Raw genomic sequence first — 72,089 nt, 5'->3', positions numbered from 1 at the left:
TTCTGAAGGTATTCTGTAGTAACAGTATTTAATGATGAGAGATATGATATATTAGGTGAGGACTATGTATGATCACTCACTGTCCTCAACCAAATGTTTTAACTCTGAGTGAGATTAAGAATAAAACAGAAAATGGCATTGTATTACAACCGAAGCATTTGTGAGTGAGAACTATTTTGTATAGACTAAGAAAAGATGCACATAGGTCAGATATTGCTCCCCTAGAAAGTAAGTTAGCTGAAGACTACAAACTTGATGCAATCATAAACTTCCCTAAAGACTCTATCTACAATATGGGCTAACACAGGCAAGTACATGGTGTAAAGACTATGGCTATAAACTAAATGCAAAAAGTGTAACAATGTTGCCACTAGAAAATATGAGCACCCATGTTACTACCACATCTACAGTATCCCTGCAAGAGTGACCCTTTTATCAGAATCCTGGGCACATTTGTTACAATGAGCTCTTCTTTGACTACCATGTATCTACAGTCATTAGAAAACCCTTCTATCGTACCCAGCTGATTTTCATGGGCATATATTCTAAGTCAGAGCCAACCAACTGATACACTGAGAACTGGAGAAAAGAAGTACTATAAAAGACACAAATCCACCGTCAGAAAACAGACTTTAATACAGCAAGCTTTTGGTTAAACAACCTTTCTCAGTGGTAAAACAGTACATATCATATTACAATACATTTAAATAAGAACCAAAAGGTAACGTGACCACAGCCAACAAATTACACTATACCATCAATTAAAACTTTGGTACTTACGTATTTTCGCAACCAGATAACATGCTCACTACCTCAGATTGTAATTCCCACTTTTACCATACAATATCAGTCTATCTATGTGTCTTAAGTATAATCCATTTTCATTTGACTATGTGCTCTGTAAATTTTTTTACGTAAATTGATTTTATTTCTGGATGATCAGACCATCATATACCTTGGCTGCTGTGTAATATTGTTAGGACCAATCTGTCACCTGCTTTCTTCACGAATTCCCCAGAAAGTCGTAAACAGAATGAAAAAAATACGTTAAAGCGAAGATAGATTTTAAAAGACTGCTGTTATAAAGTTAGCTCATTTAAAAAAAATGTTTGCAGTGACATAAATGTTAGGAAGGCTACGGCATTTGAATGCGAAACATTCCTCACTGATATGATGAGTGCTGTACTCAATTTTCTGTGCACGGTTGAGAGGTATGCTTATGATGACAAATTTCACCACCAATTTTATTAAAAGACTATCCACTTCTCTGTGCTGAAATGTTAAAGTGTGCATAACTGATGTCATGCACTTAAAAAAGTTTTTGGTTTAAACAGCTACCATGGGTGAACGGGGAAAAGTCATTAGTGTGTTACAATACTCACAGCTCCTTGTCTGTCCACCCGACTACCATCCCAAAAAAAGCAACACTATTTCTATATTTCGGCAAGACATGTACAAAGAAGTAGTAAGGAATGTTATTTTCTCCTCTTAACAAACTTTCAGTACATATTTTGCATGGAAAATGGCTTGAAGAAGAGCTTCTTCTCCTGGTCACAATCTGGTTGCGATAATACGTAAGTACCAAAACTTTTTCTAAAGCATCCTTAAAGGTGTATGTTACAGATTTTGCTGTTGTATTTTAACAAGCACAGACTTGATGCTAACCACATTATCTATACCAGGTTCTGAATCTCCATGAAACCTAATAATCCACTCATATTCTTTATTTTTGATATAGTTATTCAAATCAGCTCCTCTAGGCCTCTTCTGTACATTATCTATAACTCTAAATTTAAAGCTATGATCCACACCATTATGCATGATGTGCTTAACCAGTGCATTATTCTCATCATTTCTTTTTATCTCTGACTTATGCTCTGTAATACGCTCTTTCAGTTTCCTTGTAGTCTTCCCTATGTAAAATGAATCACATTTTACACAGGTAGCAAGATAAATCATGTTGACACTATTACAAGTGGCAACACAGTTAAAATTAAACTGCTTACTGGACACTGGATGGATAAATTTGTCACTATTATGCTTAACAATATTTTCACAACAACTACAATACATACCTCCATACGTACCAGGCTTACTGACCAACTTAACTTTTGTTGCATCTTTGAAGTCTTTATAACATAACCTTCTCTTAAAACTCTTTAAATTTCTAAATGAGAAAAAGGCCTATTTTCTATTAAGGTATGCAGTTCAGGTGCAGCCATAAGTATAGGCCATTTCTTCTGAATGATTTTCCTTATTTGATCTATTCTCAAACCATAAGTAGGTATGTATCTAATTTTATCACTGTTATTATTTTCTCTAGCTATAGCTACTTCCCGCTCTTTAAAAATTGGTTTCATAACATTACCTCTACATAGTTTCACATCTTCTGCTATTTTCAAGACCTCCATGTGGCTGTAGCCACTATTCACAAATTCTCCTACCATTTCATTCAGTTTTTCAATAAACCATACATCATCTGTATTCAGCCTACTTACCATACACATCTGTGCTTTAACTATTTCTGGAAAAATATGGGGAGCATGTAAACTTTGCCTATGCACATGTCTATTCACATGCACATTTTTCTTATGTATACTTGTCTCCACTTTATCCAATTTCTTTTCCAACTGTACATCAAGAAAAACTATCTCACTAGAGAAATGATTCATTTTAAACTCAAGAAATTCAGTGGTATTGTTTAAATAAGTAACATAGTTCAATAATTCATCAGCTGTACCGTTCCATATTCCATTATTTTCTAAGCACTTTACAAAACCAAAAGCTCAAACAATTGTTACAAAATAATTAAATCCAAACTAAAATACACTAAAGACATTGTGTAATACATTTGCCCCAGATAAATTTCCTTAAGCAGAAATGAGAATGCAACAATAATAATGAAACTTATGCATTAAGAACAGTTCCTAATAAAGTACTGTTGGAAATGAGTAATACTAAATACTGACATTCTTTCTGGATATTGATTTTACAAAGATAACAAAAATTCCAAAAAATAGCAAAAATACCCAGCACAAAAAGTCAAATGAACTAAACCAACTCAATGACCACATTCTCCTCCAACAGATTTTAAAAAACTTTCCAAAAAAGTTATAAAACGTTACAGTCTACAACTTCTATAGCATCTTCCAAACTCAGAAACAAAAATAAATAGACTACCAATGGAACTAAAGACCTCCCACTGGAAGAACTAGACATTCCAGTATCCATAATTAAAATCCCAGGATGGTGCAGCAGGGCAACACCCTCCTTTCTGGCAAGCTAAAACCGCCATAATGCTCCGGTCATCCCAAATTAAACGCAAAGTAACTAACTCAGGAACACAAGAAACACTTTTGCTCCTAATCTCCTAAAAGCAAAGATTTGTCCAATAATAGACTGTTCACCTTGCTGGTCATAACCAACATCCAGACGACCATCCTGATACCATGAGTGATCATTGCCGACAACTGGCAGTAGAAGGAGACAGCAAATCATCTAAGTACACAGCTCACTAGCCAATAGACACTACCATCTGACAGCTAAAAGTAAACTGAGGAGAACATTTTTTGCAAGTGTCAAATCATTAAAAAAAATGCAGCTTACTCTACAGTCGGGCAGCCATCTGCTGCCTTTGTTAGGAGTAGAACTCTATCTAAATCACTCCTCATAGAATAGAATTCATAAGAGTCTGAAGGCTATTTTATTCAAATGAACATGTATGGCTTGCTAATACCCAACCCAAGGAGTTACCTCATTGCTAAAGGAGAAACAGGTTGGTTAGTCCTTAGGTAAATCTAAAAGTACCCATCCAGTCATCCATGGTCTAGTTTGAAGGAAGATACTGAATTACATTGCTTAACCTGTAGAAGTCCATTCACTTACCCAAATAAACTACCTCAACATTTCCTTGCTAAGAACATCAAGGGTTTGAGCTTGATTTTTAATACTAACCACCTCAAAATCCAGTCCTCTTTTTCTCTACCCTATAGGTATCTCAGGGGTGACCTTGTTTTAACACAAAATCCTTCTAAAGACCCTCAACTGAGCAACCTCCTTCATATTCACAAAACTGGAAACATCAAGGACATCTTTACTAAACACCTCAACTCTCACTGTAGCATAAACACAGCCTTCTTGTAAGATAGATACTTGACCCAAAGAATTTTATTTTATGGAATAGACTCCCCTTGCTCATTAAACAAAGCATCTCCCTTACTCTCTTCAAGTGCAAGCAGGATGAACCCCAGTCTCTCTCCATAGTCCCTTGTGGACAGAGGCAGCATGCAGTAAGATTTGTTGTGACCAGGGTGCATATATGGTCTACCAGATAATTTTTAATAGTATGAGCCTATAAGTCTATAAGAGTAACATCTGAAATAAATGGTAAGGAGTAATGCAGGTGACTAAAATGTGTAGAGGAGTACTTGAAGCAATTTGGGAGGTCTGAGCAATTCTTTGGGGAATGTGGGTCAAACTAAAAATATGTAAATCAATCTAGTACAGTCCAGATCTGCAAATGTAACTCTTCCAGTTTAGGATAACTCATTTTGTTTGTAAATGATAACTTCTACCCTAAAGTCTTTTGGTGACCCTTCATTCAACAGAATTAATTTCAGAATGTTTTGTGGAAGTCTTGAAACCCCTACAAAAAGATCTCATCCTTGGGCCTCAGACAAATATAATGGTTCAAAGATTCATTGTCAGAACTAGGAAAGCCACAATAATAGAAAATATAAGAAAAATCTTAAAGAGGAAGCAGATGTATGTAGTGCCGAGAGAAATTATTTCTATCCATCCTTTTTCAAATGTGATTTCATCCAATATGTTTTTCAGCCACTTATAATATATTTCCTAATACAATACAACCTATAATGTCAACAGTGATAAGCCGTGTGCATGCATGCATGTCTGTGTGTGTTTGTGTGCGTGTGTGTGTGTGTGTGCGTGTGTGCGTGTGTGTGTGTGTGTGTGTGTGTGTGTGTGTGTGTGTGTGTGTGTGTGTGTCTGTGTGTGTCTGTGTGTGTGCGTGTGCATGCGTGTGTGTGTGTGTGTGTGTGTGTGTGTGTGTGTGTGTGTGTGTGTGTGTGTGTGTGTGTCTGTGTGTGTGTGTGTGTGTGTGTGTGTGTGTGTGTGTGTGTGTGTGTGTGTGTGTGTGTGTGTGTGTGTGTGTGTGTGTGTGTGTGTGTGTGTGTGTGTGTGTGTGTGTGTGTGTGTGTCTGTGTGAGGCAGTGACAGAAAGAGAGAGATAATGGGAGGAGTGATTACCCAGATGATCAATATCAAATGTCACACAAACCAAAAGTGACATTTTAAGAATACAAGTAAAGCAGAATACAAATGCATCAATGGACTGTTCAGACCTTTTTGGGTGAAATATCCAAACAGCCCAATGACTATCTAATGAGAGACATACCCTGACAATTATATTGCTTATTTATGAAACTGTATGAAACAAATATACAAACTGGACTTGAACTGACAAAAGTACCAGAAGGGGATATGTAACCTGAACATTACAATGTAAGAGTAACACCAAAATTGAGTAATATAACATAATTATTAAAAGATTTGCATATCTAAATGACTATGTATGTTATAAAGAATGCTTAAAAATGGTAAACTAATTTGAATACACGTTAATGTGATAGGGCAGAAAATAAAAATTATAATAGACATATGTAAATATTTACATAAGTACAAATTATGCCTGCATTAATGGATGTTATCTAATATTTGAGAAAAATATGTTTAATTGTTGAAAAACAAAGTACAAATGTAATAGTGCAATTAAAAGATCATGGCAAAAATAAAAAATGTATTTTTTCAAACAGGAGTGATGGATTTTTCTGAAAGCAAACAAACTTTTATTCCTTTAAGTTGCATTCATTTTAAAGTACTTTGGAAATTTGTAGATATTTATTTATTTGACATTTCTTTACTGGGAATGTCTGACTGGGTCCAGAGTATCCATTTTCAGTGGAGACCCAGGAGAAAGGCTTCAAGAACATACACAAAAGTATTCAATGAAATAAAATTATTCATAAATCATCACACATAGAATACAATGCATAAATAAAATAAAAAGTGTACTAAAGTCTTAAAAATATAAAATGTGGAGGTAAACTAAAGCATTGTTACCAATACAAGAAATATGTACAAAAGGAAAAATGAGCAATAGAAAATGTGGACATATGAATCCAGATAGAAATCTAGTGCAGAATAGTTAGCAAATAAGAGTAATTGGAGAAAGGGGATGATGTTTTAATAGGGGATAGTTGGTAGAAGTTCAGAATGATTTTAGTGATATAGGATAGCACAGGAAGTTAATTACAAAGAAGGGAAGAAATAATCTTAATAGAAAGTAGAGATGAGTGGGAAAGAGACGATGCTGTGAGTTGAGAGAGGTGAAAGAGAAGTAACCGAGGAAATTAGAGAAGGAAAGTTCTAGACAGATAAGACAGGTCAGATGTGCGAAGGAAGGCATCAGAGCAGTGAGGTGCTGCAATGATGCCTTAACCACAAAGGCATCATAGTTGAGGTGAGAAGAAATGATATGGGGTATGAACACGAGCAGTTCCATGATTTAGTTAGAAAATGCTTTAACATGTGTTTGAATGCAAGGAGGTTAGGAGCTGCACTGATATTTGTGGAAATTTTATTCCAGGTCTTAGCCATAGAGTAGGAGTAGAGGTTTTGCACAGCAGATTGTTTTGATTTATGCAAAGAGAAAATTTGTTTCTCTTCTGATCTTAAGCATCAGTCTGCCTGATATTTGACTTCAAACTGAGACAACAGTAAAGCTCCAAACAAAGATGCTTTGTGAAAGATAGCTTGATATAGCATTTCCTTCTAAATTTATCAGAGGCAGTCATTAGAGAAATATGACTGCCTGCTAGGATGGTGCAAGTATATTATTTGTGTGCTGGCAAGGAAGTGCCTTGCATAATAAATTAAATTATTATTGTTAAATGCCCTCAATTGGATATGTGATTCGTTTTACCTTTTTTATTAAAAAATCCTCAGCATACATTTATATATATTTCTATCACTTTATCAACTTCTTATTTAAGATCTAAGAAGAAACTGTTACAGTAAAAAAAGCAGATAGCTTTCAGTGACACCTTAATAAAAAAATATCGAAAACATTCTAATATTCATCAAGAGAGAATGAAGAAAATGAAGATACCTTTCAGTTGGTTAATATACGTTTCTTAGTAGCCATAACTACTAATGCCGTTTTATTCTAAGAGGTTCTTTACCTAAGTCAAGTATATCAAATAACAAAGGTTGGAGAGATAGAAGCAGTTTGTTGAATCTATTAACAAGATGTCCAAACATTTTCTAATATGGGAGTTAATACATTAGCCACTGAAGTATGACACTAAGGGTATCCATTTTTAACTGAAATTTGTTTAGAAAGAATATTAGGGTGGAAGCTTGAGAAGTATGTTTCAAATCTATTTGCTTTGTTAGGAAGCCCTTACATACTCAGGAGAGATATAACTTAAGACTAGATTATAAGCTGATAAACTATCAGCCCAAGACACTATGAAACACACACACACACACACACACACATATATATACATATATATATATATATATATATATATATATATATATATATATATATATATATATATATATATATATATGGGATCTGGACACATGCTTGACTAGCATATGTCTGAATCACAAAACATCAAACACATATACACGAAAGCACTTAACATCGACAAGATCTTCCATGTACGTGTGCCTGTTTCATAGATCGGACTACAGTGCGGGTAAGGGAAAATTCCCTTTTCCCCACTGTAGTGTGATCTCGGAGTGAGAATAATAATAAAGTAGGGGGCGTGTGGGGGGCATAGCCCCCCCCATTGGGGGTGCAGGGGATGCAAAGCCCCCCTGCAGAAACGTAGATTTCTTTTTGAACTATACATACACGGAAGCACTTTTCGATGTTAAGCACTTTCATGTATGTGTATTCAATGTTTTGTGATTCGGACATATGCTAGTCAAGCATGTGTCCTAGACCCATATATATATATATATATATATATATATATATATACACATACAAATATATCTATATCTATATTTATATCAATATCTATCTATCTATCTATATATATATCTATATATATATATACATAGATATATATATATATGTATATATATATATATATATATATATATATATATATATATATATATATATATATATATATATATATATGGTTCCCCTTCAGAAGGTCGAACGGCTGAAATCTCGAAATGCATATGGTCGAGACCATATGCTCGAAATTTCAGAAGCTCGACCTTCTGAATGGGGATCAGCATACAGCACAGAATGGGAGATTTCCCTTTCTGCACTGTAGTGGAATCTCAGAGTTAGAATAAATAAGTAGCGGGGTTTGGGGTGCAGGCGGGCTTGCCCCCCCTGCAGAAACACTGTATTGTGCTTTCTTGCTTTTTTATTCTTTCCCTTTTAGAAAGTCGAGCTTCTGAAATTTGAGCACATGGCTTCGACCATATGCATTTTGAGATTTCAGCTGTTCGACCTTCTGAAGGGGAACTATATATATATATATATATATATATATATATATATATATATATATAATATTGATATAAATATAGATATAGATATGTTTGTATGTGTGTATATATATATATATATATATATGTATATAAAACTCAAAAGGTACACTAGTCGACAATAATAGAGAACACTGGACCATGTGTAAGTGCAAATCCAGAATACCAAGTGATGCAGTTATACAAAGTCCAGTGTTCTCCGTTATCACCTGAAACTGTTACTGTCACTAAATATGATAAAAGTAAAAAGCTTTTCATTATCGCTGAGCAGATCTCTTAGTTTTCCATGACAGTAATTAGAAAAATTCTCAATACTGAATGAATAACATGCCCCTCAAATGTGGAAGAGTGATGAACATGGACTTTTTAATGCCCAAAATGAGGAACATTCCTCCTAATGAGGTCACTTGAGAAATATGAGTAAAATTAATGGGTTTTCTACCCATTATGTTTAGCTTTGCCACTGTTTATTGAGCAGAAAAGCTTAGTGCTGTGGTGGCTGCGATGATATGTAGCAGCTCCTAGATGTTACGCAACTAATGTTCTGAGAGCTACGCTAAAACACCAGTGCAGTCCAGTTCTCTCCATTATCGCTGAATACTCACTTGGTCGAAAAAATTGTATTTGTGTATAAAAGAGAGAAATAGAATGCACAAATGAGTGAATGTTCATTTGTGTGAATCATATGTTTGAATTAATGTTCTATGTAGTGTAGGTAAGTAGGAGTGTGCAGGAAAATGAATGTTTGAAACGATGAATGTTGTGAACATGTACAAGATCATGTAATAGCAGTTAGCATGTATGTGTTAGTGTTCATGGGTTAAAGGAAATGTTAGGTTACACATACCTCTCAACTTCTTACAGCAAGAAATATGGATAAAGCCATAAATAAAAGTGAGACAAGGGCCCAAAAATAGGGATCATTTTTAAATATTGCTCTTACAAACTTAGAAAGTTGATAGAATAACAGGTTTTGTATTAACATGAATTTTCTGAAGGGTATGAAGTCTGAAACTCAAATGTCTGTCATTGTTTTCTAACTTTAATCTTTAATGATGTGCCAGAAAACCACATTTTTATGAAAAATGGACCAAAAATTTGAGACAAAAATCTGTACAGTTGAGAGGTATAGTTAAGGGATAAATTTAGTGTTGTGCATGTTTCTTGTGTGTTCTGTATCCCTTTGTCTTGTGTAGTGCTACTGTTAATGAAAGGGTTTTTTGTAATGTAATGTGTAAAGCTGGGGTTAGGGGCAGGGGCAGGATTAGGGTTAACATACTTGAGCCTACCCTGACTTTGTTATTGACATTTCAGCTCCTGCTAAAAAGCTGAGACATAGATTAAAATAAATGTCACATCTTTTTTTCTTTTTTTGCTGTCACCTGCATTAATAGTCTCAGATGTAGCAGTATGTATATGTGGCACAATTTGCACTCTATCTTTGTGGTTTCTATGCCTGCATACACCAGAAGTTACTATATCTTCATTCAGCCATGTAACCTCTCATTCTTTGTAGATTGGTCTCACTTCCAGAAGCAGAGTCTTTAAATTATTGACCCTTAGACTGCCCATCTGTTGCCTTCAGGTGCTAGTTTCTGTGCTCATGTCTGTCAAACCATCACTTTATGAATAGAGTTGCAGCATCAAATGATTTGTTTCCCACATCTGGGTACCAGTTTAATGGACTTAAGTCCAGCCTGCACCATTTAATTCTAGTACTATAAATCAGGGCAGACATTTTTATCTTATACTCATCTTCAGGAATGGAGATCATATTTTCCATTGTCATCATTTCACACATTTCAACAGTGACCATGGCTCAGATTTAAAAAAAATATATCAACAGTTAAATTTCACAAATGAAAAAAATGTCTTTCTCATTGTATGTACAGTTTACTCTCTGCTCCAAGCTAAAATTGTAAATGGAATAAATTGTTATTCAAACTTTTTCTGGAATAACTGCTTGCTTATATTCTTCCAGGGTCTGAGAAAATCCAATTCTCAGATTACTGCTTAAATGCAATCATCAGGTTCAGTTACTACTTAATATGGCTGACCAATGTGGTGACCAGTATCATTTCTCTTCAAGCTCTTAAAGCATTTTGCATTGGTTGATTGATTTAAAAACAATACTGTCAATAGGTTGCATTATGTCTGCAGAAATCACAAAACATAATTCAACAGTACTCTGTAAAACAGGACCTTCTTTCACAATTTGCATGATTATACTCAGAGCACCACTGAGATATGTTCCATTTTCTAATCAATTTAATATATCTCTTATCAAGCAATATTTAATGAACAGATGTATTCCAAGCACTGGTGATTCTTGCAAAACTAGCACAATTCATATATTGTGACCATGCATCTGTTTCCCTTCACCTAAAGTGACATATTATCTAGAGTCACTGTATCAATGCACTTCCTAAGCATTAGATACTGCAGCGAGGTAGTTAGCATGTTGCCTTGGTAGTAAGATCACCGTCTCACAGCTCTAGGATCCGGTCTTCACTTCTGACTGCCAGTTGCTGCTTGCACAGTTTTGTATGTTTTTGTGGTATCATTGAGGGTTTTCTCTGTGTATGCTGGTTTTCATCCAGCGCTCAAAAATACAATGACTGCCTACTGCTACATTTGCCATTGTACTTGCGGTCCAATTCATGGCTGAGAAAGATCCAAGAAAGACTGGGTTACTTACTAAATTAACAAATAAATGAACATGTGAACCACCTCATTCTGTATTTATCCATGCATTTAACAAAGTGAAGGGCGCTTTCTGCACTTGATTATTTACATTTTGTGCCCCACTCCTTCTCAATCTAGTTATTATGAAACTTCAATCTTAGGAGTTAGTTATTCATATTGTTACAACATTACAACCTGTGTTGTAGTGCAGTCAGTGATGTTTTTATCATAGAAACCATGCAAATCCTCCTGATGCCTTGGCAGAAACTACAAGCCCAAAAGGTATTCTTAATGATTTTGTAAGACTGGACAAATTCTTCTTCTTTCGGCTTTTTCCCGGTTAGGGGTCGCCACAGCGGATCACCTTGTCCGCACATTGAATGGCAGTGGAGCAATCCACCTGCAGCATGTCTTTGGGATGAGACTGGACAAATTAATTAACAAAATAATCAACATCACTGTCTTCCATGTGTAAAGAAAATATTACATCCCCATTTTCAATCTTAGGCTTCAAATACATACCTTACTACTTATATGGTATGATGCTTGCTTCAGAAGGAGAGCTGCTTTCTGTAATTTGTGCCTACTTATATTGAGTTAAGGGCTGTGCCTCCGCCATTCCAGTGTCCCATTACTTGGCTATTTTTCCCCATTTGTCATAGACACTGTTCAAATCTTTCAGTGTGCATACTGTTTTATGCTTTACTTGTACAATGATTACAGATATTTGGATTTCATTTACAACTTTTATTTAAAATTATATAGCACAAACACTGATAGACATTTACTAAACCTAAACAAAGCAATAGTCTTACAATGAAAAGAGGCTTAGCATTAAAACTTCTCTACCTTTGAAACCCACATTCACCAAAACAACATTGAAACCTGCATTCAAAGAAAATGCATCTGGCCAGTGGCTGGGTAAGTTTACCTTTGGGCTGTTTTCAAATCATAGGCTCCTTGCACACATTTTTAGAACCATGCAAAAGTTATTTGATTCACCTTCCTGACTGTATTAATTATGCTATATAATAATTGAATTATATCCCTTGTATAATACAGCACCACTTGTTAGAGTGTGTTTTAAATTTATAGTTCTGAACATTTTCCTTTAAGCAATGAAGCAAATCATATGAACCAATAATGACAACCTGCCCAATTCAGAACATTTCAACCATAAAGGGCCACTCTACTCAAACTTCTGTCATACAATCCACCAATATCAATTAATATGCAGAATCTTTGCAGAAGTAAAACTCATCTGAATAATTCCACATTGAGATCTGAAACCAGTGAAGAAGTTGTTGCTAGAAAACAACTTTATATTTCAGTGTTTCATCTACAAATTCAATGCCTGCCGCCCTTGAAGAATAAATTGCTTATGTTATATTAAAAAAAATGGTAAGCTAGTATATTGCAATAGGGAATGGGTGGCAAGCTGAAAAACAAGTTCATAGTTATTAGGCATCTCATCCAAAGGAGGACATACACCCCCTTAAAATACAAATCTACATGTTGCGGGAGTAGAACCTATAGCTCTCTGTATCAAGATGCAAGTATGTTACCTGCTGTGCTGCTTTAAAAATTTCTATACCACAATAGTGATACTATTTACTAAACAAAACAGTTGCACATTTTAAGCAGGCTTAGCATGAGCAGCAGTAAAACTCTTTTCCCTTGAAGCTCACAATTCCTTGAAAATGCACTTGAAAATAAATTCCACCTGCTAACTCTAGGACATTTCACTCTCTCTAACACACACCTCAACCTCTAAGTGCAAGAAATCTGGACAAAGCCTAAAATAAATAGGAGCAGATTATAAATATTGCTCTCATGAGCTTAGAACATTGCTAGAATAACAGGATTTATGTTAGTATGCATTTTCATAAAGGATATGACATCTAAAACTCAAATGGCTGTCATTATTTAGCAACTTCAATGCTTTTTAGGAGGAATATGGGGCAAAAATCTGGACATTCTCCAAAAACCTGGACAGCTGAGGGGTATGCTTCCCCCTTCTTATACATACATACAGACACACACACACCATACCTCTCAATCTGTTAACACAAGAAATCTGGACAAAGCCTGTTATAATGTTAGGGATAAAGGCCCACAACTAGGGACACATTTGAAAGTTGCTAGAATAAAAGGATTTGTGTTAGAATGAATTTTCTGAATGATATGAAGTCTGAAACTGAAATGCATATCATTATTTATTAACCAACTATATTCAGAAATATACATATACATCCAAATGTAGATATCAGGCTAACTTGATTGTATTTTCAGTTGACCTTTTAATCTCATTTTCTTGAAGTAGAATCATTCCTTCCTCTAACCTGGGAAAAGAACCACCTTATTTTGTCTAACCAAGACTTGTGCAAGATGCTTGAAGTCATTTTACCAGCTCCTCTTATTTTTTGTTACAGCGATTAGCTGAAACCTTTATGACCCTCACAGAGTTATCTAACTTAATTTCAAAAGGGCTTTTTGTATCCATCTATGCAGGGAAATGTTTGGATCAGCTATACAACCTGAATCATTCCAGCTGTATCATATGGGTCTTTACCCATCACCATCTTTCATGAAAAATAACCAGATGCACCCACTCTATATAATTCTTTTCTTGTTTCCCTGTTTGCAGTTTATCTTCCCTTTAATAATCCCCCAGCATCCCTCCCATGTTTTACATACCATTAACACTATAACTATAAAATGTTTTAATCTTCTCCCTAACAACATTTTGTACTTTTGCAGATTCAGTCTTTAATGTCCTAGCAATTGCTACCTCTGAATGCTTAATCACACAGACATGGGTGTCGTGTTTTTTTTTTCATTTCCTTATATTTATTTCCTGAAAGCTCTTCTCAGCTTCCTCCACAGAGAAAATGGTATTTCATTTCATTTTTGTTTTGTTGATTAGTTTTATGTACTAATCTGTCATCAGTATAATAGCTGACTTGATCTTCCCCTAATACTCTCTTACCCTGTCTTTTAGATTATGCGATGGTTCTTCATTTAGGCACTGTATCAGTCTGATTAATTGGGATTACTTGAAGGTAATCCAAGTTTTGGGATAGCTAGACACTAAAGTAACCCAGCACAAATGATGTCACAAAGTTGTGCCATCCAAGGGTGTAGCCTTGTACTCTACTGAGTACATTTTTTTCTGAGCATCACATCATGTTTTTTTTACATGTCATATGTCTACAGCTATCTAAATGAATGCCTTTAACAGTAGGTACAATATTGCTAATTTAAACACAATATTTTAATAGTTTTGGAGGGACAGCTGAAAATATCACATACATTTATTAAGTGATTGGGGGAGGCAGCATTTTGAGTGACATGTCCATTTTTAAGTGATAGGTGTCCAAGGGGGTAGCAATAACAGCTTCTGAGCACAAAATGGAATTTGCTTGCTATACCCCTGGTGACTTCATTACATTTTTCAGAAATGGTTGTCACTATCTTGGTAGAAATGCTATTAACAGTGGTTTGTTGGAGGGCTATGTTCCTGACCAGGAACTCCCCATACTCTGAAATAGACTGCCCATACATGTCAAGCAGAGTGCCTCCTTGGCCCTCTTCAAAAGGAACCTTGAGGACTGGATGGGAGATAGGAAATTTACCCCTGGGATCACATCAGTTGCCCTACTAGACAGGGGTCCAGGGAAGTAAATATTGCGGGAAGAAATAGCCAGGGAATTATTATGGCTAGTCCTAGGGCCAATAGCCTAGTACCAACCTTTGAATCTATGACTGATAATCTTGTCTGCTGACATTTCAGCAAATGTAGTATTTGAGCACAAAGCTGCTTTTCTTTACTGAAATGTAACAGATAACTTGTGGGGTATGTTGTATAGTGTTGTGTGTGGTTTGTGGTATCCCTGTGTGGGAGTTTTTCCTTCATTACTAACTGCTCCATTACTCTCAGGTCTCTGTTTTGGCCATATTTCCCTCTGTCACTAGATATGACAATCTCAGGGGTAATTATGGTAAACAGTGACATGCAGGAAGATGCACTTTGTTGCATGGGGGAAGCTGAAGCTTAAGATCCCCATAAAAATGACTTTTGGCAAATGTAGTCATTTTCTACAAGACTGATTTAATTTCTGTTGCATTTTGCAGTGTTTCTTTTCATGTGGTTGGTTATGGTAATTTGGCATTTCAGCAGTGTTTATTTTCCTTTTTAGAAATACATTTTTACAAAGGAAAGTATAAGCATTGATGCCAAAATATGTAGACATCCTCAGGCTCATTTGGATCCTACTCTCTCTTGCTGCTTTGACACACTGTGCTAAGGTCTCCACAAAGCTGAATAACCAAATACATTTTGGCTTTCTATACCTCATTGAGTCAACTGAATGAGGTTCCTTCTGCTCATGTTTAAGTCTCTGGCATTGAACTCCATGATTACTAAATCAATAGTAGTGATTCCCTTGCTCTACAAACATTCCTTCCTTTATGCTTGTGTGACCATGGAGTTGAGAAAGAGATAAAGCTGAAGGAGTGTGACAACCCTCAACTGGACCAATAATCAAGGAACCTCAATCCTCACCACTGGCAACAGTGGGGGATGTTCAATGACAGGTACACACACAGTATTTCCAGATGCAGCTCTCTGCATAAAGTGCAATTTCCCTTATGAGCACACAGCGACCACAGGCAGTCCAGGGCTGGTTTCTCTCTCTCTCTTTCTCCAGTTCTCCAATAAGACTGCCCACTGGCACAGCTATAGAGTTGAGTTCTCAGCTAAGTGACCAAGCCTCCAGCACCCTGTCTGTCCAACCAGTGTTTGTGTCCCTGCCCAAGTAGCTGACACACACACACACACACACACACACACACACACACACACACCTGGGAAAGCCTGGCACAGGTTTATTAGCTATGCCTCCTGCCCAGACTATAAGGTAGTTATCACTGCCACCAGTTACTCCTCAACAGCTACTTTAAGGCCCTTAAAGGGTGTCCAATCTAGAGCTAATATTTATAATTTATACATTCATTATGTAACCATTTCAAACTATTAATTATTACAGATATTTATTGGACATGAATCAGAAAAAGCATATAAAAACAAGCAAGTAAATATATGATATAGAATGAAACATAACCAAAGTGCTAAATTAAAATATTCTTAAATAAAGAAGGAGAAGTGTGTGTGAGAGGCTACTGCATTTGAAGACAATTAATTCAGAGAAGATGGAATGCTGTCATATGGAGAATGCATCTGATTCAGCTGGGATTCCTCAGTGTTATGAAGGGATATTTGCACTGACAGGGCAACAGAAGTCAGCACTTCTATCCAGGTGAACTGCGCTGGAAAATACTTCTGCTCTAAGCTTTATAAAGATCAAATCCAAGGTTGCTAAAGTGGTGGGCATTCTATGATTTGAACTGGGGAGTCTGTCCTGCATGTAACATTTTTGCTTCTAAAATAATTTTTCTATACCCCACCCAAGAGCATGACTTTATAGAGAGGATTGAATGCACCTCATGGGAACATAACCTTAGAGTGTTAGATGGGGATTGAATGCCCCTTCTGGGAGCATTAACATATAGTGATAAGAGGGGATTGTGTGCCTTTCTTGTGAAAATTACCTTATAGTAATAGGTGGAGATTGAGAGCCCTCCTGGGAACATGACTTCATGGTGATACTTGGGGATAAATCCACCCTTGGCAAACTGTTCTGAGAAGAGGACAGACACAGTGGCTTATTATATTTATTAAGCATTTTTTTTATAATAAGAAGGGCTTGAGGTTAGCAGGAGTAAATGTAAACTGTTTGTGACTATTCTTACATATATAGGCCATGTTTTTGCTATATACAGTTAATCAGTAACAATGAAATTCGATCAGAAGCCATTCCAAAACTTTAAATCTCTCTGAAAGGCACCCGTAATACTGAAGAAACAGTTACGTTTGTAGACATATGACTCAAAAGCTCAATATAAACCTTGCAAATTATTGTAGGCATATATTTTTTCCAAATTAGCTTCAATACTGCAATAAGGATTTGATCAAGAATGATCTGGATGTCTTAGCTAACAGAGAAGTTAGTGTAAAGAAATGCATCTGTGAAGAAATACTAGGAATGTCTAGCTGGATCATATTAAGTTGGAACATCCGGATATCAAGTATATTTTTCTTACTAAGATGGGCTTTCATGTATACAAGGTTTTTTGACAATCACGGGAGATGAAAATCATAACTTATCAGCTATAAAACAGTGCATCATTTTTGCCATGGATAAATGACCCTCGGTATATAAACACATAACACTCAACACACCTACCTCTCACTTCTTCCCAGCATTCCGAACATCCTCTGGAATTCAAATTCCCAGCAGGCGCGAAAGACAAAGACGCAAACCATCAGTCGCACAGATAAAACAGGTGTTTGCGACCTGTTTTCGTCTTCTGTGTCTGTGTCGACTGGACAGGATGCAAAGGGCGTTCTTAAAGAGGAACACCCTTTAAAAAAAAACTTTTTTTAAAATTAAAATACCTTTAAAATACTTTTATTTTTTTAATTAAAATATAATGAATTTCTCGGTCAGCCAGTTCCAGGGGGGTGCAAGTGCATGTGTGCCTCCTATCTTTTCATGTGCTGCCATTCTGTTCTTTTTCATTTATAATTCAGATTGACTTGACATGGCTTCCTTTTCTCTCATTTGCTGCATATTGCTTTCTGTCTTACCACCTTGCTGGAGGGCCACTTTTTATCAATGTCAGTGGTGCAACAGGTAGCCCACTCACTTTTGTTGCTGGAAGACCAGGAGGTTGTGGATTCCCACTCCAAGTGACTGGGTTGCTGACACTGTAATGTATCTTTATGGGGTGCTGTACTCCTCAGTGTATCATCCTTTGGCTATATTAAACTGCAGTCCCATTTGCTTGGGTTGGTAGAAGCTCAGATGGAGGCAAAAGATCTCAAGGCACCCATCCAAATGAGTAGGGAAACTTATTGTATACAAATCAGTACTATATACACTTTTATAATATGATTAGTTCCAAAAAGCATTATGCAAATAGAAAAATGACAACAGACACAATACATCCTTTATCACTGTCCTATCCATTTTGCTTCAACCAATGTTTTAATTTATTCATTTTAAACCTTTTTCCAGTAGTAATTTTTTTTTGCATCATTTCCATCATCAACACAGGCATCCAAGCTATCCCTAATAAATAAATGGTGTTCACTATCAATATCATCACATTCTACATTATTTTGTAGAAATTATTTATTAAACAGCAGTGGTTTTATTACATTTATTTAGTTCTACTTTCAATTTTAATGGTGATTCTTTTGCAATATATTATAATACAGGTCTATCTAACAGAATTCAAGAATTTGAGGACAAAAAAACAGAAAAGCACAGTTGTATAAGTAAACTTACCATAACAGTGGATATCTGAATGATCACTGCTGCTGTAGCCTAAGCTATATTGGGTTATATCCTGCCAAGAATATAACAGCTGGCAAGCTTCAAAGTTTCAGGGCACCTTCCACATGCCCATACTGTCTGGGAGCTCGAGCTAAGCTGACTAAAAGACAAGTTTGTGAGCCAAGCCCTTCAGAGCTTTCCTTCCATCAAGAGTGGGGGGCTGAACTCTGAAACAATGTTTGAAGCACAAAAAAAGAAATAACTACACCCAGGCATAAACAGCCCACTATGAAACAAGGAGGATGGAGGCAGGGAGCACTTACTGCAGCAGTGATCATTCAAACATCTAATGTTATGGTAAGTTTATTTAAACAACTGCACTCAATTCTTCATATTGATCACTGCTGCAGTAGCTTAAGCTATATGGGTAGATTACCATAGCTTACAACAACTTGGAGGTGGAAGGAAAAATGTCCAGGAGTCCCTGGAAAATGGTCCTAGCAAATCCTTATCTAGACCTAAAGAAGGAATCAAGCTTATAGTGCTTTGTAACAGTATATACAGATGGCCAAGTCTCTGCTTCTAGAATATTTCTAGAATCCAACCCGTCCCAAAAAAGCAATAGATTAAGCCAAAGCCCTGGTAGGGTGTGCCTTGACCCTGCCTAGAATAGATTTGTTGAGGTGACTATATAAAAGATAATAGCCTTTGACAACCATTTGGATATAGACTGCTTTGACACAGGTTTTCCCTTCTTCTTACTTTCACTAGAAATGAAGAATTGATCTGAAGATCTGAAAGATTTAGTCCTGTCACCTTTGGTACTTGAGTTTTCTTTAGACATCTAAGGTATGGAATATCCTTTCTCCCTCCTTTTTAGGTTCAAGAAATAAAAAACAAGTAGATGGATAATTTGGTTTAAAGTAAACTTAGATACCACTTTAGGCATAAAAGGATTAGTTCTCAAAGTAACCCTGTCCCTGTGGAAAATGAGGTAGGGTTGACTCAGCATAAGAGCTTGCAACTCGGATACCCTTCTTGCAGAGGTCAGAGCAATCAGTAAAACTGTTTTCCATGTTAAGAACCTCAAGTCAGGAAGGTTAGTTGGTCCAAATGGAGCAAATGTTAGCTTCTCTAACAAAGAATTAAGATCACAAGGGGAGGCCACCAGTTTTCTTGGAGACCTCTTATGCAATACCCCCATTTAAAAACATTTTGACATGAGAATGCATTGAAATTGGAGGATCCATGAGCAGACATGCTGAAAATGGCCGATAAATGAACCTTGATAGAGGAGCAAGAAAGGCCATAAGACACAGTATTGTAAAACCAGAGAACAACCAGCCCTGAATGGGTGCTGTTTCTGTTGTTGGTATTAACTACAACAAGTCTTCCATTTGCTAATTTATGATTTTCTACTAGCATAGTAGGCTTTCTTGCCTCCACTAGTACGTGCTACACATTCTCATAATTATGTGCCTAATGGAATTAAGACTCTATCATCCAAGGTATCAAATGAAGTTTATTGATGTTTGGGGTGTATCAAACATGTTCCTGGCCTGTTTGCTGCCTTTTCGTGGATTTTTTGTTACTTCAGCTCTTTTTTGGTTTGGTGTATCAAACATGCCTGTTCTTGTGTGAGTAGATCCAGTTAATAAGAAAGCTTCTAGTAACTGACCCTGATCATTTCCAAATGAAGGGAGAACATGGTTGCCTCAATCAGAAGGCTAGTAATCATGGGGAATTCCTTCTCAAACTTCAGAAGTAACCTGAATATTAGTGGAAATGGTAGAAAAGCATACAGGAAGATTCCTGTTCAAGAAAAAGAAAAGACATCTGTCTTCCAGGCCTTCTTGCATGAAGCCCTGGAGCAGATTCTTGCCAGCCAGCTGATTTTTCAGAGAGGAGGCAAATAGGTCTAACTGAGGAAATCCCCACAGAGGAATCAAATTCTTCAAGATCCCCTGAACTAGTTTCCATTTGTGAGGGTTTGTCTTTGTCCTGCTCAGCTTGTCTGCCATACAGGTTTGCTCTGGCAGAATGTAGGATACCTCTAAAGTGAGAGTCTGCTGTGAAGCTATATCCCAAACTGACATGACTAGTCTGCAAAGATGGTATGACCTGGTTCCCTTTGCTTGTTGATGTACCACACAACCGTGGTATTGTCTGGAACAATTTGAAGAGGTCCCTTGGACCAAAGAGAGTTAAGTGCCTTGATCAGGGCTAGCATCTCTTTTATATTTATGCACCTGTGTCTGTCATTGGTGTCCCACACACCTTGCACTTTTATCCCTCTTGAAACTCCTCCCCTAGCAAAGTCTAAGGCATGTCTGGTGACTGACTTGGAAAAGAGAGGGATGAGAGGAAACCGGGATTTAGGGATATTTGTTGTCTGCACCAAGAGATTTCCCATCTGACAAACTTCAGCATAAGGATGTAAAGAGACAAGGGGTGCTATTGCTGGGACCAAAGAGAGCTCACATGCCACTGTCTTGTTTTCATGTAGAGTATTGCCAGGGGTATTTTGAGAATTATAGAAGCCTTGAGACCTAAAATTCTGAGATATTCCCTCTCAGTGAAAAAAGTCTGATTGGAAAACCCTAAAAATAGATCTAGATATAGATCTATTTTTCCTGTGGAAGAAAAACTTTTTTAACAGTGGTGTCCAGTTGACATCCGAGAAACACAATCCTGTGAGAAGGAGTCATGAAAAACTTTTGAATGTTCTCTTGGAATCCCAGCTTGGGTAAGAGATCTCTCACCTGAGATAGAGAATGAGATTCCTGGCACTTTGAAAAAGATTCTGGAAAGATAAGCAAGTCATCTGATGCAATGAGCTATAACTGGAGCCAGACACTTTGTGAACACTTGGTGCTGTGGATAGTCCAATGGGTAAGGCAGAGAACTGAATTCGATCCAGACACACAGAACCTTAAGAAATGCCTGAAGTCTGTATGAATAGGAACAAGATGATAAACATCTCTTAAATCTAATATTACAAGTAAAGTTGAATAAGGAAGACGAGGTAACAGGTTGTCAAGTGACATCATTTCAGATTGGGCACTATGACAAACAGGTTTAAGAAAGAAAGATCCAGAACTTGTCTCCAAGCATTTTATTTCTTTGTCACTAAAAATATCCTTTAATAAAATCCTTTTCCTAAGTGGAAACAAAAGTCTGGTCTGGAAGATGAGAAATTACCACCACCTTCCACCTAGAAAGGAGGGATTTCCTCCCACTGTCATCTGTTACCTTGATGAATGATCTTCATAAACCATTTGTCTAAAACTATATGCTGCTAAAGAGAAAAATGGAGATTCAGACTTTCTTGAAGAAAAAAGAGGATGTCAGGGTCGTGGGAGGGGGGCAGAATCTTAAACAGTCATTCTGAGTTATTAGACTGTTCTTGGTTTTGGGATATTCCAGAATTCTTCTTGGAATCCCCCTGCTATGTCTTCTTAAACATGTTTACCTGTATTTTATTGGGAGTGTTTATTTTGTTTCTTACCAAAATGGGATGAATAATTAGAAAGTCCCTCCGAACATTTTGATAAGGAGGGCTAAAAAATCTGTATCAGCTTACCCCTTTCATCACACTTTTTGATCACCTCTGCAGAAGAGGGGCCAGGAGCTAAATCTCTATCCAAAGGAGAATTTAACATCTCATATTTAACATAAACTGGGAGGTTCTGATTATGCAGCCAAGCAAACCTCAAAACAGTATCAGTGGCCATAGCCCTGGAAGAAGTATCAATCGAGTCATGCATACACTGTATGCAATGAGTAGTGACTTGAACAATACAATAAATTAAATTATTTAAAGCAGAGTTTTCCTCACAAGAAGAAATGGCAGATAAAACATTCCTGATACTTACACAATTAGTCAGAACAAACCTTAATATATGAGCCTGACAATTCAAAATTCTGAAAACCAATGTTGTAGAAGCATACACTTTTCCCCACACTGATCAACAATGTTCCCATCCTTATCAAAGAGAGTAGGATTGGAATAAACTAAGTATTTAGCAACTGAAGTATTAACTAAAGCTATTGCTCCTGGATCAAGTTTGGGATAACTGTATAAATCTTAAAAGACTGAGGAAAGTTAACTGCCTTGTTTGGGGCATCTGGCATACTGTCAGAAAAATTTCAGGTAGTAACACATATATACTCCAGTCCTGAGAAAATTGGAGGAATATGTGCAGGTTCTGAAAATTCTTTCTGTAATAGTTCATAGTATTTTCTGTGGGACTGAGAAATCTCAGTGTTCTCCCACTGAAAACACTGGCACATTCTAGAAATAGTTTGAGGGAAAGAGAAACCCCCACAGGGAGATTCAAAAGCTGAGCTCTGCTCTGAGTCAGGATCAGAAATCTGAGGAGGAAATCTTGTATCTGCCTTTATATCCTCCTGTCCAAATTCAGAATCTTGAATCTGTTCATGAAAGGAGATATCCCCTCTTTCTTTTACCAGAAGCTAATTTACAAGAAAGCTCAATAGCATGAATTAAACCCTGAGCCAGAACCAGTAAACTATTCCTATGTAAAGAAATGTGAGGGGGAGTAGACACATGCTATGTTTTCTCTTTCTTTTTGAATTGAAAACTGGGGCCAAGAGTGTTATTAATGGCAGCAACAGCTTTCCCAGGTATAGGCACAACATTCTGGCAACTGTTCCCTCTCCCAGGACAAACAAGAGTGGCTCTCCCTTGCCTACTGAGGGGACCCTCAGCCATTGTACAGGATGTAATTAAGCCTCAGTTTATAGTGGCTGTAGGTGCTATACCAGAGGGATCCATGGTAAAAGATGAGTGGTCTGAGGTACAACAAATGGCCACAAGCAGAATCACCCACCTGCTGCGGAGGCAAATTGTTAACCTGCTGTGATGGTAAAGGTTGTTTATTTTCATAGGTTCATAGGTGTGTACTAGGCTAATGGCCCTTGAGCCTTTACAAGCTTACCCCATAGAATCCTGGCATCATGCCACCTGACGTTAGTTCCCAGTGTCTCTATCAAGTATAGCCACTGTAGTGATCCCCGTGGTGAACTTTCTATTCCCCATCTACTCATCAAGATTTCTCTTGAAGAGGGCTAGTGAGGTGCTCTGTGTGACATGTATGGAAAGTCTATTCCAGGGCATGGACAGTCTCTGGGTTATAGACCTGTCTCTCCAGCATGTTCTGTTGATTGTGGTAATGAGGTTGAGACCTCTGGAGCATGTGGTGTGCAGGGATTTGGATTTCTTTAGATGTAGCATTTCAAACAGAGCTGGGTCAGATGTGGCTTTGTAAGTCAAGCAGAGATCCTCTCTTAGTAGACGATATGAGACAGAGACTAGCTGGAGTTTTTTTAATCTGACCATATAGGACATGTCTTTAAGGCCTAAGGTTTCATTCATTTTTTTCTTTTTGTGGCTGGAAGAAGGACTTACCCTGGGACCGACAAATTGTTCTATGTTCAAGCCAAAAATGGTACCTCTTTCTCATGGAAGACAAGCAGCAAATGCCAGTAAAAACCAACAGTCTTTAAAATTCACTTTTATCAAAAGCAAACACAGTAAAAAGCACTTGAAAACACTTTTCCAACTCCACAAAGCAACATAAACACAATTTCTCCACAGAAAAAAAATGGTTTATAATTATTATAAACAACTTTTAAACTGACAGGAAAAAAACACTCCCAAATGAAAGCACAGTATATTCTCATGACAGTCAATTATAACGCAAACTCGTAGTTTAAAATAACTTTCCAGAAGAGGAAAGTATTAATAACAAACAAAAAATAAATAATTAACATTGTTTTTACCAAAGGGAACTTTTCCCCAGTAAAGGAGCAGCACAAGTCGACTGTTCAAGCCTCAGAGGAGTGTAACCTTTGGTAGTAGCAAAGCTCTAAAGGGCTTGTTACCCAAACTTGTCCTTTACTCAGTTTAGCTTGTTCTACTAGACAGTTTGGGCATGTGCAGCTTTGGAAGTTGGCGGCTGTTACATCCTGAGTAGGATATAACCCATATAGCTGAGGCAGCTGCAGCAGGGATCCAGATGAAGAACAGTGACAGCTGCCTTATATTTCCTACATCTCATACCACAATTGTTATAGTATGCCCAAATTCTCCACATTGAGAATGCCCTATTTTTCCACAATCACTAATAAGATGATTACATGACCCACAAAAAAAAAAAAAAAGAAAAAGTTTTAGGTTGCCTGCTATATTGTACATAAACCTTTACTACCATTTATATTTATAACTCTGGGAATGTGATGCTTCAGACCTCCTACAGCATTTAAAGTTTCTAAAAGTTCCTAACTTCCAGTCCAAATGTTTCTGTTGTAAAATATTGTGTTAATATCTTTAAAGATAGTACACAATTTGCAAAACATGTTTTATATAAAATGCAGTAATATCACTAATTATAAACTGCAAAGATTATGTCTTTTATATCAGATTTTAAGGCCAGAACATTTGTGGTCAACCTATGGAGAACATATTTTTAAATCATAGCAATGTAAAAAATGTTTCAGCAAGAAGAAAGTTCTCAAATGTTAAGTTGTGTAAAGTGCCTTTCCCATATGTATAAGGGCTGAAATGTCTTTCACACTTAGTCTGAATGGACGAATCAAAGTATCCAACATCTAGTATCAATCAATGATGCTGATCTTTTTAGATTTAATACATACCTCAGGTAGTTTAGAAATTTCTGTAAGTCAGTTAAACTGCTTTCCCTTCCTCACTTTATCAACTGTACCATACATAAGGGTTGATGCTGCAGAATCATGATGACGTGCAGTTGTGTGCTGCCACACACTTGACTGCCAAATAAACATTTAACAGTAGGAGCAGTTATATGGTCACGTGATATTATCTCCTGCAAAATTCCTTCCCGTTGCTCAAGTTTCTCCATAATATGACTCTAAGGATGCTACATCGTTCTTAGTCCAACATAAAACTATAATGCTTATCTTCTTTTTGTTTCAGTCTACAGCCAGCCTTCATCCTGGTGCAGACCCACAGGAAATTAAGAGAGTAGGGAAAGTTTCCCAATGTTCCCTGATGCCCTGGCCAAAATTTTCCTTAATAGTAGAAATACCACCTAAGGTTTTGCTTGAACTAACCTAGTGTGACTAACCCAGTCAACAAAGGATAAATAAAATATAGTTTGCCTTTAGTAGCTCATATTATAGTTCCCAACTGTCCAGAATTTTGCCTGATATTTTTGGTATTTTCCTCCTAAAAATTTGTGGTTTTCTGGCAACCCACTGAGAACTGAAGTCATGAAATAAAGACTGACATTTAATTTTTGGACTTCATTTCCTACAGAAACTATGTGCTAAAATAAATCTTGTTATTCTATTTCTACGTTTATAACAGCAATATTTAAAATCTGTCCCCATTTTTGGGCCTTTGTCCCCCATTATTTTGGCTTTATCTAGATTTCATGAGCTAAGAGGTGGAGGGGTATTGATCAAATGTGTTCCATATGTTGCTTCATAATGTCGAGTTGCAGTGAGGTGTCAGTACTGTCCATAAAAGGATGTCATTTAAAAGCCTGGAACTCATTTAAAGCTAATGCATATTTCTTGATTTACCTTTGCCATTTTCAGTGCTCTTTCTGTGATATTATTCTGGCAAAACACAACTTAATCTCTAATTGATGTGCTGTGCCATCCTCATTTAGGTTTTCATATCAGTCTATAAATATATATGGTTTACCTTCAAAATGTTGAATGCCATAATGTCTAATGTTCATTTGGTTGAAAAATAACATCTAAACCCAAAATGTTGAATGATCAAAATCTCCAAGATCATTTAATTGAAAAAGCAATGAGATCACATCTACTATATTGCAGGGGGACTACACCCCCCTGCACCCCCCATGTGGGGGGCTGTGCCCCCCACGCACACCCTACTTAAATATACCAACTCCAATATCACACTACAGTGCAGAAATGGGCAAATTCGATAATTTCGACATTGTGAGTTTATACTAATTTTATTTCAACATTTTGATCATTGAATATAGTGCATTCAACCAATTCATTTTCAGCCATTTAGCATTCAATATTTTGAAGTTAATATATATATATATATATATATATGATGCAAAGTGGTATCTCTATTTCCTGTATAACAGTGACTTCCTGTATTATTTAATTGTATACATTACCCATATGACAGGCTCACGTGCAACCAGAAAGAACATATTTAATTGTAGGAAGACCATGCTTATCGTATTAATACGCAGCATTTGCTAAGCCTATTTCATTTTTGTAATGCAAAGGAAATGTTTCAAATTATCTTTGAGGAGGGTAGGGTATAGCAAATAAAAAAGGAACCACAAAAGCTAGTCTGAAAGTAACAATTTGACTTGAGACAATCATAGCAAGTTCAATCAGTGACATAAACAAAACATTCCCACAGATATGAGGTAGGGAAAGAAAGACAAAAGGAGGGATACCTAAATCAAGTCGCTAGGACAGGCAGAAAATACAACTAAAAATGGGGACTGAAAATAAATATTTGTACTGGTATGCCAATGGGAACAGATTTACCAAATCCAAACTGTAAAGAAAAAAACTTATGTAAGAGTGTTGACATTAGTCTTTTAAGACAGGAAAGGGTTGTAAGCATCTACCAAAAGCTAAATGCACAGAGTATATGGGGCTAAAGGGATTAATCCTAGAATTCTTAGTAAACTGAGGCAAGAAAGTGTAAAAATTGTTTGCCTTTTGTACAATTTGAGGGGGGGAGTGGGGACTTGACTCAAAGATGTCAGACTTGATTTATGATCCCAAGAATGGAAGCAAATCATCTGAAGAAAACTAATGACTTGCCAGCTTGGTCTCAGTGATAAGACAAATCATGAAATTGCTGGTAAAGAAAATAATTTTGATCACCTAAAGATGCTGGGATTCAAAATGGAGCACATGAGACAAGAAAGGTTGATAATAGGCAGGCCATCCCATCCCAGTATAGTGCATTTGTCCTTTGGATAAACATTTTACACTAGAAGAAAACTGTGGATGAGGTTACCTAAAGCTTCAGTACAGTTTACAAGCCGGTATCACAACAGGTTAGTGAACAAATTACAGAAACTTGGAATTGTTCTATAGTGTTAGTATATGTAAAAAAATAACAAACCGGTAGGACAAAATAAGTTAAAAATGTACAGCTTTTCCAGCTAGTTACACCACCTAGTAACTGGAGTGATTTCATTATGTCAATTATACAGTGATACACTGGAAATAAACTCCTGGAAAGAATGATGTATATTCATCTATTGTGAACAACTATATGATTGTTGTCATAGCTGATATAGTACCATTAGTATGTTACCAGATCTTTTTTTAATTATACACAATTTGCAAAACAGATACATTCTGATAACTATAGGTATTCACAAATGTGTAGCACTTATGCAAAGTGATAACACATGCTGGTGTTTTTTTTTTTTTATTTCTACTTAATTTCAAACATTGTGGATCAATAAGCATTTGAAACATTTTTGCAGTTAATTACAAACATGTCATTGTGTTTGATAATCAAATACCAGACTAGCCACTTTTGTAGGCCATTTTAAACGTAGCCAGTTTCCCCTTTGTGAGATTCAAACCATGTACTTTTTGTTTGTAAGGTAAATACCTTCAGCCATTATGCGAGACCCCAACTAGGAGAGTAGCCACTGCATAACTAAATAAATTACTCAGAAAACTATTAGCTATTTAATCCGAGTTCTAAACTGCAAGATTTCTAGTTAATAATTTATTTGCTGTTGTTAAACTATCCATTTGAAGGGAAATCATTTTACAGGAAGTAACCACTTGTGACATTGTAATTTAAATTGAGTTGTTTCATTTAAATAGCCTTAAATCAAGTACATCATAGCATGAGTGCATTAAATGTAGCTCAAATAGTATTTCATTTAACATTGCTATATACTAAAAGTTAACCAGTTTAAACACTGGTCAGACTTGATCACTCACTGAAATGTTCTTTTTTTTCTGTTTAAACTTAAAACTCAGCTACTTATTGTTGCTAATAAATTAATTCCTGTTTAAATTGTATTTCGGTTAAATTGTCTTAAATTAAAAATATACATGTTTCTTGTGTGAATTAAAAAGTAATTAGATAGGCAATTAATGTATTGTTAAATATTTAATTGCTCAGTCTGATTTGACAATTTTCCACTTTTTCATTTACAGCTAAGTTTCTGCCAATAAGTATTCATCTAAGAGTTGGCTAAATTATTTCTCAAGTATACAGCTAGGTTTCTGCCAGTAAGCATTCACACCAGAACTGGCAAAATTATATGTTGAGCATTTTTGTCATAAATCTGGCAGATAATTAATATGTCCTAAGCCAGGCACTGCAAATAATAAACAATAAGACAACTTCAGTGTTCCTCAACTGTACCATGTTATTTATTTAGTTAATTAGTTACTTAGTTATCTATCTCTCTACATATTTATTTTACATTGTTACCTTAGATTCTTTCCTGTAACAATGTTATGAAAATGCTGCAGCTTCTAACAATATTCACACATAGTAGGCAGCCAATTGAATGGTCTTCTGCCAGTCGAAGGGTTTAAATCAGGCAAATATTTGTCTTATGCTTATCAAATAGAATTGAGATAGTATTTTATTGTTATTTCATAAAGCTCAACAAAGAAAAATGAAATAAAAATAAGCAGTGCACATAACTCAGTCTTTAAAAAGACCCAGATCAGCATGTTTTCCTATAAACTTTTAAAGATGAAAGAGTCTTTGACATCTCATGCTAGTGGTTGTGATATGAGCAAATTTAAGAAAAGAATCACTTATCTTTCTGTCTGTCAAAAGCTAAAATTTGTAAGCATGTAAACTGCTATTGCAAACCTTTTTTTCTCAAACAATTGCTCACTTATGCTCCGAAAAGAAATCCTCCTCCATTTCACAGTTTAGAAGCAAACTGCAAATTCAGTTACCAGTTAAAACAACTAACCAATGAAGTGATGACAATCATTTTTCATCATGATCTAGAAGCATTATGTATTTGTTCATTTATAAAAGATGCAGTCAGTGAGTTACACTGTATTTGCCCAAACTATGACTGCATGAATGTGTCACCCTAGAGTTACCTTTGTATTTAACAAACTCAACAGCTAGTTGTGCTGTTAATCAGTTATGTTTTGTTCATAGCTGCTTCTAAGGCAATTCAGCATGAGTTTCTAGCCTTTGGAATTAGGTATTTCATAATGTTACAAAACTGCAGCCTGTATTTCAATACAGCCAATGCTGTTATCAGCAAAGAGGGCATACAAATGCTTCTCATGCCTTGGCAGAAAGTGCATAAACCCAACATATAAGTATTCATGTACTGATTGATGTTTGTTTCATGCAGTTTTACAAATTAATTAAGGCAATCATCAGCATCCATGCTGTCTGTGTTTGAAGAAAATAATTAAGACCTATTTCCAAGCTCTGACTTTGAACATGCATGTTATTACTCACCTGGTCTGCTGCCTGCTTGTGAAGGAGGGATGCTGACTGTAATTAATGTCTGCTTATCTTGAGCACAGGATTATACTCATCCTTTTCATATGCCTTCACTCTCATCTTCTACCTGAGTTCTGTTTGGCTTGGCATCATTTGTTTTCTTTTATTTGCTGACAATGCTTTTCTGTTTGTTTTCTTCTGTGTAGTTCTTTTATATTACAGATTGCCTCCAAAAGCATCCCACAATACCATATGCTACAATTTGGTATCAGCACTGTCATTAAAGGAATGCTACTTAAATACTTGGGATTCATTGAAACAAATGTATTGTCTTATGTTGCTTTTGCTACAGCATGGTATCATTTTAAAAGCTTTTTGTTGTTGTATTCTGACAAATCAAGACTGAATCACTAATCACTGTGCCATTTTCAGGCAGGTTTTCAGAACAAGCCATGCATATGTCTGGGTTGTGATGTGCTATTTTCTTTTCCTGTATAACGCTGATCACTCTCCTCATTTATTTAATGTATTATTGACTGCAGCAGGCTCACTGGTGGTCATGAAGACATTAATTCATTGGGAGAAGGCTCACACCTCTTGTTAATTCATGCAAAGCATTTAGTCAGCAAAATTCCTTTTTGTTACATGAAAAGATGGTATAGATTATCTCAGAGGAAGGTGTGGTATATCAAATAAAGACGAAAACATGAAAGAAAAAGCAAAGGTCTGATGTTAATAATTAAAGATAGCCTTTTCTGACAGTAAGGAAGATGGACAATTTTTGCTCATAAAGAGCTTAGAAAAAAAGATGAAACAAGGGATAGTCACATGAAATAATTGGGACAACTAGAAAATATCTGCAAACTATGCCTGAAGCTATGGCTTAAATAAAACCACACAGTAGAAAAATAACTGACATAAAAGGGCTTATTCTTGTTATTTAATAGAACAATCAGTTTTAACTGAAATCCAAAAGCCAAAAATACAAATGATGCAAAGGAGGCTAGTGAGAGTTATCTGACAAATTTTAGTGAACCGAGGGAAGGTATAATAATACTTAATTACCTTTTTTGACAATTTGTAGGATGAAAGTGAGATCTTGGCATACTTACTCCTGGTCATAAAGCTTATCATACATTCAGTGCTACACACAACTGTGGGTAAGTATCTGTATTGATCCACAACCCCATTGTTTCTCAACAGATTCTACATTATATAAATCTCTATCTAGCTGAGGTCCTTGTAACACTCAATAAAATTATTTATCACATCATAATCAATTAGAGAACCCCATGTGAGCATGCCTAATACTTTAGCCAAATTGAAATGTTAACCACTGAACATTTCTTATGAGTGACCAACTCTCCATACATAAACTGTCAAATGCATACTACCAACAATAAATATGCTAAGAGATTTTCAAACTTTGCAAATATCAATACATTTGATGAAATTATTCCCATGTTCCACCAGAGATAGGTTCATAGGTTCATAGATAGGTACTAGGCTATCAGTCCAAGGGCCTACGTAAGCTTAGCCAACAAGGTTCCCTGGCTTACGCCACCCAAGAAAGTTATTTTCCTCTGGCACTGTCGAGCAGAGACACAGAAGTGATCCCCAGGGTGTATTTCCTATTTCCCATCCACTCATCAAGAATTTGCTTGAAGAGTGCTAATGAAGAACTTTGCTTGACATAGATGGGTAGCCTGTTCCAGAGTATGGGAAGTCTCTGGGACAGGAATCTATCCCTACAGCATGTCCTGTTTATTGTGGTGACAAGGTTTAGGTCTCTAGATGGTGTAGCTTGGAGGAATTGGGATTTCTTTAGGTGTAGCATGTCCAACAGCTCTGGGTTTGACATAGCTTTATATGTTAGGCAGAGATCACCTCGCAGTAGGCGATATGCTATGGAGTAAAGCTGGAGTTTTTTGAGGCGGTCAGTGTAGGGCATTTGTTTGAGGCCAGTAATCCCCTTTGTGAGGTACTTCTGTGGCCTTTCCAGCTGCTGCAGATGTCTTGTGAGGTACATTCCAAAAGGGCCATTGTACTCTATAATGGGTCTAAGGAGTGTCGAGTAGAGGGGAACAATGACCTCTTTTTTCCTGGATGAGAACCCTTTTATGATGAGGTGTGCCATGTAGAAGGACTTCCTGACTACTGTGGCACTGTGACTATCAAAGGAGAGATGACTGTCCACCTGGGTCCCAAGGTCTCTTATCACACATTTGGTGTTAAGTAGATTGCTGCCTATGTGGTAGTTCATGGGTACAGAGTTTTTACCAAAGGGAATGACACTGCACTTTTTGGCATTGAGCTTGAGGCCATGGCTCTGACACCAGGCATCTGTCTCAGCGAGGCCCTTCTGTAGGATGTCCACATCATTTGGGGACTTGACTATGGCTCCTAGTTTGCAATCATCTGCAAACTTCATTAGACAGAGGCCTTCTGTGTTAGCCTGTACTTTAGAGAAGTAGATACCAAACAGGAGAGGTCCCAGGATGGAACCCTGTGGTACTCCACTTGTCACTGCTTTGAGGTCAGATTTGGTGTCTGCAACTTTTACAGTATGGGTTCTGTCAGTGAGCCATTTGGCAACCCATCTTGTGACATAGGGATTTATACCTAGTTTAGTGAGTTTAGCTATAATTCCAGAATGGGGTATGGTGTTGAAAGCCTTGGCGAGGTCAAGATAGGCTGTGTGAACCACCTTACCCTCATCTATGGCTTTGGTGACTGCCTCAAAGAAGTCAATCAGGTTCAGGAGGCATGATCTGCCTTTCACAAACCCAAACTGGGTAGAATCCAGTGTTTAGAGGTTACTAATGTCTTTGTTTATGAGTTCCATGATGATACATTCCATGGCCTTGCAGACCAGACTCATCAGGCTAATAGGTCGATAGTTCCCGGGATCGGTGGTGGCTCCTCCTTTGTGGAGTGGGATAACTGTTGCTGTGCGCCATTCAGTGGGCACAAAGCCTGATGCGAGGCTATTATTAAACATGGTGCTTAAGTGGGGAGCCAATTCATTCTGAAGTCCATGTAAAACGCAGCCTGGGATGTTGTCCAGTCCCATGGATGCTGTGTTTTTGGCTTTAGAGAGTGCAGCTTTTACCTGCATAGTTGTGATTACAGGGACTCTGCATTCTTCCTGTATAGATATGGGCCCTTTAGGGGGTGAAGAGAGGTAAAGTTAGCAATAAACCTATCTGCCAGGATGTTGAAAATATCAGTTGGTTCTGTAATTTTCGTGCCGTTGTGCTGTAACTCAGAGCAGATCTGGGTGTTGCCATCAAGATTCTTGACATAGCTATAGAATGCTTTGTGGTTGTCCTTAGCATTTGTTTTCACAGCTAGCTTTGGAGGATCTTATAAGGGATATTAGCTTCTTACTGAGGCTGACCAGGGAGCTCCTCCACTCATGGGAATTTACTCTCTTTTGCAACAGTTTCTTCCTTCTGTTGTACAGTTTGTTTATGGCAGGGGACCACCAAATCGGCTTCCTTTTTATGGAGGATAGCATCTTGGTTCTGTTTGGGATAGCACGATCCATGCACTCGTGTAAGTGCTTATAGAGTGCATTTGTGTAGTGTAAGATTCAGCAGTTGTAACTGTATTGTCCATCTGCATGGGTGTCATGAAGTTCACCAGTTCTGTCTTAAGAAGCATGAAGTTGGCTTTGGAGAAATTTTTTACCATGGTTTCCTTAATGGGGGGTGGGGCGGGATGTGGATATCAAGGGTGATTAGCTTATGGTCGGATCGGACCAACGAGGAGTTGGCTTCAGGTGTGGAACACCGGTCACTCATGTTGGTAATGACTAGGTCTAGGATATTGTTGCCCTGGTGGGGGTGTGGATAAGTTGATCAAGGGCATTGGAGTTTATGAATTCCAGAAAGCATTGAGCTAAGGAGTTGGTACACGAGTAGTTTTCCCAGTTAATGGTGGGGAAGTTGAAGTCGCCCATTATTAGGGTGTTTGGTTGAACCCTAATATTTTCCAGTACATCAAGAAAAGAGGAGTGGGAATCCTGGAGCATGGTGGGGGATCTGTAGCAAGCTACAATCTGGATTGCAGTTTTGCCCAGAGTTAGTTGCACTTGGATAACCTCGGATGCATTATGCTGAGCAACTAGGCTGGAGGTGTGGATATCCTTGAATATGGACACACCTCTGCCTTTGGTGTTTCGGTCCAGGATACATGGCCAAAAAGTGTGGTATGAGGTATAGCCTGGTAGTGCAGGGGTGCTCTCTGGAGCCTTGAACCAGGTCTCAGTCACTGCACAGATATCAATGTTCTCCATTTTAAGGAGTGCCTCGAGTGAGTGCATTTTGAGATTTAGACTTTTAGCATTGAGTAGCATTACCCTCAGTGTTTGCTTGCCTGTACCTGTTATGGTAGTGAATTTGTTATCTGAACCTTGCCTAAGAAAGGCACTATAGGGGCAGCAAGAGCCTTAGCCAGTATGCGGAATCCCAGGGGCGACAGGTGCAGGCCATCTGTGGCAAAGCATTGTGGTCTGTCAACCATGTCATCCCAAGCAGACAGATACTGGATCCCCTTAGAATAGTTAGTCATTTAAATCTTGCCTTCACTAAAATATCCTAATAATATTCCCTCTCTAGTCATTTGTGATCATTCTGCTGTGACCACCTCCCTGAAAGTATTGAAAGTCTACTTCACAGCTACTAATAATTACTTATACTTAAAAGGATTCCTCTAAAGCCAGTTACTTACCATTTACCTGTTTCTGACTTATCTTACTGATAATCTCTAATCGTATAGCTGCCCTGCAAATGCTGAAACCTAGGTGTCTGCCTACTCCACTGAATTTTGTTTCAGTTTAGTACATGTACTTTCCATCCATATCCATCTTATACAAGCGTAATGGCAAATTTAAAATTAAATCCATGTGATGGCAGTACTCCCATTGCAGCATACTCTACAAAAAAAAAAACTCTTGGCTTTCTGTAAAAGCTCTCACTCATAATTATAAAACAGGCCCTCAAGCTTACCATTACAAATGCAATGCTGACTATAAATTTAAAGTTACAACCAATTCAGAAGGAAACTATAAATCCTTCTTCGGCTGTGTTAGGAATCTTAGGAGTAATCAACAGTTCTGTACTGAACTTATCTGCAGTAGTATTTCCATCTCTGACCACAAGGATTTTGTTAATTTTCTTTTACAAAAATCCCTTCCAACTTCACCCCACTCCCCTATGCTGCCTCATTCCCCTTCACACGTACCCATCTGAAATCATGTCAATTTGGCACTTTCCAAAATTAACAATACTAGTTCCATGGGTTCTCTTCCTCACCTCTCCAAGCTAGCACCACTGTTAAACATAAATTCTGTAAAGTCTGAGCTTCCCTAACAAGCTAACACTTTCTTCAAGTGTGCACGAAAACTAAGTAAATTGTGAGATTGCGTATAAATGAAGCACTATAAACTAAATATCCATGCTAGCAAGAATATCGCTTGATACATCTGACTAGATGGAAGGTAACAACTGCATAGACAGAGGCTGAGTTTATCTTCTCTTTTTTTGTAAACTGTAGCTGCTGACCTGGAATATGTACCTACTGTTAGAGCAATGAAAGTTTGAGGGTAAATTGGTAAGACATTTCCAGATGGGAGATCCAACAGGCACATGTGGGATTGTTAAATGATTTTGCCCTCTATAGGAGATTAAATGAAGAACTGGTGATGTCTGCAGTGCTGAAAAACAAGCACTTCCACATGCAGTGCTATACATTTCTAAATGCTGTGTATGCAATGTATGAGGGGCTTTGCATTAAATGTAAATTAGTTCCAGTTATTTGAAATATTAGCCTCCACTATCAATATTGTGATAGATAAATACTGCTCTAGTGATGAATGTTCTTGGTGAAACAAAGTATGGACTGGGGGCAATCTTGGAAATGAAAAGAAAAATGTGCTTTTTTGGTATATTTTTAAATTATAGGCTGAGCAAACATGTTATAAAAGCTTAAAGAGAAATACTAATACCTTAATCAGTATTCCAATATCAAGCCCATCCTTTACAGTATATGGTTAATACAACTACACACAGTCTATTCCAGTCAGACTTCTTTATATCATACTTGTAACTTTGCACCTTATGAAAGATATTCCTTGTAATTTTGCTTTTTCTGCACGGGGAATAAATTATTAAACTAATAGGTAGTGGGGGTACTCATAGCATACAGGATGTCATATAGGTGGGCCAAACATGGAGATGGTTATTTCAAAGTCAGTTTTATACAAAAGATATAAAAGAAGTTATGTATTTAAGTGTGAATAGACCATTGTAGGTAAAAGAAAAATCTGTGTTGGTTACATTTCTAGTAATCATTTTAAATCGAGTTGCTGGCTACTGAGACTTGTCTGCATATATCAACTGGACACAAGCTGATTTAAGTATATTTTCTCTGCACTTATTTAAGATTTGAGTCAGTAAATATTGTGTGTCTTTGATTCACTAAATATTGTGTCTCTGTCTCTCTGCAGTTAGTTCCCCACCCCCCTTCCCTGTTCTAGTTGTGGTGTTAATCTTGGTGGCTTTGGAATTGCCCACCCCTGATGTAAATCTCTTTTTGCACACTCCTCCTGGACCCATCTCATTTGCTCACTCAACTGAGTACAGTGAGATCATATTTTGATTTTGGATACTCCTACCAGTCCCATCTCCTCTGCGGTGTACAGAGAGAGCACTTTGGAAGGGCATTCCCCTATAGTATCTTAATCTGCTCTGTTTCCTCCGTCTCAAAAAAAAAAAAATTGCACTTCATCTGCCTTACTGTATTTGTGTTTCTTCCTACTTTATTACCTTATTTTGCTTTTGCCTCTTCTTAAAAGTACTCAGTTGAATTTATTCTGCTGCCTTTATTACTGCTTGTTAGCAGCCTGATTAAATTGTAACTGTTATTCTAAGGCCCTTGGTTTAAGCACTTGGGCTTCAAACCAGTTGTTTTACATTAAGAAGGTTTGTGGTCTGCACTGTTGTGGCAGGACAGGTAGCTTACATCCTTCTAAATTGGGAACTGCTGATTGAAGGCTCAGTGTCTGTTATTCTAAAAGTGTATTAGTTCTGGATTAAGAACTTGGGCTTCAGGCCAGTTATTTTACATTAAGAAGGTTTGTGGTCTGCACTCTTGTGGGAGGAGAGGCTAGATTCTGCCCTTCTGAGCTGGGAATTTCTGGTTAAAGGCTTATTGCACATGTTTACTTGAACTATTTCTTTCTGAAATCGGTATGCCTTGTTTGCTGTAGCGTAGACTAGATCCAAGCCGGCTGGATCTAGCTTTGTTTGTATAACTTGTGCCCTTATACAGGCCGTCTTTTTTGGAGAAGGTTTCTCTGTACCCTAGTGGCAGGACTATGCAGTTAGAACTTGTCTGATTGAAGACTGCTGGAACAGGGCTCAGTTTTAAGCTTTTTAACTGGTTAATTGGGTAAAGTGTTGTTTTGATTGTATCTGCTCTATTTTCTGGAAAATATATATATATATACTTGTTTCTCGCCTTTCTGAACTAGTATAGTCCAGTTTTCATGTTATTACTGGATCCAGGGCTGTGTTACAAGTTTCTGTGTTGCCATACCTTACTTGGATAGAAGGAAGTTTCTCTGTTCACCTGTGAGAGAGGAGAGCTTTGAGCAGGCTATCTGTTCCTGGAGGAGTGGTTTCAGCCCAGAAGTTAGAAGTTTATTAGCCTTTTTGGGCTAATTTTGATTGTATTTGCTCTATTTCCTGAAAAAAAAAATTATATACTTGTTTCCCGCCTTTCTGAACTAGTATAGTCCAGTTTTCAGGTTATTGCTGAATCCAGGGCTGTGTTACAAGTTACTGTGTTGCCATTACCTTACTTGGGTAGAAGGAAGTTTCTCTGTTCACCTGTGAGAGAGGGGAGCTTTGAGCAGCCTATCTGTCCCTGGAGGAGTGGTTTCAGCCCAGAAGTTAGTAGTTTATTGGCCATTTTGGGCTAATTTCTATCTCTTTCACTTCCCTGCTATAAAAACCTCATTTGCACAGTTTTTACAATTGTATTCCGCTCAGCAAGTGCCTTCCAGGTGTTCTGCAGAGTCTACAGCAGCAGAGAGACAAAAGAGTGACTTTGGAGTGATTAAGTATCACTTTTCTGCTTTTCTTGCTGTCTTAACTAATTCCACCTAAAACGCCAGTATTTTTTAGCGAATCTGTGATTTAAAATGTTTGTTATTGTATACAACTCCGCACAGCTCCTCGTGGTGTCCTGCAGAGTGATACAGGCAACAGAGAGACCCAAGTGAGACTTTTCCAGATTTAAGTATTTTTTTCTCTTTTTTTTTGCTCTGACTGCCTTTTCCCACCTAAAAAGTGGATTTCTAACTGATCTGTGCTTTTAAAAGTTTAAATTGCATTTGCCTTTTGCTTTTTACAGTTTTTGCACTTGTTTTATATCAATTTAAGTTGTTTTTGTATTGTATAACTGTTGTAGACTACACACTAAAATGTGTTAGCCTGTTTATAGCATTTACAGTGTTTTCTGTGTGTCTTTCTGCTGTTTCCTGAAAAAAACAAAACAAAAAAAAAATTCTCTTTTCCCACCTTTGCTAAACTAGATTAGTCCAGATTTCAGGTTTTGCTGAATTCCGGACTGTGGTATAGTTTCCTGTGTTGCCCATATCCTTACTTGGATAGGGAGAAGCTTCTCTGTTCACCAGTGAGAGTGGGGAGCTTTGAGCAGCCTATGTGTCCCTGGAGGAGTGGTCTCAGCCCTGAAACTAGTAGCTTATTGGCCGTTTTGGGTCAATTCCTATCTCTTTCAGTTTCCCTGCTTTAAAACCCGCATTTGCATGGTTTTGCTCCAGTATACAACTCTGCACAGCTCCTCGTGGTGTCCTGCAGAGTGATACAGGCAACAGAGCGATCCAAGAGAGACTTTTCCAGATTTAAGTATTTTTTTTCTCTGTTTTTTTATTCCGACTGCCTTTTCCCACCTAAAAAATGAATTTCTAACTGATCTGTGCTTTAAAAAGTTTAAATAGCAATTGCCTTCTGCTTTTTACAGTTTTTGCACTTGTTTTATATCAATTTAAGTCATTTTTGCATTGTATAACTGTTGTAGGCTACACACTAAAGTGTGCTAGCCTGTTTATAGCATTTACATTGTTTTCTGTGTGTTTTCCTGCTGTTTCCTGAACAAAAAAAAAAAAAAAAACAAACAAAAAAAAAAATATTCTTTTTTCCCGCCTTTGCTGAACTAGATTAGTCCAGATTTCAGGTTTAGCTGAATTCCGGACTGTGGTATAGTTTCCTGTGTTGCCCATATCCTTACTTGGATAGGAGAAAGCTTCTCTGTTCACCAGTGAGAGTGGGGAGCTTTGAGCAGCCTATCTGTCCCTGGAGGAGTGGTCTCAGCCCTGAAACTAGTAGCTTATTGGCCGTTTTGGGTCAATTCCTATCTCTCTCAGTTTCCCTGCTTTAAAACCCACATTTACGTGGTTTTGCACGATTTTGCGCATAGAGCAGCATCGGGCAGCGCCACTTAAATGGGTTTAAACTATTCCCAGCTCCACAAAGTCTGCTCTTCACTTTTTCCATTAGAACTGTTCTAAATCTCAAAGTAAGCATTCTATTTTCATTCTAAAGCCCTGCAGTTGCTCGTATAAGTAATCTCATAAGTAAGCACTAATAAACTAAAGCACTACACCCTCTTATACTCCCTTTAAGTACTTGGCTCCTTATTGGTCCTTTTTGATCAGTCAAAAAGTAGTTCCTTATACTATTCTGGCATGTCCAAAAGTCAGTTTCGGGTTTACTCTCCAGTCCAGCTGGTGAATCTGGGAATCTTGAGGCAATGTTACAACTGCCTTATGTACACAGACCACCATCTCCTCCTCCCAACAAGCTCAAATATATCTGAGAGATGCAACTATATAGCCAAACTGGAGGCTGAGCTGTCTCAACCCAGTATTGGCGCAGTCAGTCAGGAGGAGAAGGTAGCCACACACACCACAAATCCAGTCTCACATAGACCTATCTCAACAGCAAACCAAACACATAAACACACAAAAACATACTCGGAGGCTCTAAATAAAAATCTGCCCAAGCAGCAGAGACCTCCAAAGCAGACATCCAAGCAACCGCTACCCCACAACAATACCCACATATCACTTAGTTCACAAAATCAGTGTGCCACACAGTCACAGCCCTTAAGGCTAAACAATACACCTAATACACTTGTAATAGGTGACTCTATTGTCAGACACACTGACGTCCCACTCACCAGGCTGAACAAGGAGAAGGTCACTGTAAGCTGCTTGTCGGTTGCCAGGATCCGCCACATAACACAAGCATTCGAGTCACTCCAAAGCAAGTACAAATATGACTCCGTCATTGTCCATGCTGGTGTGAATGACCTGAGACGTACCTCCCTGGACTACATGAAAAGAGACATAGAGGAGCTCTCTGATCATGTAGCCCAGGCCTGTATGACCCTGACCTTGAGTAGCTTCTTACCCTCACCAAGAATGATGCCACAGTATAAAGACAAAATGATCAATTTTAACAATTGGCTAAAGTATTGGTGTCATTCAAAGGGGATCCAGTGTCTGTCAGCCTGGGATGACATGCTCGACAAGCCACATTGCTTCGCTAGGGACGGCTTGCACCTGTCACCCCTGGGCTTTTGAATATTGGCTAAGGCTCTTGCCACCCCTATAGTGCCTTTTTAGGCAAGGCTCAAAAGACAAACCCACCTCCATAGACAACACAAGGAGAAAGAAACTAAGGGTAATGCTGCTCAACGCCAGAAGTCTAAACCTCAAGATGCACACACTCAAGGCTCTCCTCAGTATGGAGAATATCGATATCTGTGCAGTAACAGAAACCTGGTTCAAGGCCCCGAGAGCACCCCAGCACTACCAGGTTATACCTCATACCATGCTTTTCAGCCCCAAAACTCAGACCGAACCACAAAAGGAGGGGGAGTATCCATATTCATCAAAGATACCCACACCTCCAAGTTAGTGGTACTGCACGAAGCATTGGAGACCATCCATGTGCAACTAACAGTGGGCAAAACTGCCTTTCAGTTTGTAGCCTGCTACAGACCACCCTCCCAAACTCAGGAACCCCACTCAGCTTTCCTGAGAACACTGGAGAATATGAAGGTCTCTCCAAACACCATCATATTGGGTGACTTCAACTACCCAAACATAAACTGGGAGCACTACTCAAGCCCCAACACCCTTGCCTAACGCTTCCTAGAATTTATAAACTCAAATGCTATGGAACAACTGGTCACCACTCCCACAGGAGGGGAAAACATATTGGACCTGATCATCACCAACATGGGGACTCTATGTTCCATACCAGAGGTATACCCCTCATTGGTAAGATCTGACCATAAATTAATCTCACTGGACATCCATATCCCGTCCCCACCCCCAGCCAAGGAAACCACGGTGAAGAACTTCTCAAAAGCAAACTTCACACTTCTTAAAACTGAGGTGGAATCCTTCAAAGCCCCCAGGCCAGTGGAAAATATGGCCCAAACCGCAGAATCCTTTACAAACGCATTCTACGGACACCTACAGGAATGCATGGATCGTGCTATCCCAAATAAAACCAAGACTCACTCCTCCAAAGGCAGGAGACCTGTCTGGTGGACCCCAGCCATAAATAAGCTATACATCAGAAGGAGGAATCTACTACATGATAGAGCAAAATCCCAAAAAGGGAAGGCATCTCTGATGAGTACTAGCAAGACACTACGATCCCTCATAAAATTATCTAAGGCCAGCTTCGAAAGAAAAATTGCATAAGATGCTAAAGATAATCACAAGGACTTCTTTAGTTATGTCAGGAACCTGGGTGGCAACTCCCAGATATGCTCTGAGTTAGTGCAAAATGACAAAAAATCCACTGAACCCACAGACATTGCCAACATCCTGGCAGACAGGTTCAGTGCAAACTGCTCCCCCCCTTCCCCGCCAAAAGAGCAAATGTCTATCCCAACAGAGTGTAGCCTCCCTGACATCACAGATGCACAGGTGAGAGCTGCCCCCTCCAAAGCAAAAAACACAGCATCAATGGGACCAGACGGTGCCCTGAGCTGCGTCTTACATGAGCTCAAAGAAGAACTGAACCCTCACATAAAGTCACTGTTCATTCTCAGCCTTACTACAGGATATGTACCCAAGGAATGGTGTACAGCAACAGTGGTCCTACTCCACAAAGGTGGTGCCACAATGGACCCCGGAAACTATCGCCCTATAAGCCTGACTAGCCTGGTCTGCAAAGCTATGGAGCTTATCATCATGGAACTCATAAACAAAGACATTGGGAACCTCCAAACACTGGATCCTACCCAATTTGGCTTTGTTAAGGGCAGAACTTGCCTCTTGAACCTGGTCAACTTCTTTGAAACAGTCACCAAGGCCATAGATGAAGGGAAGGTAGTCCACACAGCCTACCTGGACCTCGCAAAAGCCTTTGACACAATACCCCACTCGGGCATCATAAATAAGCTCACCAGCTTAAATGTCAACCCCTATGTCACAAGATGGGTTGCAAACTGGCTCAGGGATAGAACCCACATGGTCAGAATTGCAGGTGCCATGTCAGACTCTAAACCAGTTACAAGTGGCGTCCCACAAGGCTCAGTCCTGGGACCTCTCTTGTTCGCTATATATTTCTCTGAGGTACAGGCTAACACGGAAGGATTATGGCTGACCAAGTTCGCAGATGACTGCAAATTGGGTGCCATAATCGACTCGCTGACTGACACAAGCATCCTCCAAAAGGGTCTCACAGAGATGGATAACTGGTGCCAGAGCCATGGCCTAAAGCTAAATGCCAAAAAGTACATAGTCATCCCCTTTGGGAAAAACAAAGTGCCCACAAATTACCACATAGGTGGTAATCCATTAAGTACGGAAGAAGTAATTAGGGATTTGAGGACCCAAGTAGATAGCAATCTCTCCTTTGACAATCACGTTGCCAAAGTGGTTAGAAAGACCTTCTATATAGCCCACCTTATCACAAAAGGGTTCACATCTAGATCAAGAGAGGTCATTGTGCCCCTCTACTCATCACTCATCAGGCCCATAATTGAATACAATGCCCCATTTGGGATGTACCTTACCCGCCAACTGCAGCAACTGGAAAGACCACAAAAGTACCTCACCAAAAGGATCAAGGGACTCAAACAGATGCCCTATGCAGTTAGGCTAAAGAAACTCCAGCTCTACTCAGTTGCTTACCACCTACTCAGAGGCGATTTGTGCCTGACGTATAAAGCCATGTCTAAACCAGAATTAATGGACATGCTCCACCTCAGGAAATCCAAATCCCTTAGAGCTACACGCTCCAGGGACTTAAACCTCAGCACAGAAATAAATAGGACATGCTGGAGGGACAGATTCATATCCCAGAGGCTCCCCTCACTCTGGAACAAAATCCCAATCCATGTTTGGCAGAGCCCCTCAATGACCCTCTTCAAGAGAAATCTTGATGAGTGGATGGGAGATCATAGGTTTACCCCTGGGATCTCTTCTGTGACCTACTATACAGAGGCACAGTCAACTAATCTAAAAGGGTGGCGAAAGCCAAACACACTCTGGCTAGGCTTATAAATGCCCTAGGGCAGATAGCCTAATATCAACCTATGAACCTATGAACCTATGAACTTATGAAACATTTCATATGGAATGATAATATCATGCAATGGGACTCAAAACAGATTCACATAATTAGATCAAATAGTAGGCTGTCTTGTTATATTTATCTGTCTGCTTTCTGCATTGAGGCGAGTAATGAGTTGGTCAGGATACTCATAAGATGGTGTTTTTATTGATCAGTTGCACAATGTGGAAGGAAAATCCATTGACGGAAAACTGGATTTGTTAATATATGCATCCTGTAAGAGTCGATTGTAGAAGGATGCCAGAAGCTACAGATGCTACCTTATTGAGAGGTGAGATAAGCTTTAATAGGGGTGATTTAATAGCTGCATGAATTGCTGAGTGGCATGACAGCTGCTATAGGAATATTATTGATGAATATCAGTCTATAGAGAAAGAAGTGAAGATTAACAAATAGTTTACTTTAAGTGCATGTTTTTCCAAGTTTTAACACATTATATGAGCAGTGTTCATCTGCCTGAAAAGTACAGTTTATGAATAAAGAGACGTCTTCAGACAAGAAGCAGTTTTGAGAGTCCTAATTTCATATTTAACCACATTTCTGTTATTTGATCCTGCAAAAGATCTTTCCACAACTAAATATATGTATTTTTTGAGTTGGTAGCCTCTTACTACCCCTTATTCATCCTACATTCACTGCTCATACAAAAAATGACCATCACTAATGGACATCCCCTCTAGAAAAAGTGATTCCCCAGGGTGATCCATGGTACACCAGGCTGCCACATGTGGACATTAGACAAAATATTTAACAGTTACATTTTATGGTTAGATACTTGAGACACAGAAAAATAAAAGGTGAAGATGATTCAATAACTCCAACCAGGGCATACATATATTTCACATATGATCAATCTCAGTGATTTAATATTAAAAAAAGGTCCAGAAAGAATTCCTTAATTAAAGTTAGATATGACAGTGACCTCCTGATTATACACAGTAGAGAATCTGATAGAAAAAAATGAACACAGATCTAGCATCATAGCTGACTCCATACATCTAACAGTTCATAAGAAGAAAGCACAGCAACTGACATCTAGAAATAAGCAGATTTCGTTCTCCTTCACAATAAAAGTAGCAAGAATGAAGCTTTAAAAGGGCTGATCTATAGGTCTCATGTCCGCAGAACATAAACACTGACAATCATTGTTGAAGTAAAAAATTGCATATTTTCTGGAGTCCGTGGAACAAGTGACTCAGTGCAGAAGTGAAGGACGATCCTTGACAGATGATTCTAATGAAGTTCTTTCTCTGGGTAATCAGATGAGTGGACAAGAGATAGATTGTGTTGAACATTTGGCCAGCTTAATATTTAGCAAGTCATATGTTGAGGTATCATAGAAAATGTTAATGAATAACTCATATTTAGAGAAATAACAGAATGTCAAGACTTGCAAAACACTAACTCTGTAAGACCCAAAGTGCAGCACATGATAAAGCCTAGTCCTAACAATGGGCGATTACCTGAAGTAGTAGCTGCAGCATGCATTCAAGTTCAGCATTATGCATTTTACTTGTCTTCTTTTAAGGCTAGTGGCTTGAGTTGTGCAGTGCAGAAGCAGGAAGTGACATAAAATGCATGTAGTACAGTAAATCAATTCTTTTTATAGAGTATTACAGAGTTTCACAACATCCTCTTACTCACTAGTAATAATAGAATTATATTTTTTATGCAAAACGTTTTTGAGCAGTCAGGTTTTACGAGCATCATAAACTCAACCATACTACACTTTTTTTATTTATTGAATCTCAAGTACTTAATAAGAGTGATTCACAATTATGGTCCTTTCAATAAAATCAACTAGACTCATACATAATTTTTGTAAATATCTTCTCCAAAATTATAGTTAGAACAGCACTAGTAATAATTCCCAAATCAAAAATCTTAGTAATGTCCGAATGTAATCTAACATTAGGGTTGCAGAACAAACACCATCTATGATAGAGCAGTTGTTTATACTCTGCTTATATTTGCTGTTTTAACCTCTGTCTTTGAGAGTTTCTGCTAAAACAAAACTGATTCTGGTTCCTACTAGTTTATAACTCCACTTATTAGTCTGTCCACTCCCCCTTCTACCCTCCCTCCCTCCTTTAAGTGCCCTCTTTTGTTCCTAATGTGTTTATGTGCTTGTGTAATTGAACCAAGGTGTCCACTTTTACTGTATTTTTTGCATCCACTTTCCATGTAACCCATATTTGTCTGCCTCTGTAGACATCCTTCACCAGCTGAATAAGTTTCAGAACATTAGGTTTTTTCCCTCCTCTTCCAGTTCCTAGTTAATATTTTTTACACTGCTGTCAATATTAGGAATAACAACTGTTGAGTGTGCAAAGGCAGCTCTTCCTATTAAGCTGGTCATAGAAAAATAAAGCACTGAAGTTAAGCACACATCTTCTTCAAACACCAGTTTTTAGTGACCATTCTATCTCTGTTTTTTGCCCTCTTATCTTATGACAGCCCCAGTATGCATGAAGCAATGTACCGCTGTCCCTTGTTTCACACCTCTAGCATTCAGGGTTTAGCAGTGGGAACATCGTTACTGGTCTGTCTGGTGTTTAAAAATATTTGTGAAGGCAATAACTTTCAAATATCCTAACATGCATGGCTTCTGTTGACAAGCCTTCTTCCACATTTCCTCAGTACATGTAAACCCTTACTTTCCACTCCATTTACTCATTCAGTTCTCAGCCTCCTTCTGTCTTGTCTCATGCAGCATTCTGTAGACTGCACCTATTAACCTTGTAGCATTTACTCGCCCTTTTCTTATTTGCAATATTCACTCTACTGGAACAAACCTGTTCACAAACTCATAGTTCTCAGACCATTGTCATTTTTGCTTATCATCTTTACACCAGGTAATCCCACTCTATCCTTCTGATATAAACAAAACTGCTGACTATCTACTTCATATTCCTTCAGTTCCTTTCTTAACTAAATGATATTAGAATTTTAAATTTGTAGCTCTCCTATTCTATCTGCATAAACTGTTCTGATTGATGATATCAGTATTATTACGGCTTAATTGCGGTTAAGATCTGCATCAACCTCTTAACCTCTTCCCTGAAAAAAACAGATCCAAAGTTGACTCTTAAAATGCATCACTACAAATCTGCTTGATTCCTTTATCTATACCCAACTGCTCCTGCAGAATATGTTTCCATATTGTTTTATAGTCACGATATATACATCCTATTAACAACTTTCATTTGAACTGATTGCATATATCTACTTAACTCACTGCCACTTTCAGCAACATTAAAACTGACTGTGCTACCTTTGCATATTTCCCTTCCCCTAGAAGGTTACTCATCCGTTGTTTTAATTTAGTCCCAAAGGGATGACTGGCTATAAAATGCATACAGAAAATGTAAGAACTTGGGCAAGATAAACCTCTGCAGGGCTGCTACCTTATTATCTAACTCCAAGAGTATTGTCTTCTAGTTACAAACAAAATCCTACTTTCTCTAATACCTGCTACAAACTCATGGAGCGGGACTAGTTAAACAAGCCCTTTAAATTAAATCTCCAAATACTTCACTCTGTCATGTCCACAAAGATCTAGGTGATTTTCTCCTTGGCTGTTTGTAGCTACATAGCTGAATTCCAATGCCTTGGCCTTCATATCATTCACCCTATACTCAACACCTGACCATATTTTCTCTATGAAGCATGTCCTGCTTCTCCTTGAAGAAGATTTTAGTTGTCACTCCATGCATTTATCAGTCTTTAATTACAACCTCAGTCCTGCTCCTATGCTTTTCTTAATCAATGCCACCATGTTTTCCTGGGTTAGGATCTCAGGTAAGGGTATTTATCACAACCATCTTGGTTCCTGTGCAATAAACTACTCTTTAGTCATACCCGTATGCTTTGACAGGCTTCACTAAACAGTGTCACTTGTTGCAGGCAGTAGTTTAATGCAAATGGTAACCAATAGTTTGAGATTTGTTACAGCAAAGAATGATTTACCATAAAGGTTATAGTCCATAAAACGTTGCAAGCCTGTGACATTCAGTATTACCAAACTGAGAATAATAGTCAGTGTATTAAAGCTAAAAGCGAACAGCCTGTTATGATGAACTAAGGTTACAATTAAACCTTTTAGTGATGCATTTGCATTCAAAATCAAAGTCTGGTTTGGGCCATTATACTGTAATTAGGCACAGGACGAACATAATAATGACATGGTAGTTGTGCATGTGGGGTGAATGACCTGGAGAGAAAAACCTTGAGGGAGATGCAGAGACACATGTCTGATCTCTCTATGCATGTCACAAAAGCATGCAAGGCCCTGACACTGATCAGAATCCTACTTTTTCCATGAATTAGGTACAAAAGATGATTAACTTCAACAATTGGCTAAATGACTGTTGTCATTCTTGGGGGGTTCCAGTATGCATAACCATGGAACAACATGCTTGACAGTCTTACTTGCTTTGTGATGGATGGTCTGCACATTTCATTCAATGGCTTCTGCAAACTGGCTAAAGCTGATGCTGTCCCCATAATGTCTTTTTTAGATAAAGTTCAGTCAATGAACATTCCAACATAGGAAACCTATCAATATCAAAACACGATCAAATTAACTTGGATCTGCTCTGTGCCAGATATTTAAACAGCAGGCTGCTCAATCATTAGGCACTCCTGCATTTAGAAGACATCCATAGTTTTGTAATCATTGAAGCAAAGCTTAGATGCCCAAAAGCATCCCTTCCATACTTACGTTTAGTACCTACCCTGTCTTGAGACCCAATGCCAACAGTGTTGGCATGTCCATATTTTGTCAGTAGTCATTCACCTCTAGACTTCCCAGAGACCTACAAATGGAATTTATCAAACTCCAAATTCCACTAAATAAAATAAATGATCTGTTTATCACCTGATACAGGACATCTTCCATGACTTGAGCATTTATTCAAGGTTCCTAACCATCATGGATGAACTCCCCATAACTGTCTCATTATGGGAGACTTTAACTATCCATCAGTTTGACTGGAATGCTTACAGCCCCAATGCTGAATATACACATAAATGTTAAGAGTTATATGGTCACATTAATAACTTTATGGAATTGGCAGTCCCACTCAGATCAAAATACAATGAGACATTGTAAAGAAAACCACCCTGGTGGTCCACCAACATAAATACAATCTTCACTAAAAGGAAAAAAATATTGTATTTTATTTATGGTATTTTGTTTATCTTTTGTTGACTGAGTTAGTCCCACTAGGCTACTAGCTTCTTTTTGGAGAGACCCAAGGTGATGTTTATACTACTTAAGGAAATTGGCCAAGGCATTGAGGAACTTTCTCTACACTTTGGAGCTGCTAATTGGTGCATGCCATAGGGTTCCTACAGCACCAAGGAATGGGTCTAAAGGGAGCAGCAGCATGGAGGAGGAGAGAAAAGTTATAGAGAGTTTGGAGGTGGAAAATGAGAATTTGGAGAAAAAGTTGTTCAATATGGAGTTTCGGAATGTAAACAAAGATTCCCATGTGGTGGATGTTACTAATGAGCAGTGTTTAGCTATCTCAATGGAGAATGAAGAAAGCAAATATGTTGCAGCGGTGCAGATAACAGAAATGGCTTAAGGAGGGCTTGCAGATGATGTTCTGTTGAAAATAACCAAGGAGGGTGATCCAGGAAATAGTCCTGCTGTTTTATAGGTTCATAGGAGATTAATAGGCTAATGGCTCAAGAGCCCTTCCAAGCCTAGCCATATTTAATCTGAGTTTCCCAATTTTAAATAGGTGAAATGAATTTCAAAGAGGTATGTGCCTGTGCTATGGCATCTAATACTGACTGTCTCTGTCTATAAGGAACATGGGCACCACCCCAAGAGTAAATTTACGATTACCCATACATTGGTCTAGGTTGCACTTGAAAACAGTCAGGGAATGGTTTTGCTTCAAATGATTGGGGAGGTCATTCCAGAGAAGGGGTAGACTCTGAAAAACATATATATCTCTCTCCAACATGATTTGTTTATGTCAGAGGCTAGGTTAATATCCCTAAAATTAGTAACTCTCATGCAGCTTGATTTATGAATGTTTAACATTCCAACAGGGCCAGATTGGAGACTGCCTTGTAGGCCAGACACAGATTGCAAGTTAGTCTGTAGTAGACTGAATACAATGACATGGCTTTCAGTCTTTCGGTATGGGACTTATTTTTCATACCCTGTATCTTCCTGGTGAGAATCTTCTGGGGTCACTCAAGCTTTTGCAGATGTCAGTGGTGAGATACTTGCAAAAGGGCATTGTGTTCAGTTATTGATCTGATGATGGCTGAGTACAATGGATTTATAATGTCCTTTGACCTGGATTCCATGTCCTTACTTATGAGTTGTGCCATATAGAAGGACTTTCTCACCACTGTGGACACATGGAAGTCGAAGTTCAGTTTACTATCAACCTGACTACCCAGATCACATACTGATGAGTCAGCACTTCGTGGGGTGCTGTCTATATTGTAATTAGCTGGGGTATTTGCTTTCCAAAGGGAATAATTATGCATTTTTTGCATTTAGTTTCAATCCATGGCTCTGGCACCAATCATTTTTCTGTGTAAATCATTTCTGCAGTATATCAGTATTGTTCAGTCATTTAATGATTTCCCTCAATTTGCAGTCTTCCATGAACTTGGTCAGCCACAGGGCATCTACATTTGCCTTGATGTCTGAGAAATAAATACCAAACAGAAGATGGGCTAGTGGTATGCTGCTGGTGACTGGCCTCTTGCTAAAGGTGAATTCACGCACTTTGACAGTATGTGTCCTGTCGGTGAGCCATTTGGCTACCTACATGGTGCTGTAGGGGTTTATGCCCAACTGAGGGAGTTTCTATAAAATACCTGACTGGGAAATCATGTCAAATGCCTTTATCAAGTAGGTGGTATACACAGTCTTTCCCTCATCCATGTTCTTGGTGACCTTCTCAAAAAAGTCAACAAGATTTAACAGACATGATCTACCCTTAACTAATCTGAACTTGGTAGGTTCCAGAGTCTGGAGATTACCTATGATTTTGTTGATAACATCCATGATGATTCTTTGCATGGCCTTGCAGATGATGCTAGACAGGCTTATGGGTCTATAATTCCCTGGGTTGGTTGATGATCCCTCCTTTTGCACTGGGATGACTGTTGCTGTCCTCCATTCTGATGGAACATAACGTGGTGGGAGGCTGTGGTTAAATATGATCCAAATGGGTCAGCTTGGTTATGTTTTAGGTTATTTAAAAGGCAACACAACACAAGAGGCCAGCATAAGCAGTCAAAGTCCTGTTTATTGTAAATAAGGTATCACTTGCAGAAATAGCAGGACCAAAATGTCCTGCATTAAAAATACAACAAACCAGTTTTGGCAAACTGCCTTCTTCAGTGTAACAAATTTGAATTACCAGTATCCAATGTCATGAGTATTTATATGTTACCTCCACCAATAGCAGCATTGGTATAATCCAACACTGCAAAGAGAAAATATATCCCAAAGGCACAGTATTTTAAACACAATTGACATATTATAAACCCCAGGGATTACCTCAGTGTCACTGCTCGACAGAGGCACAGCAAAATAATGGGTATAGTTCCCCATACTAAAGGGGTGGCGTAAGCCACAAAACTATGGGCTAGGCTTGTAAATTCCCTCGGGCAGATAGCCTAGTATGAACCTATGAACCTATGGAACCTAAGTGTTGGTAGGCATACATATAGTTAGGCTTATACAATAAAATTTATGTATGTATATATAAAGCAATATATATATATATATATATATATATATATATATATATATATCTGTATATAGATATATAATTATATATATATATATATATATATATATATATATATATATATATATCTGTATATAGATATATAATTATATATATATATTTACATAGCAAAATTTCAATGTCTAAATTTGTTGAGAGAAACATATATTATATATATATATATATATATATATATATATATATATATATATATATATAGATATATATATATAGATAGATAGATATAAAATGGGCCAAAAAGAATAAGTATATAAATGCTGAAAATCTGTCTATGTTATTGCTACAAATATCAAATGTACTAAATTAAAAAAATTGAAATTTAATTTAGGGAAAGGTAATATTCAATATAGTTGAGCAATCCATCAAAACTATTCATAATAAATATTGAGCATACCTGGAGGTAATAATACAAACAAAATACTATATACTGGTAACCTCAGTCATACCAATACATTTTCACTAAACAGCAATTGTCAGCAGTATATCTAATAAGGGTATGTATTTCACAACCAGTAAATTATATTGTACCATTATTTAAATCAAAGTTCTTACGCTCACTATATTTAAAACCTGTTTAAAGATGGTCATTCAATCCAGGGGGAAAAAGAGCCCCTAAATGAGTGATCCAATATTTCTCTTTATGATTTAGGATACTGTGCCAACCTTGTATATTGCTCCAGTCACCAGTAATTTTGTCAATGACCGAAAACATAAACTTGGCATTTAGGTGTTTGATAGTATGCCGGTACAACGCACTAGTATCCTTCTTGTTCCTGATATCACTCCTGTGTTCCCCAGTCCTGATTCTTAGTGAATGTGATGTTTGTCCAACATAAAATGTAGAGCATTGACATGTGGCCAGATATATTACCCAAGTGCTAGAGCAGTTACCGAAGATCATATACCTTGCTAGTATTAGCACTGGTAAATTGTTTCAACTTGTTAACTTGGTTACAGGAAATACAATGGCCACAGGGGAATGTACCCAGAAGTGGATCGCCTGATATTGTTAACTGTTTGTATTTAGCCCCTCCACTTTCCTTGTGTTTATAATGTGAAAATAGATTACCCAGAGTTCTGCCTTTTCTATAAGAAAATTGACATCTGGGTCCCAATATTTCCCTGAGATAATTATTAGCTAATAAAATATTCCAATTATCATCCAGAATGTTTCTAATGGTACTGTGATTTCTGCCATATGTAGTAACAAATCTAAGACTATCTGCTCGTGTTGTTTCCGGCGATACCTTGTAATATAGTAATGTGTTTCTTTCTTTTTTATTAGACCATGTGCTTGCAGAGTGCACAGTCTTTCCCACATCCATGTTCTTGGTGACCTTCTCAAAGAAGTCAACAAGATTTAACAGACATGATCTACCCTTAACTAATCTGAACTTGGTTGGTTCCAGAGTCTGGAGATTACCTATGTCTTTGTTGATAACATCCATGATGATTCTTTGCATGGCCTTGCAGATGATGCTAGACAGGCTTATAGGTCTATAATTCCCTGTGTTGGTTGATGATCCCCCCTTTTGCACTGGGATGACTGTTGCTGTCCTCCATTCTGCTTGAACATAACTTGTCTGGAGGCTGTGGTTAAATATGATCCAAATAGGTCAGCTTGGTTATGTTTTAGGTTATTTAAAAGGCAATCCAGGATGTTGCCAAGGCCCATTGATGCTGTGTTTTTAGCCTTAACAGAATGCAGAGATGACTAGCTGTCTTGAGATAATATGCTGAGGAATGGTGGCAGGTTTAATTTGGGGGATGACTGGTGAGGACTGGGGGTGATGTTTAATCCAAATCTGTCAGCTATCTGGTTGGCTCTTTCCTTTAGTTGAGTACAGGTATTTTTCTGGCAAGACCTGAGCTTAATCTGGTCCAGTACTCCCAATTCTATACAATTACTTAAGTTGCTATACATGGGTATTGGTGTGCACCGCTGCATAGGATTCTGTGTTTTCTGGTTTGGGGGGAGGGGTGTTGAAATTTCTTATGCCATCACTTAGTAGGACATAATTTGTTTTGGAGAAATTATTTAGAATTTTTGAGATTGATGAGGAATCTGGCCTTATATTTATTTCCAAGGAGACCATTTTGTGGTTTGATCTTACCAAAGAGGACATTGGTGGGGGTGGGGGACACTCTCCCATGTTAGTAAGTACTGTGTCCAGGATATTCGAGATCCTACTGGATGTGCTGACTAGCTGTTCTAGAGCATGTGCATTTACAAAGTCCAGGAACCTCTGAGTCTGCATGCTACTGGTTGTGTATATTCACCAGTTAATGGTAGGATAGTTATAATCACACAGGAGTAAGTTATTAGGCTGCATAGTGAGCAAATCCAGGTATATGGTATATTTTCCTGATTCATGGTGGGGGACCCAAGGCTAGCCATGATGTGGTAGGGAATTTTGCCTATGGTTAGTTGGACATGGAGTAGCTTGAGAGATCCATACTGTTTGACCAGATTTGAGGTGTACTTATCCTTTATAAAGATGGATACACCTTCTCCTCTGGTTCTTTCTTGCTTAGTTGGTGGCCTCAAAATATGGAAGGTGTTGTAGCCTTGCACAGCCAGGGTGGTTTCCATTGCTTTGAACCATGTCTCAGTAACTGCACAGACATTATCATTTTCCAAGATGAGGAGTGCTTCTAGGCAGTGCAGTTTCTTGATTAGACTCATAGCACTGAATAACAGTACCTTGAGTTTATCAAGAGAAAATGTTACACTGGGAGTTTGGTTACTTTAACACTGCCTAAAAAGGCACTATAGGGGTGTCTAAAGCCTTTGCCAGTATCCAAACGCCTAGTGGAGACAGATGCAGACCATCTCTGGCAAAATAGCATGGCCTATCGATCATGTGCTCCCAGGCTGACAAATATTGGACCCCCTTGGACTGACACCAAAAATTAAGCCAATTGTTAAAATCAATCATTTTTTGTTTGGACTGTGGCATCATCCTTGGTGAAGGTAAAATGCTGCTCAAGGCTAGGCCCATAGCTGTCTGTGAGACATAATCTGAGAGCTCAATAATGTCTCTCTTCATATAGTCCAGGAAGGTACATCTCAGGTCATTCAGACCCACATAGACTATGATAGGGTTATGTTAGTACTTGTGGCTGAGTGACTCGAGGGCTTGTGTGATCTGACAGATCCTGTCACCCAAGAGGCAGCTAACCATAGCCTTCTCCTTTTCCAGCCTTGTGAGAGGGACATCCATGTGTCTCACTATGGAGTCTCCTATGACCAGTATGTTAGGTTTTGAGGTATTTTGTCTTATGGGCTTGTTTATTGAGACACCGGTGTGTGTATTATTATGCCTTGTGGTTGTTGTGTGTATATGTAGTTTCTGAATCCAGCGTTTGGAAGGCCTCTGTGTTCTTAGTAGATTACGAGTGAGTCCCTCCGCATATGTGGGTTTATGTATCAAATCCTTATTTAGTGTGGGAAGTGATGTGTGTGTGGTGACAACCTGTTTGGCATTCAATTTCTGTATATGTGAGAGTCTTGTCTCCATTTTCATAGTATAACTGCATCTGTCACGTATAGTATTTGTTTGTTTCAGGATTCAGTGGTTGTAAATATACATGAGGCAATTGCTACATTGCCCCAGGATGCCCATGTCCATCAGGCTAGCCACAGAGATGGTAGGAAACTGCTCATCCATGATATCAGGGAAAGTAATGGGTTAATTAGACTGGACTGTACTGGTAGCACAGAGACTATGAGTGGGAACTAAACTTTGTGTAGTCTAAGGTTAACAAACAGAGCGATGCTGCTCAGCCCGCAACTTAGATGTTTCTACAGCAACAGGGGGCTGAGGAATGATTAGATGATAGTTAGTCTAGGGAAGCTGTAAGCAGATTTACTGGAAGTCTCTGGCGTAGTTGCCAAATGACGAGTGGCTCTGAGCAATTAAGCCAAAACCCATGCAAATGTGAGGCTTATGTGCAGGCAAAAAGGAACAGGTTTTAAGCTAGCTACCAATCAGGAAAGCACACAATAAGCCTTCCACTAGCAATCCAAAATTCAGATAGGTTTAAATTAGCACACCGGTACAAGAGTTCAGAAAAATCCTTTTTAGTGTAAAATGGATGGTTTGGAGTCCAAGTGTAAGAAGATCACACAATCTAGACACAACAGCTATATCTGATACATTGTAATAAGTACTTTAACCAGCAGTAGAAAAGTAATTTTTTTATTTAAAGTGCTGTAAATACAGCAAATATTACAGGGAACTAATAAAATGCAATCACAATTAACAACAGAAGTGCAAAATAATACTTATTTTCAAAATTTTAGGAGAGGATTGCCTTAGTTGTAAGCAGATTCACTGGAACTCACTAGTGTAGTCACCTAATGACAAGCAGCTCTGTGCAATTAAGCATCTATAGAATTACCTTTCTCTTTTATATAGGTTCATAATTATTTGTCTATTTGCTTTTGTGGGTTGTTTTAAGCCTAGTTAATTTCCCTCAGACGTTAGAATCAAACCTTGTACCTTCTGTCTGTGAGGTAAGCATAACCATTATACCAATCACCAAACTCTTTGTTTCATGGAGAGGGCTGAGAAAAACATTTTTGGAAGTAATGAGGATGGTAGCGCTGAAAAGCAGCCAGATGATGTTTCAGTAGGGAATGCAGCAGTTAGAACTTATGCAGCAGTGACAGAAAGTAAAAGAGAAAAGCAGCTACAAAGTGGGAAGGATTATGGTTTGTGGCAGCAGAGAATGCAGTAATTAAAAGATATGCAGCAGTGACAGCAAGAAAAGAAGGAGAGCAGCAACAAAGTGTAAATAAATCTGTCTTTTAAAACTAAAAGGCTGACTGTGATAATAATAACAAAAAATAACACTATAACAGACAGATATCATGTATGACATAGCTTGGTAACTTTCCTGGGGTTTAAAGCTCAAGAAATTTGGTATTTTATACATTTATTTTATTTATTTGAGATTTATTTACCTGGAAAGTCCAACTGGGCGGGTGTCCATTTTCAGCGGGAGCCTGGGGAGACAAGCTCCAGAGACAATTACCATATTACATTAGTTCACATTAGCTTATTACAGAGCAACAATGAACATTTTCACATGCAAGACAGAATATACAGTAATGGAGAGCACATCATTTTTACATATATTAGATGAAACATACTTGCACATTAATTAAAGAGATTAGATAGTACAAAGGAGACTATATACATGAAACAAGTGGTCTTTACAATTATGATTCAGATCAGTATGATTCTGCTTGATAGTTAAATAAGTTGTGTTTATTATAATGTACTTAGTATACATATCTTATAGCACAGGGTTGGGACAGGAGGAGAATTACAGGAGAGGGCACGTAGGAAATAGAAATGTATGCATTTATTAGTAAAATGAGGGGTATGGATAGGGAAGAATCAAAAGGGAAAGAAAAGTTAAGGGACTGTATAATGATAATAGTAGTGTAAGGTATATGTAAAGAAATATCAAATGTATGTAAATATAATAGTAAATATAATATAATCTGTAAATATGTTGTAAGTAATTGCTATGTAAATTGTTATTCACTATGTAATCCAATGTATATACTGTCTGTTTATTTTAACTGTGGAGCTTTTCTCCCCGGGCCTCCGCTGAAAATGGACCTACGTCCAGTCGGACACTCCCGGTCAACAAATTTAAATAAATAAATAAATAAAATAAAATAGGAAGATGAAAGGTAATGCTGTTACAGTTACAAATTAAGGAGCTATTTAATTAATCTGGTGTAGAACATGAGCAGAAACATGTATTTTTAGATACTTTTTAAGAGAGTATGTGAATGATTTGAGGGGTGTTTCTGTCCTTATAGATGTGGGCGTAGTGTTCCATATTTTAGCTATGGACTGAGAATACACAGAATATCCTGCTGATTTAGTTGATTTATAAATGGTGAGCTGAATTTGATTATTTGATTGCATGAGCCATGTAGCAAAGTGTTTTTGTACTATAGATTTTAAGGCTGGACAGGTAGCTGGGTAATGAATGATTTTATGTGTGGTGATTAGCTGAATAAGTTTTAGGTAGTTGGGTATTTCTAGCCAGGTAAGTGTTTTTAATGCATTGCAGTGGTGGGTACGGCAGTGAGAATTTGATGCAAATCTGGCTGTTTTATTGTAACGTTGTTCAAGTATTTGAGTAAGAGAGAGTTGAAGATTAGTGAAGATGGGGGCTCCATAAAGAAGGGAAGAGAGAAGATAACTGTTTGCAAGGGTGTATCTGGATGTGGAGGTGAGGAAGTTTCTAGCTCTGTAGAGTAAGCCTAGTTTTTGGTGTTTTTAGATGGCATTTTGTATGTGGAAATCAAATTTAAGGTTGTCATCTATGGTCATGCCTAGTAGTTTTGCATTGGTTACCACTTCTATAGTGGTATTATTAAAGGAATATACCTTTCCATGAGACAGAGATTTAGGATAGAAAAGTAAAAGTACAAGTTTGGATTTCTTTGGGTTAAGCAGAAGTTTGGAGTTTTGTAATGATTTTGATTCTGAGGAATTCTTGTGCAATTTGGTTGAGGTGTGCATGGTTTTTGGAAGTGCATATAAGTGTTGAATCATCGAAATACTGTATGAGAGAAGCATGTTGTGTGCAAGTGTGAAGAGAATTTTTCAAGGATATTAAAGGGGAGAGGACTAAGGATTGATGCTTGTGGAATGCTAGTGATGACAAGGAAAAAAATGAGAGCACTGATTGCCATTTTACTGATTGGCATTTATCAATGAGATAACTCTTGAACCAGTTTGGGGTGCTTGGTGTGATAGGTCAAGGAATATGGCAAAGACAAGCTGACAGCTATCTCTGGCTTCGTTCACTATGTCTGCGAAAGCTATAAGAAGGCTGAAGTGTAAATGAGGAGGTAATAGTTGTTTGTGATCTGCAATAGCATGACTAAATTGTTTTGTAATAGATGGCATGCAGTCCACAAAGTAGGTATTAAGTTATGTAGCAGTGTCCAGAAGTGTATTATTTGGACATGGATTGGGATTTAAGGATAGAGACTTTTTGGGACTTAGCATTTGAAACTGATATACTGATTATACAATTTTTGGAACTATGTAACAAAATGAAAAACATTTATTTGCGGAACAATTATTTGTTTCCTGATAGTACCGTAAATGTTAAAAAAATGTTACTTTGCAGTTTAGAACTAAAGAACCAGAAGAAGATGATGTTAAAAAAATGCACGAAGGGGAAACTACTGATAACACTGTGAAATTTAAAGATGAGAAAAATGGAATGAAGGATTGAAGTCTGAAGCTGTTTTGAAATGTGAAACATTCGCCAAGCATTTTTTTTTGTGTCCGGTCATAGGGAGTCTAAATCTCATTTAATTAATGATTGTGACAAGATGCAATGTAACCAGTGTGAGTAGAAAAGACATACAGCCAGAAGGTTCATGGCTGAATGTATGTTGTATAAAAAAGGGACACTTAAAAGGACTGTCAAGAGCAAACAGTAAATAATGAAAAAAGGAGGGGAAGGGAAGGAAAACATGCTCAAGAAAGGATAACAAGAGAGGGGGTGAACTAGGTAAAGAAAAACTGTAGAAGAAGAAAAAATATATGGAGGGGAAAATGATGAGAGAGACTACATGCAAGAAGAAGGGAATGACACTAATATTTTTTGAAGTTCTAGCCAGTGAAAAATCTGATCTGAAGATCAAAGATTATCCATACATAAATCAAAACAAAATTTCAATAGGGTAAATAGTAAAAATAAGAAAGTAAAACTTTAGAAATATTTTCCCTAAACTTAAAAAAGTAAAAGCAATAATTTTAGAGTACTTTCAATAAATGTTAACAGTATTATTAATATTGTAAGAAGGATAGGGATACTGGAATGGTGTGCTAAATGTGATGTGGATGTTATTCTGTTAGGGGATTTAAGATTCCTGACAAGTGAAGAAAGACCGCAAACATAAAAATTGTGGGGTGGAAATATCATATGGAACTTAAGAAGTTAAATTTGTTCTGGACTGGCTGTATTGTATAAAAAACAGTGAAAATGCTAGATGTAACATGAGTAAGGATTGGGAAGGTTAATCACACAGGTAAAAAAACGCACTCTCCAAAGGTAAGAATACAGCATCCATGGGACCAGATGACATCCCGGGCTGTGTACTACATGAACTACAATATGAACTGGCACCTCACCTAAGTGTCATGTTTAATCATAGCCTCAGCTCAGGTTTCATGCCCAGTGAGTGGCGCAGTGCTACAGTTATCCCACTCCACAAAGGGGGATCCACCTTGGATCCCAGAAAGTACCATCCCATCAGTCTGACGAGCCTTATCTGCAAGGCCATGGAGCGTATTATCATGGAACTTATAAACAAAGACATTGGCAACCTTCAAACACTGGACCCCACCGAGTTTGGGTTCATGAAGGGCCGATCTTGTCTCCTGAACCTGATTGACTTCTTTGACTCAGTCTCCAGTTCCATGGACAAGGGTAAGGTGGTCCACACAGCCTATCTAGACCTTGCCAAGGCCTTTGACACCACCCCCCACTCTGGAATCATAGATAAACTTACTAAGCTGGGCATTAATCCCTACGTCACTCAATGGGTTGCCAACTGGCTTACTGACAGAACCCATGCTGTAAAAGTAGCCAACTCCAAATCCAGCTCCAGACAAGTGACAAGTGGAGTACCTCAGGTTTCAGTCCTGGGACCACTCTTGTTTGGCATCTACTTCTCTGAAGTACAGGCCAACACTAAGGGACTCTGGCTAACAAAGTTCGCAGATGACTGCAAACTGGGAGCCATTATTGAATCCCCAAATGATGTGGATACTCTACAGAAACAGATGATTGGTGCCAGAGCCATGGGCTCAAGCTCAATGCCAAGAAATGTATAGTTATCCCCTTTGGGAAAAAACATGTACCCATGTACTACCACATAGGTGGCAGTACACTAAACACCGAAAGTGTGATAAGAGACTTAGGGACACAGGTGGACAGTGGTCTCATCTTCAATAACCACATTGCCACAACAGTCAGGAAATCTTTCTATGTGGCACACCTCATCACTAAGGGCGTTTCATCCAGAAAAAAGGAGGTCATTGTCCCACTGTACTCATCCTTCATTAGACCCATTATAGAATGCAATGCCCCATTTGGTATGTACCTCTCAAGACATCTGCAACAACTGGAAAGGCCACAGAAATACCTCACTAAAAGAATCACAGGCCTAAAGCAGATGCCCTATGCTGACCGCCTTAAAAAACTCCAGCTATACTCTGTCGCATATCGTCTACTCAGAGGCGATCTCTGCTTAACATACAAGGCCATGTCAAACCCAGAGCTGTTGGACATGCTACACTTAAAGAAATCCCAATCCCTCAGAGCCACACACTCCAGGGATCTAAACCTTGTCATCACAATAAACAAAACATGCTGGTGGGATAGGTTCCTGACTCAGAGACTCCCCAGACTCTGGAATAGACTGCCCATACATGTCAAGCAGAGTGCCTCTTTGGCCCTCTTCAAAAGGAACTTTGATGATTGGATGGGAGAAAGGAAATTCACCCTGGGGATCATGTCAGTCACCCTGCTAGACAGGGGTCCAGGGAAGTAAATAGTGTGGGAAGACATAGCCAGGGAATTGTTATGGCTAGGCTTGTATAGGCCCAAGGGCTGATAGCCTAGTACCAACCTATGAACCTATGAACCTATAATCATTGTAAATGTGAGGTGGAGAAAACATGTTTATAAACTGTAGCATAATATGCATATATAGCTATCAAGAAAAGAGAAAATCTATTTCATCGAATATTGGACCATGTGGTGGTTAACATGAAAATTATAATTGCAGGAGAGTTTAATTGTGATTTAAGAAGAAGGCATAAAAAGAAAGGAAAAGATGTAAAAAAATACAAAAGTGACTGTTGTAAATTAGCTATGAGAAACAAAAATCAATGGACTGATATAAGGGGGCACTTGGATCTAAAATTGATTATTTTGTATTATCAGGAGACATGGGGGTAGCAGATGGTTTTACAGCTGAGTTGTGTTTTTAGACCATTTAGCAGTATGGATGGAAGTGATGGAAGAAAGGGGTGAGTATATTAAACAGGCAAGGGAATAAAAAAATAAATGAGAAATTATGGAATGAAATCAGAAAATAGAGACATTTTGGAATTAAATCAGATTGTAGGAAGTGTTGCAGTCATGGAAGGATCATACTGTATAACCATGAAGAACTTTAAAAACTGGTCTGAGTGGTAGAGTGAACTTAAAAAGAAGTGCAACAAGTGTTTCTTTTCAGTTACAGAATAATGTAAAAAAGGAAGATAAAGTGAAGTATGGGAAAAATATGGAAATGTTTTAGAGAATGATACAAGAGAGTTCTATGATATGGAAGAAGAAATATATAAAAGAAATTGAGAAAAAATAAAGCATTTCTGTTTAGGCAGAGACATTCTTCACAAGAGAAAAGGAAGGCATCATCAGCATATTTGGGTAAAACAATGAAATAGGATATTAGCATAATGAAACAAGTTAAAAATGTAAAAGGAGAGATAAAATGAACACAAGAGCAAAACACGAGGACAATGTGAGGAAAATATGTATAAGTGTATAACGATAGAAATAAGAGAAAATGGAATTTGATGAAGTACTTAGAAAAGTAAATGTTGATTCATGAAATAGCCCAAATTGTATAGTGTATGGACTGTATAAGAAATTAATGACTGGTGAAGACAGTAATTTGTAAATGTACTGAATGAATGATTGAAGGAAGGGTTTGATTATGAAAAATTATGTAGTGGGATATAAAAATGTAGATGGAAGAAGGTTGAGAATAATGAAATAAAAAATGGAAACCCATCACACTAAATAAAACAGAGTATAAAGTTTTTATGGGAATAATACAAATGAGAATGAAAGGAAGGTTGAGGAATAGTATGGAAGAAAGTATATATCATATAAAATAGAAAGGATGTCAAGATTTGTTATTGGTTGTGAGAGAGATTGTGGATGAGGATGTGAGACTTATGGTAGATGATATTAGCAAGGCATTTGGTACAGTAGGTCATGATGCTTTGTGGGATGTTATGGAGAATTATGGAATATGTAATAGAATTAGGAGATTGTGTATGTCAGCATATCAAAATAATAGGGTGAGTGTAGTAGTGAATGGGTGGCTGAATAAAGAAATATGCATAGAGTGTGGTATAATACAAGGATGTCCCATGAGTGGAATATTTTTTGCATTGCTGATAAATGCAACAGTGAGAGAAATAACGTATAAGATGAAAGATGGTAGTTATGTGAAGCGAAAGGAGGTGGTGATACTGGTAGTTTTGACATGCGCAGACAATATAGTTGCAGTTGCTTAGAACAAAATATGGATGAGGGAAGAGTTAGTTTGTCTGAGTAGATGTTTAAAGCAATTGATAATGACTTTGAATAAAGATAAAAGTAAGGGCTTGGGTGATGTGGTGAAAATTGGGAGTGTGTATATTTCAATGAATGAAGTGCCTTTGCTAGGAATACAGTCCTGGGGAAATGATGTAGTTATGATGCAATGAGAAGGTTTGATAAAAGAAATATGTCTTCTGTAGTGGACATATAGATTAACATTCAGGAAAAGTTATATCTGGTGAATTTGGTATTAACAAGTAAAATATCGTATATGCCAAATGTTTATATGATCCCAGTAAAATATGAAAAGGAAATTGTGCAATTGTTTTCTTTCATATGGGGTTCATGATTAAACCCAGTGGAAAGAGATGTCTTGTATATGAGGGAAGATGAATGGTGATTGGAGTTACAAAATCCAGTTGTTTAGTCTACTTCTTTAAACTTGTATAGAGTATTAAAGTGGGTAAAGGAAGAGAGTGAGAACATTTAAATATAAGTAAAAAATTCTGAGAGATGTTAAGAATTAGAAAAAAGGAAAATGCAAATGAAGAAATTGAAAATTATCAAGAAAAATAGTAACACGGAAAATAAAAATTGATGATCTAGAGAAAGATGGAAGAATATGGTACAATAATGTAACAAAACAATATTATTATGTAAACCCTTGGGAAAATTTATCAGAAGAAGTGATTAAAGCCATTAAAGACAGGAAACAGTGGTATACCAAGATAGCAGAGTGTCAGGATTTCCTATGGAGACTTATAATAATTAGTTATTAGTAAAGTGGAATATGCCATATAAAAAGAAAGTTTAAAGAGTGTGTTGATTTTTTGGGAAGGAACTTTGCAGGATGGGTGTTGAGTGAATCTCTATGATGTCTGGTGAGAAGAGTTTTTCTGGTAGAAAAGACCACTGTAAGGGAAACCATGCATGTTGGTACTAGAAAGGAGCTTTGAGAATGATTTGTCCTTGTTCAACTTGACTGCCTACAGAAGCTTCATTATCAGAGGAAATGGGAAAAATGTGCTGTGGACTCAGTGGCCATGGCTGGAAAAGAGTATGCTAAGAAGTCCGCCATGGTGAATGGATAAGGGAAGAATAGCTGCTCCTTTTGGAGTTGATTCAGTATGCAATATGATCACAGCATGGCTTGCCTTAGTGGCAGAGAATCACATTCACGAAAAGCTGACTTATGGACCATGTATATTGTATCAGTAAGCAGTGACAGAGCTTGTCCTCACATGAGATAACCTGGCTCAGAATATCCATAGCTATTAGAAAGCATTAAGTTATCACATCCAATTCCCATTACCTCATTGCCTCCTAACACTGGGAATTGGAGGGTTCCTACATATTACTATACCACCCACTGTCATGTTGTTAGAATGGGTGAAAATGCCATTTTTAAAAAGGAGGTGTTGAACTTTTTGCAAAATTAAGAGGACCACTCTCCTCTCCAGGACATTGATATGCAAAAAGGCCTCTTAATGTGACCATGTCCCCTTGGCTGTCTATCATAAACAATACCTTCAACAAAATGGCTTATGTGCCCATGGTGACCATGAACTGGGAAGACAAGGTAAGGAGAAGAACACAAGGAAAGCCTGAGATAGATTATTCATTCACAGCCACCAACAAAGTTCTGAAGGGCATACCTGGGAGATCCAAGCTAGAGAGGGCATATAATCCTCTAATTGCAGCCACAGTACTGTTGGATTCCACTTAAGTACCTTCGTGGAGAGTCTCGTAAAAGGGACTGGGAAGATTTCATCTGCATAAAACTCCTCTTTGATACATGGAGTTGCTGTGGCAATCCAAAAGAGAAGACAAAATTGAACAGTAGTTTGAAGAGATTAAATGTTTTCCGTGAGAAGACTAACTAGGAAAGACATCATGTTCAGGTGGCATCTGATAAATAGCTTAGTTTGTGATGGCTGTAACAGGAATTTTGTAGTGTGCTTTACAGTGCTATAAGGACTTCATTTTGAACTGGGCGTTTTACAGTGTACAACAATATCCCCATAGACTAGATTTTGAAGTGAATAGATGTGGATTGTGAAAACTGAATATTATTGAAAGTTATTTTTTCTAAGAGCGAAAGAAATTTGAATAGCACAGTTATGATAACAAAATGCCACAAATGATCCTCAGGCTGATATTTTAAAAACATTTGAGAGCTGTCAAAGTAAATTAACTGTGTCAGAGAGTGCTAAAGGAATATGTTTAATTATTTCAGTTTCACTGCAAACAAGAGCAACTAACATGGATTATGGTGTTCACTTGGGCATTGTACAATCAAAAGGTATTGGGGGAAGAGAAAATACGGTTTGTTGAAATAGATCACATGATAAGCATTAGTATCACAAATGGCATGCTGTGTCAGTCCAACAATGATGAAACCAAGAATATATCAGTCATTCTGTCAAAATTAGCTAAATATCCATGGTGCACCACAAACACCTTAAAGTATATCCTTGTTGCCACTAATGAATATTCCAAATTCCTTCTTGCTGAGACACCGATATCCATATTAGCAATCATCATTATTCCTATACTAGAAATATCTTCTCCATGTTTGGAGTATCAAAGATAGCAAAGTCAGAAAATGAACCACAATGTAATAGTGCGTAGCTTAAGCATTCCAGTTATTGTCAAAGATGATCCATAAAATAATATTTCAAGGGCATTTAAGATCTCTCAGAGTGACTTATCATTAACATGGAGTGGAAACAGCATCTGCCGAGCAATTGCCGACTCTTTAAGTGGGCCCCAGATCTACTTCTGTTAGAAAAATATGTAATTAACATATGTGTGTAATGCTTATTTTAAATAAGGGAAGATTAACATGTTTTTATTCTATATGCAGCATTAGTTCTATTTGAAACTGAAAACATGCTTTTTTGAAATTGTGCTTTCTGACACTGCAAGACGCACTCTGACCTAGTTTGCTAGCACAGCAAAATACATGTTTATGCTTTGGAAATGTACTGGAAAGCAGGTGATTTTCTGCTAGGTCAGGAAATTAAATGGAGAATAATAATAATTTCTGTAGATCCATTCATTATGGACAATAAGCTCTGTTTGTGCTAATGAAAAAGTGCACAAGCTACAAGAAATTTAAATACTATAAACAATGAACTGCTTCAGAAATCTGTACTTGCATTGTGCTTGAATTAGCCATAGTACCTAGACTTGTAACATCACATAGCAAGAAAGTTATAACTGACCGGTGGTCATCAAGGCCATCTTGTTTACTGAAAAATCTTTTTTAAACTTTAAAGAGTCAGCTAGAAATGTGAGAAACATCTGTAAAGTAAGAGAATTGAGAACTGGTGGTCTGCTACATCAGCCGTAGTGGGCAATGCCTTGAAAGAAAGGTAGAATAATTGTGACACTTCCTGATTTTAGTCAGACAAACTCTGTAACTGCATTTTTTGTCTCCTTGCACAAAAATAAAGATACCTGAACTGAACCTTATGCTTTTGGTCTTTTGAAGTATTTTCTTTGACATTTTTTGGTCCTTTGGAGCCGGAAACCCTCGTTTAGCCTAGGATCAGATGGGCCAGGTGGCATGAAACTGCGCAGGGAAGATACCACATCGGATCTTCTTCAAGACCTTCGACTGAATTGTCGTGCAAAAGAGGCCAGCCACTTTTCTGATCTACGACTGAAGGCGGGTTTCGTTTGAACAGTGAGTGACCAATCGCTGAGGCTCAGGTAGGGTGAATCTACTTTTTTCTGTTTTAGATCAGGGACTTGATTGTATTTGTTCTGTGAGAATTTTTGTTAAAATTCAGGGACAGAAATATTGCTATCTTGTCATAGATCAGGGAAAGAGAATAAGTAGGCAGGTAGTCTGAAGGGACTGTAAACACTTGGTGGTACCACATTAAAAATAAAAGGGTTACGTAACATTTAAAAAGTTAGAACAAAATGGGTAATACATGCACAAAAATGAAAAGACCCCAAAGCCCACCGTTAACCAAAGACGCAAAATATATGCAATCACAACGCGCCGACAACGTTAGATACTATACTAAATGGGTTAATAAATATGAATTTGATGGGAAACTAGAAAGATCCTCGCTTATCAAACTTATTAGACAGTTAAAAATGATTCTAAAGGTTGGGTTAAAAAACAGAGTAAATTAGGAGTTCCTCAGGCACACAGGTGGATTGAGGTAGTAAACCGAAGAGAACAAAAGAATAAAAATTCAAAAGCAATGTTTCTAGACAAAGAGGATAATAACTTGGTTATAGCATCGGCCCCTCTGCCCCCCTCCGGTTCCGGTTCCCTTACCAGTTCCCTTACCGGAATATGAAGCAAAAGAACAAACTGGCCCACCTCCACGATATCCAGTTATTCCTATAAACCACTACCGTTTGTTAGAGATCCTATCAAGACTAGGTCTCGAACACGTAATTTATAAGGGGATATTGAATTATATCAAATGAATGGAAATTCACGGGCTATGAGTGAAGAAGAGATATGCCCACTCATAGAAGTACCAAATCCTCAGGCAGGACAAGAAGGGCCGGACCCAACTCTCTTAGTATACAGACCGTGGACACTGGAAGACATCCGGAAAGCCACAGAGGGAATTCCCCATCCAAAAGTTAATTTTAGAAAGTTCTTAGAAGACTTACAAGGCATGAGATTCAGTTATCACTTAAACGCAGAGGAAGTAGAAAAAGTAGTCAGACAAATAGTAGGTCCAGATTGGCACATGATCAGTGGCAAATGGAATCCCCGTGATGCTGCACTTAGGCCCCTCCCACATAGCAGCGCAGAACTAGATAACAGAGTGAAAGGTCTGACAGACCGAATTTCTGAGAAATGGAAGCCTAGGGCAGACTGGACTTGCATTAATCAATGCATCCAACAAGAAAGTGAAACTGTTGATAGATATTTTGCTAGATTATTAGAATGTTTTAACAATCACTGTGGAATGCAGGTGCCTGAAGACCAGACACAAGATTCCCCATATGAGCAGCAGTTAATGAATGCATTTTTGAAAGGCTGTATTGCACCCATAAGTAGTTTCATTACTAAACATATGGTAGACCATCGTACAAGCAGAATACAATTACTGCTTGAATATGCTAGACATGCCGAAAGGCATTTTAATAACAAAAAGAAAAATAAAGCCCAAATATTTGCTGTGGAAGATGGAGAAGTTTATTTAGTACAGTCCGGACAAAAGGGCAAAAAGAATGCCCAGGGAAACAAACAATCTGATCAGCGATCAGAGGACTTTGAAGGGAGAAAGAAAAGAGGTGAATGCTTCAAATGCGGGAAAAAGGGACACTTGGCAAGAGATTGCAGGAAAAATAAGAAGGCAGCAGTGGAAGACAAAAATGATGAGGGTGAGGACTGACTATATGAAAGTCAGGAATCACTAGATAGGAATAATAGAGAAAGGACAAATGACAATGTGATAGAAGGAGAAGAGAATGTGATAATAGAGGAAGTGCAGGAAGCTACTGATAGTGAAGAAAACGAAATATTAGACCTAGCCTTACTGAGCTTAGAGCTCTATCTAGCTGACACAAAACCAGAAGTGACACTCCTGGTATAAGGGAGGGAAGTCAAATTTTTGTGCAATTCAGGGGCATCACGAACCCTGGTACACCCCTCCAAACTACCAGAAAATTCAAAATCACATGACTTTATACTAGTAAAAGCAGCTAATGGACACCTGTATTGGGAGCCTCTTTCCCATAACATTACAATAACAGATCCTGTTTCAGGATTAACCCAGAAAAGCAAAATTGTTGTTTCTGCAAAATGTCCAGTGAACCTTTTGGGCAGAGGTCTTATGCAACTATTAGGCATAGCAGTAGTTCCAACCATGCAGGGTATGGAAGCACAGCGACAAACTAATACTTTTGCAGTGCAAACGGAAGGTGAGACATTTTACTGGTACAGCCAGGACTTAGTTACGACTGGCCCTGGAGCAGTAACTGAAGAGTTAATGAATGTAGCTATCAGTAAGTTCCCCTCCCTTTGTATTGACATACAACACCTGTTGCACTGTACTCTGTATTATTGTAATACACCAGGACCTGACAAAGAATATGAACAAGAATTGTTTAGAAATCATGCAAACAGATTAGTACTGTGTAATTTGTACTGAGACATGAAAGGGAACAGTGTAGTTAGCTGTTCATTACCCCAGGAGTTTTTTTCACTTTACAAATCAAATCTATTACCGCATGTTAGTTTAACTAAAGAGGAATATTTAAAATGGATAAACCTAGGAGAAAAAAAATCGCAAAATGGGAAAAACAGACAGAATCAGAACTGTCAGAACAGGGAATACAAAAACAGAAACTGAACTGGATAACACAAACACATCCAGCTGTACACTTGCAGTCCAGCAAAGACAGCTGAGAAGCCCTCTTATTAGAAGAGGAAGAAAAAGCTTTGTTAGACATACCAGAAACTCTCTGGTCAACAGGAAAGTCAGACGTAGGACTTATTCGCACAGCAGGACCAGTTACTATCATGCCAAAATCAGCATTTAGACCACAAAAGAGACAGTACCCCTTGAGAAAAGATGCAGAGGCAGGTATTAAACCAATCATAGCAGCTTTACTTAAGAAGGGAATACTGGTGGAATCTCCCGATTCGCCATGTAACACACCCTTATTCCCAGTTAAAAAAGCAAATGGAGAATGGCATATGGTCCAAGATTTACAAGCTGTAAATGATGCAGTAATACCAAGAGCACCTACGGTGCCAGATCCACATACCTTGTTGAATGATTTAAAACCTCAACAGAAGTATTTTTCTGTGGTAGATATCAGCAATGCGTTCTTTTCGATACCGATACACCCTGACAGCCAGTATTGGTTTGCATTTACATTTCAGGGGAAACGGCATACATATACGCGACTACCACAGGGTTATAGTGAAAGCCCAACAATATTCTCACAAGAGATGGCAAGTAATGTAGCAGGATTTATCCCATGGAGAGGTAGTCAAATTTTACTTTATTTTGATGACATTCTGCTGGCCGCCCCTGCCCAGCGAGATTGTAAGGAAGATACTATAGCATTATTAAAATTCCTAGCAGTTGAAGGACACAAAGCAAGCAAAAATAAATTTCAGCTTTGGAAAAAACAAGTGAAATACCTTGGATATCTAATATCCAAAGATGGCAGAACATTAGATGAGGACAGAAAAGTAGCGATCTTACAAGCACCAAAACCCACAACCAAGAAGGAAATGAAGTCCTTCCTGGGTACGACTAATTTTTGTCGAAGCTGGATCCCAAACTATGCTTTGGAATCTGCACCTTTAACCAACCTGATTTATAAGAAACCTATGGCAGCACAAGATTTAATACAGTGGACACCAGAAGCAGAATTAACCTTCTGCAAACTGAAACAATTGATAGCATCATCATTAGTTTTAGGATTACCAAATTATCACAAACATTTTTTTCAAACTGTAGATTGCAAGCAAGGTTATATGACATCAGTATTGACTCAACAGCATGGGGACAAACAATGCCCCATTGCATATTATTCATCACAACTGGACCCAGTGGCGCGGTCTCTACCCCACTGTGTACAAGCAGTAGCTGCAGCTGCAATGGAAGTGCAGGCTTCAGCCTCAGTAGTGTTATTCCACCCTCTCACATTGAGAGTGTCTCATGCAGTCGCAATCATTTTACTGCAAGAAAAAGTAGCATATCTTTCCCCTGCTAGGCATCTTTCTTGTATGACTATATTGCTGAGCCAACCTCACATGACAATTGAACAATGTACTACTTTGAATCCGTCTACCTTGCTCCCAACTCCTGTGGATGGCACACCCCATAACTGCCTGCAGGTAATTGAGCAAAAGACACTGCCTAGAAAAGACCTCATGGATGTTCCCTTGGATGATGCTGAGGTGACATATTACATGGATGGCTCATGCAAAAGGAGTCCTACAGGACAGAACCTAACAGGTTATGCAGTAGTTTCTGATACTGGGATTGTAGAAGCGAAACCTCTACCACATAGCTTATCTGCACAAGCAGCAGAGTTGATTGCCTTGACAGGGGCATGTGCCTTAGCAAAGGGTAAAAGTGTAAACATTTTTACTTACAGCCAGTATGCTTTTTCTACTGTACATGTTTTTGCACAACAGTGGAAGAATCGAGGAATGGTGACATCTACTGGCAAACCGATTAACCATGAACAGTTTATTTTAGATTTGTTAGATTCTATTCAGTTGCCTCAGAAAGTAGCTATTTGTAAATGCATAGCTCATACAAAACAACAAGATAGGATTTCAAAAGGCAATGCGAGAGCTGACACAGCTGCAAAACAAGCAGCCTCAGAAGCATTTCTTTTGAACGAGGAATTACAACCTTCTGAGATTTTAGACTTAGAAATGTTGAAAACAATGCAGACACTTACTACACAAGCTGAAAAACAAAATTGGAAAAAACGAGGAGCAATTCTCAAGGAAGGGCTGTACATCTCCAAAGAGAGAAAACCGATATTACCGTCTAATTTATTTAGATATGCAGCTTTGTTGAGCCATGGGCAGAGCCATGTCTCAACAGGGGGGATGGTACAGTTAGTGAATCAGGTATTCGCTACGTACGGGTTTACAAACTACACTAAAAAATTTTGCCTGTCATGTCACACTTGTAATAAACATCATGCACAAGGGGCATTAAAGCCCAAGCAAGGGAGTTTCCCCGCACCACCGTATCCATTTCATACTATCTGTATGGATTTCACAGAATTGAGCAAATGTGAAAATAAAAAGTACTGCCTTGTCATTGTGGATATGTTCTCCAAATGGGTGGAGGCCTTTCCGACTAGTAAACCAGATGCAGCCACTGTTGCAAAGACCCTAGTTAAAGAAATTATTCCTAGATTTGGCATATCGGAAAGGATCTACAGTGACAATGGTACACATTTCGTTAACCAAACTATACAACAGTTGAGCCGGTATTTTGGGATTTCTTTAAAACATCACTGTGCATATCACCCTCAATCTGCAGGGTTAGTAGAGAGGCACAATGGAGTTTTGAAGAATAAG

Source organism: Protopterus annectens, chromosome 3.part1 (genome assembly GCF_019279795.1).
Source record: "Protopterus annectens isolate FY-2018-M chromosome 3.part1, PAN1.0, whole genome shotgun sequence".
Lineage (NCBI taxonomy): Eukaryota > Metazoa > Chordata > Ceratodontiformes > Protopteridae > Protopterus > Protopterus annectens.
Note: the sequence above shows the minus strand (reverse complement) of the source record.